This window comes from Pleurodeles waltl, chromosome 3_1, assembly GCF_031143425.1.
Source record: "Pleurodeles waltl isolate 20211129_DDA chromosome 3_1, aPleWal1.hap1.20221129, whole genome shotgun sequence".
Lineage (NCBI taxonomy): Eukaryota > Metazoa > Chordata > Amphibia > Caudata > Salamandridae > Pleurodeles > Pleurodeles waltl.
In genome coordinates this window covers 234,473,516-234,545,604 of record NC_090440.1, presented here as the reverse complement: position 1 = coordinate 234,545,604, position 72,089 = coordinate 234,473,516, and the positions used below count along the sequence as shown (strand labels likewise).

Genomic DNA, 72,089 nt, shown 5'->3' with positions numbered 1-72,089 from the left:
ACAAAACCAAATGAGGACAGGTACTCTACCACAAATGTAGGTGACTCGGGTAACATGTTATTCCATCCCCACTATCGTCAGTATTCTATACTTTGTAAAATACCCCTCACTCACCAACCTTGTTGGTGACATGATTCATTGTGGTGGTCTCACCCCTGATGCCTAGTGCCTCAGGGGTGTGCTATGACGCCTGATTACAGCGGGTATTACTTTGTGAAAGATCAAGAGGTGAAATAAAATTGCCTAGGGGATTTCCACCCAAATGATGTACTTTAATATTGACACCCTTTTGGCAAGATTAAAAACAGTGGTGGATGTGGTATAAGGATCAGTGTTCTTTCACATCCTCAGTGTTCAATGGTTGACATGTTTCAGCCAAATCCCTCAAGCTGTCCAGATGGGCCACTACGGCTTTCTTCAGGACCTTGATCACACATGCACTCTAAGGCATGTGGAAACATTCTCAATCTGTCACCTACTAGTTTGATGGTGCCCACACTCCATTTGAGTGCATCTGTGGGGAAAGAAAGAAATGCATAGAAAACTCAGGTGTTGATTTACTTGCATGGTATAAATAAATCACCACCACCACGTGTCCACAAATTGCTCAGCTGGACGCTGTGTATTATCAGCATAAAATGGTGCCCCACCATGGTGTATTTGTACCTCCAAAACACCGAATTGTGTGATTCTTGATCATAAATAGTGGTTTGTCTCCTAAGACTAACCACCATCGACCCCAATGTGGCTCAGAACAAATGCATGCATCTCAAGTCTAAGTGTCATCAGTATCATGGCCCTGAGTCGCCCAGTGGTCAGGTTTTTAAGGTCACAAACATAGCACCTGTGAAACACCGGTGTGAAAGCTCATACTTTACGTGGGAAGACCAAAATATATATTTTTTATACGGTCGATCCACGCCTCATGGGGAGTGGCCCTGTAGTCACACACTATCGTGAAATAATACAAAGAAGTAACACCATCGGAAAAATGATGCCTACCGCATACCTCATATCTCACACAAGCATAACCCCTGTTCCTCTTACTTTGTAAAGGGAAGACGCCCGCTGGTATACCTGTTCACATCCCAGGAGCTCCATATGTGTTCAAATCGGGATGCCATGTTGAATTAAATAGCTACCTGCGCTTGCTGGATCTGCGTCACAGCGGATGATGTCATTCACTGCTATGTTGCCGCCTGACAATGGCCCTTTCACTTCTTTCCATTGCCTGGCCAATGCTGACATGAGCTATATCTGCCCATCGTAGTCAAGGAAACGGGGGAGCGTCACGTCGGCACCATTTCCGTATATCAAAAGCAGATGGGGGCTAACTGTTCTCTGTGCCCTAATGACAGTAATTCTGGATACTTGTTCTGTGTATTACCCTCAATGAACAAGAAACATTGACAGTGCTACTATACAGCCCACTGGATATTCAGTGAGGCATAGTGCGTACCCCCTCCAAAAATGTCAATAATTGTGCACAATTGTTCTCTGTATTGCTCACATTAAGCCGAAAGCTTTGACAATACTAATGTACACCCCGCTGTATACTAAGTGAGGCATAGTATTCCCTACTCAGTGGTGAAAGAGCACAACCCCTGTGTCTACCTGGAAATTCAATTTGCTTTACTTAGAATTGGGGACCCAAATCCCTAATGTATTATCTGATAGGAACCCCTAGGAGAGAAGGGACCCTGGGCCATATGTGTTGCTCGATGTAGAGGCCTGAAATATCCAGTTTCTATGTGTGGGAATAGAAATAATCCACTCAAGTCCCCCTTTTTTCAAAGAAGAAACTACTGTATGCTTTTTAACTGTGCCATAAGAGGGAGTCAGTCATACCTGCCACAGAATCCTAACTGCTAGCACATGTTACATCCATCTCTGGTACTCCCACCACATAGTTACAATTGTATACTATGCCAAGGGATTATCTAATTGAGGCTTGTTTTGTGTGTGGTGAGGTGGTATATCCAGCGGTGTTCTTTCTCAAATAACCATCTCTCCTTTATGCTATTTCTGCCATTTAAATGTTCTATAATCACACATTGCAAATCATTTGTGGTGTGTCTTTCTTTCACAAAATGGTCCATTAGTTTAGTTGTATTTCTCCTGCACGTAACATTTCGTGCGATTCAAAGATATGTGTCCTGATCTTACTGGTGGTCATGCCAACATAACGAAAATTGCATGGGCAAGTGATCAGGTACACTACGTTGGCAGGGTTACAGTTAGTATGTCTCCTCAATGTCCAAACTCTTCCTGTCTCTAAGTCAAGGGTTTTGGTACTATATGTCAAGTGGTAAACACTACAGTTCCCACATGCATAATGATGTGTCACATTGGGTAGCCCCCAGTTACCCCTTATGGTGGTTTTTATATCTTTCTGTTTCCTCTGTCTGGTGGATTCCAGGCTATCCCTCAGGCTTAATGAAAAAAGAGTTTTTTCACAATTTAATTTACCTGTTTTCAAAATGCCCCAGTGTTTATTGATGACCTTCTTTACTTGGCTTGAGATGACATTATAGCTAGTAATACACATAAGCGGAATTGAGGAATGGTCCAGTCTGTTTTGTTCTAGTAGTGACTCCATGTTTTGGTCCCTAGCGTGTTTCTGTGCTATTATTATGACCCGTACCGGGTACTGACGCCCTGGAAGTCTTTTTGTAAGGACTTTAGCTTGGAATTTGAAATCAAATACTTCACTACAATTCCTCCGCAATCCAAGACATTATTCATAGGGCACGTTCTCCCAGAACTGACAGGGATGAAAACTATCAAACCTCAATAAGGTGTTTTTATCTGTTGTTTGTTTTCTGAACAGATTTTATTGGATTTATTACTCATAAGTGACCTAAAAGGCAAAGACAAATATGTAGCAGGAGGAATACATAACACAAAGATAAGACAAATGAGCAATGAAGAAAGTGGTGCCAACATCTTACACAGACCCACCCCCCCCATCTACCCCACCAATCGTCCGTACATCAGCCAGTGACTAGAATATGTAGTTGGGCAACCATACCCATTATATGGTCTGTGGCCTTGAATATCTTCATTAGCCCCTGCATCATCAGGGTGCATTGGTTCCAACATAATACCTGGGTAGTCCACCTATCTTTGCCTTATTTCATAATGTTTCTGAAGACAACCATTAGATTGATAAACAGGCACCTCTCGCCCCATAAAGTGATGCCCCTTTTCCAAACGGTGAGTGAGGATGGGGCCTCGGCCTTCCAATGTTTAGTGATATCGCATGTGAGGCCTAGGAATAGGAGAGAAAGCTTATACCTATTTCCCCCAATGCCCTTGGTGATATGTAGAAGGACCACCTTAGAATCTCTTGGTAAGTCTCATGAGAGGACCGCACCCAAACAGGAGAGTGTCCCCTGCCAGATCACATCTAGTGCTGTACAGGTCCATATTGAATGTAAGAAAATACCCTCCATCACACCACAGCAGAGACATCTGGGTGAAGTCACCAGAACCATGTGCCATAGGCTGCAATGTATATATGTAGGCCCTGTGTAAATATTTAAGTTGGATGAGGTGGAGGCGAGTCGATACTGCAGCCTCTCTAGGTGCCCCCAGAGCCTCCGTCCAGTCATCATTGTCTAATGCTTCAAGATCCTGTTCCCAGGCTGCCTGAAGGGCGGGCAGTGTATTAGTGCTGTTAGTGACTAAGGTTTGGTAAATTTTAGTGATTTTATGTGACTCAAGGTCTCCCAGGAGCAGCTTGATCTCAAGGAGGTTGAATTCAGGGAGGTGTGTGATGTGTCATACATAGAGGGTGAGGGCATGACGAAGTTGAAGGTAGCGGAGGAATCAACTCAGATGGAGTTGATGTTCCAGCTGCAGGCCTTGATATGAGTTCAACACAGTTCCCTGTATAATGTTACCCAATGTAGAGATTCCAATGAAGTCCCAGGGTCAAAAAACGTCCACCTGGGACAACTGGAATAACAGGTGTCTGTTCTGTCAGTCAGCCCCATCATCCCATGCCCTGCAGAGCACTACCCAGACTTCTAGGGCCACCCGAGCGGCCAGTAGCAGGAAGCTCATGCCTCCTATGCCATAGAGGTAGCATGGGATGGGTGTGTCGTTCATAGCCAGGCCCGGGGAATAGGGTACCAGTGGTTCTGTAATTAGTATAGTAGACGTGGGAGGGACACCGTTTTAAAGATTGATGACTTGCCCATCATCAACAGGGCAAGGCAAGACCAGGTCCCAAACTTATCCCTCACTCCTCGAGCCAAGGTAGAGGACAAATGCCGATCCCATACCAAAGTCTGATCCAGTACACAAATACAGTGCCAGGCCCAGGGCTCACTCAGTGAGTCCACAATAGCCATTAACTGGAAAAACTTTGTATTTAGCGGGGTTCATATAGAGGCCTGAGGTCTACCCAAACACCTATATGATTGGGACATGGCAGGACCTTGTGAGCTCTGGCCCAGTAAGAAAAAAGAGGATGTCATTGGCATAAAGAGTGATCCTATTGGATAGCCCTGGTCCCCATTCAAAGTCACGCAGCTGTGCATCCAGCCTGACCCATACAGCAAGGGGCTCCACTACCACCGCGAACAGGAGCAGGGAGAGGGGGCACCCCTGCCTAATCCCCCTACCATCGAGTACAGCTTTGACACTGCACCCGACACTCTGACCGCCACGGACAGGTCAGTATAAAGGAGCCATATATACAAGAGAAACTTGGGGCCAAAGTTTAGTCTCTGCAGAAGGGCAAAGAGATAGATCCATTGGACAGAGTCAAACACATTGTCCATATCTACTAACAGTAGGGCTGCTGGCCTCTCGAGGTGACCAACCATTGCAAGCGCATTGTGAACCCAATGGATATTATGTTGTATGGCTCGGTGGGGCATAAAGCTGGACTGGTCTGGATGGACTAGGTCCTTTATGTGCTTCACAAGTCGATGTGCTAACAGTTTAGCGAGGAGCTTCACCTCTGTGTTAAAGAGGGAAATCAGAATGTAGGATGCCCTGTCTTCAGGGGCATACCTGGTTTCAAAACGACCACTATCTCGGCCTGGCACCAGTTCAATGGGACGGACTCCCCACAGAGTGCTGCCTGAAGGAGGCCCAAAAGGTGAGCACCCATCTCTGACATGGAGGTTTTGAAAAATTTGCAAGGGAGACCAATTTGTCCTGGGGTCCTCCCTGCTTGCACCCCGAAAGGGCTGAGGCTATCTCCTCTACTGTGATATCCTCCTCCAAGAAGCACCTGGCTGTGTCAGAAAGTGTCCAGAGAGGAAGGTCCTCAACAATCTGTTGGTTTCTGAAAGGCCTTAATATGCAGTCCACCCTCTTCTGCAAATATTGTTACATTTAAGAATGTATTAGACTCCTTGCTTAGTGTATGGATAAACCTGAGGATGTGATCTAAAGTGTTGAATTATGCCAGAAAGGGGTTAACTGATTAATCATCTCCTTTCCAGATGATAAGAATATCATCTATGTAGCATTTCAACAAGATGGTGTTCTGTTTGAAAGAGTTGTTGTCATCTAGGATATGCTTGACTTCAAAATTGTACACATAGAGACCAGCCAGACTAGGGGTGAAAGTACTCCCCATGAAAGTCCCAAAAACTTGAAAATACAGCATCCTGCATACTAAAAATAGTTTCTCTTGAGTTCCAAATTGGTGCACTCAAGAATGAAAGTCTACAGAGTTTGATAGTTAGAGTCCAGATAGACCAGTGATTCTGATCCAACGCCTCTTGGATGATGTGGAGAGTGCCATCCTGGTGGAGACTAGTATAGAGGGTCTCTACGTCGAGACTTACAAGAGTATGTCTTTCTGGGTCATGTGTAATGTCATTTAGCAAGAAAAACAAGTCCTTGGTGTCTATTTCCTTGGTATGTATTTTGGTCTTGCCGAGTGAAATATGAGATTTGACACTGGTGTTTCACAGGTGTTATGTTTGTGACCATAAAAACCCGACCCCAGTGTGACATGGGCCATTATAATGATGACACTGAGACTTGAGATGCATGAGCCACAATGGGGTCGATGGTGGTTAGTCTCAGGAGACAAACCACTATATGTGACCCAGAAGCACACAATTAGGTGTTTTGGAGGTACAAATACACCACAGTCTACAAATACACCACAGTGGGGCACAGTTTTATGGTGATAATACACAGCATCTAGATGAGCAGTTTGTGGACAAGTGGTGATGGTGCTTTATTTCTACCTCGCAAGTAAATTATTGCCTTAGTTTTCTATGTATTTGTTTCTTTACCCACAGATACACTCGAATGGATTGAGGACGAAATCCAACCCGTAAGTGATGGATTGTGAATTTTTCCACATGCCTTAGAGTGCATGTGTGATCAAGGTCCTGAAGAAAGCCATACTGACCCGCCTGGGCAGATTAAGGGATTTGGCTGAAACATGCTGACCATTGAACACTGAGGATGTGAAAGGACATTGATCCTTATAGCACATACACCACTGCTTTTATTTTTGCCAAAAGGTGTCAATATTAAAATACATCATTTGAGTGGACACTCCTTACGCAATTTTAATTCACCTGTATTAAACTCATCCACCAACCTGGTTGGTGGCATGCTTTATCATGGTGGTCCCACCCTTGATCCCTAGTGCCTCACGGGTGTGCTATGACGCTGTAATCTAATGAGGCATCATTGCACACCCCAGAGAAACCAGGCATCAGGGATGGGACCCCCATGATGAAGCATGCCACCAACCAGGTTGGTGGCTGAGGGCTCTTTTTCAACGTGTAGAATACTGATGATAGTGGGGATGGAATAAGGTGTTAACCGAGTCACCTATATTTGTGATAGAGTACTAGCTCTCATTTGGCTTGGGTGATACATTGTCAGGGGAAGAGAAGCAGTCTCCCTCTCTTTTTGCATTTTGACATTTAAAAAACAAACTACAAAAGGAGGAATATGTTATTGACAAAAAGGAAATGTTTCTGACAGGCTGATAGTTTTTTCCTATTGTGAGGGTATCATTTCTTTGGTTTCCTGTTTTGGACTTCGAGGCTTTCCCTGGTGGTCCTGAACAGGAATAATGTATGATGGAATGACTGCCCCAATAGGGTGGACATTCTGTTGTACATTCACCAAAGGTCCAGTGGTGAATGGGCTGTCAGTCAAAGGTTTTTTCCAGCTGAGCCAGAGAGGCTCCGCTATTGAAAACATGTTACTCAACCAACTCTAAATAGAGCAGGGTAACTGCAAGTTTGGAAGATAGAACTTCAGCAGCATTTTAGTGGATTTGAAACATGCATCAAACTCTAAATATGACACTTTCCCTGCAGGCAGGAGAACTAGGGGATCTCATGCTCTTGAGCTCTAAGTTGTCATCGTTTTTTCAGCTTCTTTTCACAGGTCATTCAGTGCTCACATTTCTTTTTGCCTGGATGTCTGTCTGTGCCTGTTCCTCACTGGCCAAACTCCTCTTTTTTATCAGAGATTCCTCCAACACCATCATCTTAGGGTCATATTTTTAGAAAATGCCATAAGTTGGCTGTTGAATGTGCATAAAACAGAGGGAGTCTCTTTACGCCTGTCTGGGTGTCTCAGGGTTTCATTTGTGCTTAGACCTTCCTTTACACATTTGCAAGTGTTTGGCACTTCAGGTCAGAAGTAATGGCAATTATATTTTGTTCTATAGAAGGAAATGTGAAATATTTGTTTCCTCACAAGGCTTGTACAAGGTAAATGAGTAGAGCAAGGCATTACAAGGAGTAAACTCTGATTATGGGGGGAAGGGTCCCCTAAATGAGCCCGTTTCTCTGCCTCTAATTCATCAGATCCACAACACATTCAGTATAATGTGGCCACCTTAAATCTACGGAAGTTCTCTTTAGGTCAGGAAACTCTCACTGACTGCTTTTTCCCTCATCTGCTATGGCAGAGGTCTCTCAGGGAGAAGAAACTACCTCATCGTCAGTTTGGCCTCCCTCGGGTACATCAAAGTCCTTCCCTACAAACGAGGATAGCAACCGAGAGAAACAGTCCACAGGGTGTCGTGCCTGTGACTCCAACAAGGCACCTAAAACACAAAGGGAAGTGCTACTAGAGGACTTGTTTCTTCCTTCCCATACATGCTCAACTAGCTGGACATGGCCTCTCTGCCCACTATACCTCGAAATTGTGGCAGTGCGACGACTGGTGCCTTCACAGGAGTGCATCTGAATTGTAATATTAAGTTTTTTCTCCAGACACTGGAATGGTATTTTGTATATTCTGAGTGACTGAATAGGACACAAACATATTAGGCTCTTAAAACTATACTTACATTTGGGATATTTAAAATTTGATTTTTTGTTTGTCACCTCTTACTCCACAATCCATAATGCTTCCAAAATAAAGCTTATAGCTGCCACCTTTCAATTCTTAGTAATAAATGACAGCGCACGGTGTTGTCCTATTACCATGCAATAGGGGCTGTCCTGGAGTGAAAGGAGAGACATTTTAAAATTGCCGGGCAGTCTCTCTAGCATGATCAGTAGAGCACAGGCGCTAGGAGGGGCCACATGCAACTGGATTGAGAAGCAAAAAATAAACTTTGAGAGCATGCCATGGCCAGATAGGATTTTTATGTATTTTCTCATAGTTTCATGTAATCGCCGTTTAGCAGCGCTGCGCCTTCTGTAAGAGGTAGACCGAGCCAGGGAGCTACACTAACCAGTCCACTAACCAGTCCAGCCAAAGGGTAAAATGGTAGGTTTCAAATCTCTCTCTGAAGGGATTCTAGGGGGCTTGGAGGGGGCTATCTATCAGTTCCTCTCAGTTCTCCAGAGGTGCAGTAGATGGATCACTCGACCTCATTCTGGAAACATAGCATTGCTGTTTGCTTGCGAGTTGAGGTGCAGGCATCTATACAACCCCACACGGCAGAAGGGCACTGGCCTGGCACCACAGTGAACAAACAAACATGAAATCAAACTGGCACTGTCTGCCCCAAATGCCACAGATGCGGAAGGTTAACTTCACTTCCTCGTTATTGTTCTAGCAGGGCTTTCAAAAACACTGCATAACTTGCAGTAAAACACAGTGTACCTGCCAAATGAAGGTGCCAAATGTCAAAAGAGTCTTGAGTTTCACTAATTCCTTTTCAAGTAAACTACACCCAAAAGGGAAACTCACATGGTCCCCGGTTACCACTGAAAGGATACCTGGAGTATGTCCCTGTATTTTTAAATCAGCATACCTTTTTCGGTTGAAGCCTACCAGACAGCACAGTTGTCTTGTTTGCTGAAGACGTCTTTGGGACATTCAGACACTCCAGATACTCCATGACACTCCACTTCACTCTACTCCACGCCACTCAACTCTACACCACTCTACCCAGACCACTGTACCCCACTCCACAACACTCTACTCTACTCCACATTATGACACTCCACTCCACGCCTCTCTCCTTTAGCCCATTAACGTTTAGCCATGTTCAACAGCAGCTACTCTATTGGGTGACATGGATAAAACATATTGACAAAGCCAATAGCTCTTGTCTAAGTGAGATCTATTGGCTTTGCCAATGCTTGTTACTATTATAAGTATTTCATGCTAAAGGTATCCTAGTTTCGTAACATACACACCAGTTACAGACTGGAAGAGTAGCATGACAATGTGATCAGAAACAGTGCCCCGAATTCCCTGAGAGTTTATTTGAGAGTGATGTATCGACTGCAGCACTTAGTGCCACATTCCCCTTCTAAGCGCTAATCACACATTGACTCATTTCATATAGTTTAAATTTTAGCAGTTTACCTGTTAGTTGGTTTCAGTTATTTCCAAGCCTTAGTCAATTATGCAGCATTGAAATGTAAATTATGCTGCATTCAGCAGCACAGTCTGTGTCAGTATTCTCTCACTATCTTGACATTTTAACGCAGATTTTAAAAAAGAGGGATACCAAAGCTATGAAAATACAGATGTTCTTTATTTAATAAGACTATGCTCATTCAGCATATGCTATATAAAATGTTATTCATCAGGAAATAAAATGATCATTTTGTCTGGTACCGAAGAGCCGGAACAACACTGTATTAATACTGATCATTCTAACTCCCAGGGTAAACCAGTCTGTTTAAAACATAGATATTGCACACAGCATAAAACAAGCCTGCATGCAAAAAAAGTGTGTCATTTTATTTTGTGCATCTCAAGCATGTTTTCCTCTTTTCCTTTCCCTTCTGGATTTCAGGTCAGGGCTTGCCTTGTGGTGTTTGATGCAGGCTTGCAGAGGGTGTGACCTATCCAGCCCTAGCGTCCATCCAGGATGTCTTCTTGATCTGGAAGTTGGAAAGTCTGCTCCCATAGTCGTTGTTGCTGATGGTGTTTGGCCAGTGGATTTGGAGGATTTTCCTCTGACATGTGTTTGTTGAAGCTCTGGACTTTGTTATTGGTGGTCACTGTGGTCCTCCAAGTTTCTGCTCCATACAGAAGGACTGATTTTACATTGGTGATAAAAAAAAACCTAATCTTGGTTTGTAGCTTTTGGTTCTTGGAGTTTCAGATCTTCTTTAGCTGAATTAAGGCAGCTCTTGCTTCGCCGATTCTTGTCTTGACATCATCATCTCTACCACTATACTTGTCTGTGACACTGCCTAGATAGGTGAAGGCCTCAACCTCTTACAGTGCATCGCCTGCAAGAGTGACTGCCGTTGTGCTGGCCATGTTAACCATCAGAATCTTTTTTATTCCCAGTGGATAATGAGGCCAAGTTGTGCTGATGTGGCTGCCACATTGGTGGTCTTCTCTTGAATCTGGAGATGGGTATGGGAGAGTAGGGCCAGGTCGTCTGCAAAGTCCAGGTCGTTGAGTTGCGTCCAAGGTGTCCATTTGATTCAATTTTTTGTCCTTGCTTTGGATATCTTCATGATCCAGTCTACGCCCAATAGGAAGAGAAAAGGCAGGAGAAAACAACCCTGCCAGACTCCGGTTCCCACTTGGAAGACTTCTGTGAGTTATCCTCCATGGACTACCTTGCAAGTCATCATCGTTAAGTTTTAGCTTACTTCTAGACATCCATGCCGCCACAGCTTGGAGGCAGGGGACAAGTGATGTGCCTTTAATACAGGAGTCATTAGATAGAGATACAACTAGCTGTGTGTCGTCTGCATACGACACCAATGCTAGTCCAAAGGGCTCGACTATTTCTGCCAGAGGTCGCATGTAAATATTAAAGAGAATGGGGCTAAGGGAGGACCCCTGTGGGACTTCATAGCTATTATTAATACACCCTGAAAAATAAGATCTATCTAGAGCTTGAAATGTTCCATTTTTGATAAAAGAGATGATCCTATCTAAGGCCAGCCCAGATATTCCAGTCTTTTGTAGCCTATCAATGAGAATGTCAAGATCCACTGTATCAAAAGCGGCACTCAGATCCAGGAGGATAATACCTGTCTCCAAGCTATGGTCTAGGCGCCTTCTGGCTTCTTCCCTAACCACAATCAGTGCAGTCTCAGTACCATGTGATGGTCTAAATCCCATTTGAGAGGTGTGTAGAATATTGTTGTCCTCTGTGAAACTGGACAGGTGGATATTGACGTGTTTGTCAACTATCTTAGACAAAACAGGCAACAGTGAGATGGGCCTATAGTTGCTAAGCAGTACCGGATCAAAATTAGGTTTCTTTAAGATTGGCTTAACAATAGCATGTTTCCACTGTTCTGGCACTACGCCAGAGGACAGTGAAAGGTTAGTAAGATCTGTAGTAATGGGAACCGTCATTGGCGCACCCAATGTCAGTACTTGAGGAGGGGCTGGATCCAGAGGAGATCCTGATTTAAGGGTTGAAAGATATCTTCTGACATCTTCTTCCAATATCAGCGGGACGTCTGATAAGATTGCGGGGCCCATGGACTTCGGTTCTAGTACCTCCTGAGTTTGGTCAATAGTAGAACGGAAAGTCGTTAGATGTCTAGTACTTTTTGTTGGAAATATAATGCAAGCTTATTAACATGTTCCTGCGATGCATCCAATGTAGCTAGTATATACTGCATTAGTAAATATTTACTTGGTCACTTCATTGAATTGTGTCAGGGCATCTGCTAAAATGTAATCTTGAATTTATCACTGGAGGTATGAGCCCAAAGGCAGTCCTTTCTACAAAGTTTAAGAATAAAGGGGGTTATTACAACTTTGGAGGAGGTGTTATTCCGTCCCAAAAGTGACGGTAAAGTGACAGATATACCACCAGCCGTATTACGAGTTCCATAGGATGTAATGGACTCGTAATACGGCTGGTGGTATATCTGTCACTTTACTGTCACTTTTGGGGCGGATTAACACCTCCTCCAAAGTTGTAATAACCCCCAAAGTGACTTAAAGGAAGGTCATGCTTGGCCATGAGGAGAGATTTCAGGGAAGATAAAACACTAGTTTGTATTTGCATTGGGCCTGTTTGGTGTGTTTGTGAATGGATAAATAAACATGTTGGGCTGTCCTCTTCCAGTACCTTCATTAACTTGTTTTAGATTTTCGAAGGATTGCTACAGAATCACATTGTGGGAGTGCACACCTGAGAGTACTCACTAAAGCCTGTTTAACATGTTATCACATGGATGAAAAGAACCTCATTCATCCTAGGGCCTTATAGGTCTGTGGAGTTTGGAGGTAATAAACACAACTATAAGAATATCTTTCCAGTCTCTCAGCAGACACAATGACAGCTGCTCTGAATAGAGTCTACGTTTTTATTTAAGTGTGCTCCCTCATAGTGCAGGATACCTGTGTGACTAATACCTTTGCGAATGAGATACCTCAACCTGCTGCAGTCATTCTGTCACTTCAGGCACTCTGCCTTTCATCAGCCTTACCTCCTGCCAGTTTTCCATCAGAGCGAGGACACTAGTTTGATAGTTTAACTAAAGTGGATCTTGGTAACTGATCCATAACCCTTTATTATGGAGTTTACTTTAATGCAGGTGGTCCCCTGGTCTTACATGCCAACATTTAAGATCAAGAAGAGAAAAATGGTATCCTAAAGTGCACGGAGAAAAAATAAAGCTATTTTTATTAGAGATTTGTAGCTTTGCACCTAAATTAGAAGTACTGGCATATATGCTTTGACAGTGTGAGACTCAACCAGCACGAGCCATAAGCCCATGAGCCAGGGAGCGTTCCGAGGCCAAGCATGAGAAGGGCCCTGAGTGGTGTTAAGTGTTACCGAAGCTCTATCCTGGTATCCACATCATCCTAACAGGGCAGCCAATCATGAACAATCTGATGGGGCAAGAAGTCAGGAGCAACCTGACAGGACAACCAGACACGTGTGAACAACTTGACAAGACAACCAATCACGAGCAACCTGACAGGACAACCAGTCATGAGCAGCCTGACAGGGCAGGTACTCATGAGCAACCTGACAGGACAACCAGTCATGAGCAACCTGACAAGACAACCAATCATGAGCAACCTGACAGGACAACCAGTCATGAGAAACCTGCCTGAGCAGCCAGTCCTGACTGACCTGTTGCTTTCCCTGCAAATCTCATCCTCAGTCTGCCACACATGCTGTCACAACTGGCACAGCAGTCTATTATGACATCACAGGCACTGGCCTGCATAGCCTTGGTCACATGCAGCTACACCACTGTTACTCTAGTAAGCAAATGGCCTATTTAACTTCACATAGAAAACAAACTCTTCAAATGAAATGTAGCCCCTAGTTGTTAAATCAAAACAATGAGACTGACACAAAGGCAAGTATAGGTAATGCACACAGTTAGGTGCCACCACTGATACATCAAAATCCCTGGACTGCTCTAAAGTGATGAATGACCGAATGAACAAATTTGTAAAGGCTACAGTGATCTCGAGGCAGACAGGATGTGTGATGTGGGTATTCATGCAACATCCAACCAACTCAAGAGGGACCTACATCTTGGTCTCGTGTAAGCCGGTTGTTTCTGCCTCATAGCGCATATTTCATATTCTGAGCCTTCATCTTGTACCATCATATTCAAGTGCATATTAAATAAAATGTATTGCCACCCACATTGATAGTGGGGTACCAAAGGACTTTTCCCGCGTAAAGATTACGCTCATGGAGCCCGACCTATACCTTCCTTGAAAATCACCCACGATAAGACCAGTAGCCTGGTCTTCTATGTGGTATTTACTAGGCAGTGCTGGCTTTTTAATCTCCTGAGAGATAGTAAAATTGGAAATTCTTAGTGGCATTATTTTATGGGACATTGTCGGTGTGATTCAACAGTTGAATGATCCGACTGTCAATGCACAGGGACCCCCTCCCCCTCCACTTATCCATGTATGATGGGCCTTCATTTTTAAAATCACAAAAATATTCTATTTTCACCAGGGGTAAGCTAATGCTTGCTAAGCTGTCTCTCCCTCAAAGTCTAACCCAGGTGCCATATATTCATATGTTTATGAAAGATCATTCAAAAGTATGTAGCGAGTATTCATGGCAACACCAATGGCACGTTTATGTGTCATTGTAATTCTATATTCACGACCCCCTTTTTACAACATCTTTTCTTGCATAAACATTAATACAGTACCACATCCATCTACTGGAGCGTAGGACACAGGTGTCTAGGTGAGGTGGTCATGTAGACCTAGGGTTGGTAATAGGGCCAGGAAGTTTTAATTCAAAAATTCCAGGAGTCAGACTTATTAAAGTATTTTGTTTTTTGTAAAGTCAGCACGGGTAACATGCTGATGCAAAGTACGACTTTGCAATGCAGAGATCTGCACTGTAATTTGCAACTGCCATTGCATAGCACAATGGCTGCATGACAACCCCTTGTGAGACCGAGGAGAAAGCGGGTGGCAATGGGGGCATACCCCTTCTTGTGAGTAACAATAAACTGTGTCAATGCTTTGAGAGGTTCCTGTGGTCACAAAGCATTGATTGGTTGCAAACGGGAAGGTGACCATTTTGACAGCTTCCTGTGGACTGTTCTATTCTTCCTCCCGTGCTGATTTGACACTGTTCCACCTTCTGTCTTTGCATCATTGTGACTCTTGTCCCTTATGTGCACACGAACAGCAGGGGCAGCACACTATGAAAACAAAGACTGAGACAGAGGTGTGATGTCCCGTGCAGGCTTCCGTTTGCTTCTTTGTGATTTAAAGTGCATGGCCAATTCTTGTTTTATTAATAGCCATAAGGAGCAGTGAGCACCTCCCTGGACACAGCCCCTTTGCTCAGTGAAGGATTAGTGAAGCACTGAGTTGAGAGCAGCCTTTGAGTGAGCGCGACTGAGGCAACCTTTCCTAACACGACATGCCTTGGCATTGCCCTCACATTATAATTGGCTACATTCAGATATTAGTATCTAACCCAGAATGCTGTGTATGGCACAGTCAAACATACATGCCACGCATATTAACGTCAGATTGCGCACGATACAAGTGTGGTTTAAGAATGATAACATATATAAAACAGCGTTTGCCAGAAGGATTACTCTGTGTTCCCCCTGGAGCCGAAGAGACTAGATACAGGAGCAAACAGACCCTCCCCCTTGCACACGGGACCGGTGTGCAGCCCCGGACATAGGGCCAGATGTAGCAAAGGGTTTTACCCATTTTGTGTCTATGGGAAAATGTGTTTGTACATATGGCCCATAGTCCCTGAATGCAGTTGTTCATATTCAAAGACACCACGCATACTGATCATACTCATGTAGGAACCATGGGCAGAGTGTTTCTTTTGATTTGTATTGCTTCTGTTATTTTGTTGCCTTGATTATCCCCACTGGAAGCGCAATGCCAGACATGAACAGGTAGGGAAATCCTTGGAGTACAGAAGGGCACACTAAGGTAGACATCAGCTAAGGGATTGCAAGAACTCGATCGTTCCCTCCCACTGTCCCACACTACCTAAGAAAGCCCCTGAAAACCACAGAGCATTTTCATACAATAGTTACGCATATAAAGGGGTGATAATTTCAGCGATTCAAAATATTAGCATACTACGCTATACCTACGCTTGACTTATGTAACATGTATGCACCGTGTACACGTATACTATGTAGTGCGATGCACAGAATATCAAGTGATTGATGTACATGACTGAAATTTAACTGAAAAGCCAGTAAAATAAAAGTTGTACAAAAATAAATAAAACAGCGTTCACCAGAAGCAGGTCTTGGGACACACCTCACCTCATAGCATCCTAAGTAAACCACTTTTCATATGCAGCAGCATCTTGATACCTGTGTAGGATGAAACGCCTGTCATTCGAGGCTACAACTCGAACGCAAACATTCATTTGCACCAACAGAATAAAGGGAAGAATGTTCGCTGTGTGAACTTTTACACTCAACTTTCTTCTGCGCGTGACATGGAATGAATCTGAAGAAGCAAAGGGCACGTGGTACAGACAGCACTGTGGCGCAGGCCCGGAACATGCTGTGTTTCCTGCCCGAAACTAAGTAAGATCGGTACACAAGCTAGATAGCAGTATTTTCCCTTCTTAGACAGTGTTTGTTATAACAAACGGAGCCTGTCAATCATTTTTTCCTCATCAATGTCAAGCTCTGGTGGGTGTGCACTTCAGAGTGTATCCAATGTATCTCTGTGTCTTTATCAAACGTTGCTACATCTGCTCGATCCATCTAGGAGATTGCTTGTTTTATTATCTGGACAATCTAGTAATTAATTTGCAAGGATATTGCCACTCCCAGTAAAACAAAGTTAAATGGAAACTCCTAAATGTCAACAGTGTGGACACGTTTCTGCTTTCTAAATTAACTATCCGCATTCCTCGGGTCTAATGTCTTATGTTGTGTATTCCCATGGTTTATTTCAGGGCTATGTAAAGAAAATTCACAGTCATTACATACTTTCCACGCAGTGAAGTTTGATGCAGACCATACCACTGTAGCATCACTGTTCTCACAATTTTAGTATGATGAAATGATGTGACTAAATATACCAATTTTAGTTCATATCACCTTTTATAGGATTCTATGTTGTCACCCTATTTCGATTGCTTGAGTATGGCGACCAGAAGTTTATTTTCTTCTTTCAGTGAACAACCTTCCCTCTTAAACGTTTGCAGATGAGGAGATAAGGTGTAGCACTCATGTCTACTCAGTGCTTAATTTGTGCTTATTGTTTCCGGTGCTGAGCACCGGCACTTATTTTTGAGGGTAGGGGCATATTCTTCTGCCTCAAGCAGTTGCTGCGAGCAAAAGACACACATGGGAAAGACTGAGGAAGAGAAAAACAAAAAAGCGTCACAAAGGTAGAAAGCATAAAGCTGCCAGAGTGAGCTGGAGGGGAGGGAGTGGCTTTAAATGGATTGAAGAGGCCGGTGATGGCCTCAGGATTGCGCTGCCTCAGTATTTCGCGCTCGCACATTTAAATGCAGCAGCCGGGTATTTAAGAGGAGGTATTGATTTACAAATTAAGCAGTGTGTCTACTGTTTATTTAGCATAGTGATTTTATGATGAGGACTGTGTTTTTAATTCTGCTGTCTCGTGTTGTGTCCAGTTATCTTTTGAAACTTTTATGTACTATTCCGAGTTGTCTTACAACCTGTTTACTGTTCGAACCTACTAACAAAACAGTCCCACAGCAGCAGAGGCTACACTGAAAACAAAGGGCACGCCTTTTTCAAGGGGAGCCTGATGAGCAAGGTTTAGTCTCCTGAAGAAATCCATAATAACCAAGCATTGCCAAAGCCTATAGGTCTGGTGATGGCTGCAAACTACTGCCTTTGTCAATGCATGTTTCTTTTGGTATACTTTATCATTCTAAGATGGAAGCCCACGTGTGCACGTAGTACAGACGTACACCATATGTGGCCATATTAGATTTTCTTTTGTTATATTCTGTACAAAAACATGTCCATCCATGCATGCACATGCATGTCCACACACATGTGGCCATATTGAAATGGTTTTTATACCAGTTTTTCAAACAATTTCAAAATGTGGCCATCTGTGCATGTGGACCAAAGGGTCTCATCACTGCAAACCAAGCTTGTCTATGGATTACAGTTTCAGGCTGAGCATCTCATGGATCCAAGGAACTGGGCTCTCAGGCCACAGGTATGGGATGTACTCTGTTGAGCGAAATATCTGTGCGTGGTGTCCACCCCACCCTCTCAAGCTGGCCATTTACTCCCATATCTGCCAACACTTCAGTTGTATTTGGGAGACTCACACAATGTTTAAACCAAAAATTGCACTATTTTACTTTGTTCTTGCTTAAAACTATCTTCCCATCAGTGAAAATTAATGGAAAAATTAAATTCCCTCAGGCACACAAAAGGTGATGGGAGGAATGCTTGCAATAAGTTTAACCACTGGCAATCGCTCGGGCTTGCATTCCAACCCATCGTTCTTTTTCCCACCACGCCTCCTCACTTTGGACCCACAGCTCACTGTGCTACTGGAACCAAGCTACACCAAAGTGATGAGTCCCAATCTGGATGATACTGGTCTTGGGTTGTTCCGGTGCCGGTTCAGAGAAGACTTGGCTTGGTAGTTTGGGATGGATTGTTTCTATTGGAGCAGGGTGGTCAAGACTGATTTGCCTATGGCTGGGTCTAATATCAGGTGGCGTCATGGGTAAAAGAAAACTCAGGTGGCATTGTGGGCGAAAGAACGCATGTGAATGCTACCTCGGGCAATTGCCAGTAGTTAGACAAATCACAGGCATTCCTTCCATCACCTTTTGTGAGTTTGAAAATGAAATTCCCTTCATTTTTCTAAATCTCCTTCTTTTCCATTCCCAAATATTTGCTTATATGCACTACTCAATAAACATCTCTCAACAACATGTAATCCTATTAATACACTGTATTTAGCAGAGAAATTGGTCATACTCGTCACCCAGTATGATCCTCTGACCATGCCATCTTGATAACTCTGGTCACTATCCGTCGTGCCCACGCATTTGCTGCCTTATGCCCCATCACCAATGGATACATTCTCTAAACACATTTCTAGCACTCTTCCAATAAATATACAATAATCTCTTAACTCTCCTACACTGGACATCATTCTACCCATTAAACGATGCCCTGAAACAAGCCTTTGAACCACACTGTCGCCTATGCACAATTTCGTTGTAAGCATCTCGCCCACAGCATGATAATACCAAACCTCTGCTCCATGAAAATCAAATTATAAAATTATTTTGCAAATGGCGCACAAATAAGTCCACTCAGAATTTTTGATCTACAAAATTCTAATTTAGGTTACTTTCAGAGGCATAACAACTCACTTGAACTCTATCCTCAGCAACTCACACCAAGGACACATTTCTCAATCATTACTCTCAGTGAAATTCTTGGCAAAATCCTCGTTTAAGATCACTGTGATTTGAAAAACTCTAGCTACATTTCTCGCATCACAGTCCCCCTACCCTAACACAACTCCTCAATATCATTTTGCGTTGCACTTAGACTTAAACACCACTTCACCTGCATAATACCACAAGGCCAAATCGCTCCAATCCTGAAGGAGCTTGACTGGTTTCCTTGCCACCTCACACCATCTTCAAAATCAACTGTCCCATCGCTAAAATCATCATGATTAGTGTGCCACCTACCTGGCTCACAAACTTACCACACCTAGTTGCTGTCATCACACCCACATGCAAGACGCCATAATAATGGAGATGAAGAAGTAAAAAAACGCAAGCAACAGAAGATGCTCATCCATGCTCCCAGGATCTAGAATGACATACCTGAATCCATCAGGACTGCCCTAACCCTGCTTTAATTTAGGAAAGAGTTGAAGACACACTTCTCCACAGAATACTATTCCATAATGATGTAACAGTCCACATTGACTATCAGAACCCAGCTTCCCAGTCCAATCACTCACTAACTGTATGTTTGTGTTTTACCCGTCAGCGCCCTGCTACGTTTTAGGTAGGTTTGCGCTATACAAATGCCACATGCATTCATACCTGTGCAGCTCATCCATGCAAGTCACCATCGCTCAAACCATAATGCTCCTTGCTGTCTCCTGTAAAGCTCTCCCCTGCCTTACTTCTCTCTTCCGAAGTTTCCACACTCCCTTTTTTTAATCTAATCGAGTGCCTCCTTGAACAACCTGTTCAATGGCTTTCAGTCTGGCTTCTGTGCATGCTACTGATATACCTTTCCTACACGTTCCAGCTTCATCGTGGTGGCCCTTCACAATGATCTATATTTAATTCTCATTGTCATTGCTCTTTCCGCTGCATTTGACATGGCTGAGCACTCTCCCCACCCACCCTCTTCAAACCCAAGGCATCACTGGCTCTCCCATCAATTGGTTTTCCTCCTGCCTCTTGATCAGTCCTTCTCAGACACCTTAAATAGGCAGGAAATCCGCACCCAGTGCTGTACCAGTTGGCATCCCTCAGGTTCAGTCCCCAGTCCACTCTCATTTTCTCTTTAAGGCCTCCCTTTTTGTGCCATCATCTTCTCATTTAGTTTCTCAAAACATCTATTCATTCATAACACCCAAATATTTTTCTCCATCGAAAACCTCTGACCCTCCTCCAATCATGCAGGAAGAATTGTCTCACTTTGATCTGACACTTGTTTGCACTACGATCGCTCAAACTAAATTCACCTATGACAGAGATATTGGGGGTCATTCCGACCCTGGCGGTCATAGACCGCCAGGGTTGGGGACCGCGGATGCACCGCCAACAGGCTGGCGGTGCATCCAGGCCAATTCTGACCGCGGCGGTAAAGCCGCGGTCAGAAAAGGGAAACCGGCGGTTTCCCGCCGGTTTTCCCCTGGCCTGAAGAATCCTCCATGGCGGCGCTGCAGGCAGCGCCGCCATGGGGATTCCGACCCCCTTCCCGCCAGCCTGGTTCTGGCGGTTTTGACCGCCAGAACCTGGCTGGCGGGAACGGGTGTCGTGGGGCCCCTGGGAGCCCCTGCAGTGCCCATGCCAATGGCATGGGCACTGCAGGGGCTCCCTAACAGGGCCCCACAAAGATTTTCAGTGTCTGCATAGCAGACACTGAAAATCGCAACGGGTGCAACTGCACCCGTCGCACCCTTTCCACTCCGCCGGCTCCATTCGGAGCCGGCATCCTCGTGGAAGGGGGTTTCCCAATGGGCGGGCGGGCGGCCTTCTGGCGGTCGCCCGCCAGCCCAGCGGGAAACTCAGAATGACCGCCGCGGTCTTTTGACCGCAGTACGGTCTTCTGGCGGTTCCCGCTTGGCGGGCGGCGGTTATCTTTTCTTTCTCTGTTACACCCGTTTTAATTACTTTCCATCACTTCTCACCCGACATCCTGGCATTCGCCTTCTCCACTGGAAATCTCAGTGTTCCCTTCAGTCCAACAAATATAGTGGAATCCCTCGTCACTACCATTGCTACCATCCTCAGTACAAGGTATCAAATAAATGTAAAATGTGTGTAAAACCATCCCTTTACTCTGTTCCGCAGAGTCACAGAATCACTTAACTATCTTGTCCTTGCTTCTTTGCCATTTTGACCCAAGTTCTAAAGATTAACATATAGACAATCTAGTCTTGCCAGATACACTCCACCATTTTCTGTTGCTTCCAGTTGGGCTGGCAATCTGTAATAACTCGGGGCCATATGTACAAACACATTTTCCCATTGACACAGAATGGGAAAAACCCTTTGGTACATCTGGCCCTCAGTCCTTTCCACGTTACTAAGGCTCATCTTTAAAGTTTATTATGGGTTATTCCCTGGCTACCTTTCACTCAAGGGTACTTGCTTTAACCCTACTCGTAACCTCTGAACTGCAGCCAGGATCCTCAAACACCGCCCTGCGTCGTGATTCTGGTCCTTCTAATTGCTGAGTCCATTTCACTGAACCTCTCTTCTTCCTGCTGATAAACAGAGGACCCCAAGTCTGCCCTAAAGAATCATCTCCTGGTGCAGGAAGGCAACGACTGATATTGGTCTCATCTTTTGCAACCCGAACACTCTGTATTTATGTATTTTTAATTAATTTGCATTGATGTCCCTACCTGTAATGTTTGCATAATACATGTATGAAGATGTCCGTCATTTTCTGTTCTTGTAGCTATCTCAAGGCTGCTTATACTCATAATCAAAATGTACAACTCCAATCACATGCACTAACTCCGGGTTTCTGTAAACCACGCCCACTGAAGATGCCGGGTACCACTACTCTGTTTGAAATGTGATGCTGTCAACTAAATAAATGAACAAACACGCCATGACAGAATCCCAACTTTACTGCCTTGCAATCAGCGGTAAAGGACGCCCTCTCAGTACATGGCACCCCCAGACCAGGTCGATCTGGTCTGGTTAATCCTGTAGGTATGATACTTTTGTGTACATTTGAGTACTTTGCGGTCACTGACTTTTCTACTAGTTCTTCCTTATCCTTTCTCCATTTTGTGCCCCGGCCGCAGCGTCTAGCCCCTCCTCAAGCCCTCGGGGCGGCTCTCCATCATTCGCTCTTTCTCCCTGTTGTCAGGTCTTTCTAGCCTCACTGTTCCTAGCCTCGCCCTCTACTTGGCCTTCATGAACTATTCGTTTTTACTGCCGGGAAAACCCTTTTAATGCAACTCATTCCTTCTAGTTCCTCGTTTCTGTCAAGGGACGGCTATTAAAATCCCCTCTTCAATCACACTTTCTCAAGTAGGTACCCAGCCTCTTGACAAAGCTTTGAATGATTTCCTGGTCAGCCTGCTATAAAAAGGAGTTGTCCAGGGAGAAGGCAGCATCTCTTCCCCAGAAGGCTGACAAGGACCGAGTCCTTCAAACAAGGGAAGAGGCCACCAGGATGGAGACAGGCAGCAAGATCGACTTGGTGGAGTCCCCTCCAGTAAGTTCTTTTCTTCTGTTTTTTAATTTGGGGCACTTTATTTCATAATTTAAAATACAGATTTCCTATATGCGTTTGCGCTTTGAGGGTGAACGCTCCCGCCTGGGTCAAATCTACAGCCCGGGGTCACAGGGGCAGGTGGCATGAGAGCTGCCTCCCTTTGCCTGGTTGCCAACCACAAGCTGTCGACTGCATCGTCGGCACATCTACATTACGTCACAAGCTGTGCATCACTGTACTGCTTGACTCATCTTTTCCAGTCAGCGCATGCGCGGAGTCTTTAATATACACACAAAATGTACCATTTTGCATAGGGCGTTCATGCAGGATGGAAGCAGGCCCAGGACGTGCAAGTTCCCTCGACCCAACACAAGTTTCCCTTCACTTCGCGCCAGAGAGATCTCCCTCACAACCAGAATGAAGAGGCCTCCAAAGAAGCGCAGGCCCCTACAGCTCATGTGGGCCTCAACCCTTCAGAGGGCCCCATTTATTCCAAGGCCAATGAATATCTGCGAGATATACGAAACTCCGAGCCCCCTGATCTGCGGAGGATTATTTTTTTGCAGGGTACGGTGGGGTCATTCTCCCTTATGCCACTGCACTCAGGTGCTAAATCAAGCCCACTTTCTCTAATGTGCCTTTTGCTATTTGGATGTATCTGGAAAAATAGCAAGAGACAGGTGCGCCTTGAGAAGGGCTTTTCCTAAATTATGAGGAGCCCATTCTCTCTCCTCCAAGAGAGGCCGTTACTCCTCTACAGTTCGCCATATTATCCTTTAAATACCAAGGGGCATATTTATACTCCGTTTGCGCCGAATTAGCGTCGTTTTTTTCGACGCAAATTCGGCGCAAAACTAACGCCATATTTATACTTTGGCGTTAGACGCGTCTAGCGCCAAAGTATGAGTAAAGAGCGTCATTTTTTTGCGTGAACGCCTTCCTTGCGTTAATGAGATGCAAGGAAGGCGTTCCCATCTAAAAAAATGACGGCGACGCAAATGCGTCGTATTTATACTCCCGGGCAAAAATCACGCCCGGGAGGTGGCGGGTCAAAAAACCCCGCATTTGCGCCACTATTTAACGCCTGGGTCAGGGTAGGCGTTAAGGGGCCTGTGGGCTCAAAATGAGCCCACAGGTGCCCTCCCCTGCCCCCAGGGACCCCCCCTGCCACCCCTGCCCACCCCAGGAGGACACCCAAGGATGGAGGGACCCACCCCAGGGACATTCAGATAAGTTCAGGTAAGTATAATTTTTTATATTTTTTAATTTTTTTTGTGTGGCATAGGGGGGCCTTATTTGTGCCCCCCTACATGCCACTATGCCCAATGACCATGCCCAGGGGACATAAGTCCCCTGGGCATGGCCATTGGGCAAGGGGGCATGACTCCTGTCTTTACTAAGACAGGAGTCATTTAAATGGCGTCTGGGCGTCGAAAATAATGGCGCAAATCGGGTTGAGGCGATTTTTTTTGCCTCAACCTGACTTGCCCCATTTTAAGACGCCCTAACGCCATTTTCCCCCTACGCCGGCGCTGCCTGGTCTACGTGTTTTTTTTCCACGCACACCAGGCAGCGCCGGTCTGCTTGCGCCGGCTAACGCCATTCCATAAATACGGCGCCCGCATGGCGCTTCAGAATGGCGTTAGACGGCGCTAAATTTTTTGACGCTAAACTGCGTTAGCGCAGTTTAGCGTCAAAAAGTATAAATATGGGCCCTAATTCCTTCATATGAACTGAGGCAATCCGAAATAACGTTTTTATTAACCTGTTTGTCTTGGCTTTCGTCAGTGGATGGTTAAGGAAGAGGAACTTGAAAAGCTGCCTCAGAATTCCGAACCCCGGGCCATATTCACAAAAGTGCCAGTTGGACACTTGCCAGTCTAACCTTGCAGGCTTAGGATCCGAGCAACTCACGGACTTTCTAGGGGTTCATGAAGACTTCTGGGAGAGTTTATGGGAAGCCGTGGTTGGCGCAGATATACAGGAGGACCCACATCCGCAAATGTTAATGCATAAAGAAATGTGACAAGTCTCTATTTCTGCTTTTGGAAATGAAACGCAACCCCCCATTTGCTCTTTTGAACTCATAGTTTTTTGATCAGTAAGGAGAAAATATTTTCTCTTCTGGAAAAGCTTTTCCTCTAAACACCCACCATTCTTTGGGGACTTCTTCTCATCTTTTACCTTTAATAGATTTATATCTTCGACCAGATCCCCGCTGGCAAACATGTGTGAACACTCACAAACTTGCAAGTTTGAAGGTGCCTAACCCCTTTGGCAAGTAAACCCGGCCTGAAAACCCACAACATTCACAGGTGAGGAGATTCACTCACATGGAGAAATCTGCCAGATTGGCCGAATTTTAAGTGTGGCTATAGTCCATTCATGGGTGCAGATTCATGTTTTGTGAGCCACTGACATCAATATGATGGCATTTCATCACGTATTTCTATACATCCTTCTAATGCAAAGATCTTTTATTCAAATTATATTCAGGAAGAGGGTCTCTCCCCTGTGGGACTAAGCGGGCAAAAAGAGAGCAAAAGAAAACTTTTCACTATTTTTCTGCTGCGTTCGCTCGTTCGCTTATTTCTATGTGTCACGTCACAATGATGGTGCTTTGGTTGATGCCAATATTGTCGACCATATGCTCCATGGACTTGAATGGCAAAAGAGCTGCAAAACTGTTGGCCATAATTAGTGTGTCCATAAGTGGAAAGTAAGGCAGCCTTAGGGCACCACCTAATGGTGTCAATAAAGGACTGCAAAAGGCCAGAAATCTGTCTTTTCAGTGAAGGCTGAGTAGTCAACGGAATAACCTTCTTTGCTGCTTGGCGTACTGAAAATCCTTGCATCGTACCCGAAAATGGTCCCATCCTCTCACCTTTTAAAAATCCCATGTCCCAAAAGTCTTGCACATGAGCATTTTCAAAAACATTGTGGATCCACTAAACATTCTATCACTAATAGCTTAACATTTGGGCAGCCTTTAAAGTGCTGTGGATGGATGAGTGAGGTGCTCTAATAATGAACTGCCCTTCAAATCTCAGCTCTACCACTTCACAATAGTCCTCAAACCACTGTGCCTCTTGCATCTGATTTACTTCGGTTGAAATGAGAAAATAAGTTGCTGGTTGCATACATTTAGTAAAATGCAATAAAATAAGTATCTGAACTAATCCAAATCTGCCATAAAGCAATTTGAACCCATTTCCTGTGTACGAGCATCTTAGGGGCTTCAATATCGAGAGCCGTGCTCCAACCCATTCAGGTCTCCGAGGTGAACCTCTGCATTTCAAGAATTAGCAACCATAACCTTCACGCTATGCTACGTGATCAGGTATTACCCAAACCGTCGATCCCACTTCCTGGGCTCTTTTAGGCTGTATTAGAGAAAAAAGAGAAACGTAAGAGAGCAATATTAAAGTGTAGTAGAGAAAAAGGGAAACGTAAGAGAGCAATATTAAAGTGTAGTAGAGAAAAAGGGAAACGTAAGAGAGCAATTTTTATTAGGAACAGGCACTAGGAATTCTCCAATCACTATTGTTAACATGGGAATTGGAGAATAAGCACTCTTCAGTCTGCACTGAGCATTGCTAAATACCTGCTTTCAATTTTGAAAGCAAGACTACTTGTTACATTTCCTTGTGCAAATGCTTTGTAAATTAATATGTAATAAACCACTCACCAGATTAGAAAGGTGATGCGCTTTGTTAAATTTGAAAAAGTTGAAAAATGTATTGTCCTCATTCTTGATCATATTCAAATGGCACAGTCTGACTCAACATTGTTTAAAGACATCAAACATTTACTCTTGGCTGAAGCATTATTTGGTTCTGTTTCTAACACTCTCCCCATGTCTCTTCCCCAGGTTTATTCCATCTCTCCCAAAGGTTGGACACCTGAAAAGAAGAAGAAGTTTCTGATTATCTCTGTGGTAGTCGTTGTTCTCTCTCTGATTCTGGTAGCGGCAATCCTTATTGGAGTCAAAATGACTCAGGACCACACTGAGAAGGTGAGTACTCCAGTTAATCTCCAGTTAGACTTTAAGACCCTCAGAAATAAATTGATATCAGCTTAGTCAGGCTTCCAAGGCAGAAATGCCAAATGCCACCGAAGTCTTCATTGAGAGTGTGGCAGCTATGCATAAAACTCTAGATTTGGCAGGTCCTTGGAGGGTATGCCTCTAGCTTCCCAGCCACTTTGCAGCCTGCCAAAATTAGGGTGGGCTTTCCAGTGCCATGTGCATCAGTTTTATTGTCTGATTCGGCCATGTACACCATGGTTGTTTCAAGGAGAAAAAAATGCAAACAGTTTTCACCCCAATAAAACTCTCAGCACTACTGGCATATCAGTTGTTATTTTACAAAGAAAAAACATAACCATCGAGGTTCGTCTTCAGTAAATACAAAAAGAAATGGCTGATAGGTCCCACATGCCACATGTTTTGCATGCATGCGGTTGACTGTGGTTTTCAGTGAAATTGTTACCGCCGTGGAGGCTGGAGCTGCTTTGACCAAAAAACATAATTTATTGATCAAGCGTAAACCTCTAGATTTGCCATGCTGACCATGGATGAGCCAGCAGTTTGTGCTTCTCTCCCCAAGCTGTTTAGCGGGATAATCCTCAAACTTTGAAACATTATGAGACTAATTTAGAGGTGGACAGAAGTGGGACTTCCACCACCCAGCGATCAGTGGATGTCCTGTGTATCTCAAGAAGCTGCTTCATTTCCAACATTGTAGTCTTTGCTGTCTCTGCCATAAGAAACCATTCCTCCCATCTGTGCTGGTGCCAGGGAAAAACCAACAAATTATCCAGTTATCTAAGACAGTTCAAATAGCACACAGTGTCGTTTGTGTGTGACCCGGAAAGTTCAAGCTTAGGCAGATGGGTAAATGAACAAAATGACCACAATTGTGTGGGAGGACAGCACTTTTTTTGGTGGAAGCACACAACTTCTGCACAATCAAAATATGCACTTCTGGCTCCCAACATGTGAGTGGAGCCAAAGCTCTTCTCTAATAATCCTCACATAACTGTCTAGCGATAGCTGTGTTGGCAAGCCAGATCATGAAAAGTAACAATCACTCACGCAGGGCGAGAACCCATGGCTCATCAGAGACATCGCTCTTTTGCTCTGCTGAAACAAACAAACACATAAAGATCCAGACTCTGCCAATAGCACATCAGCAGATCATCACAGAGAATGCTCAATCGTGTCAGTGAAACAACCATCTGTGACAGTGTCTAGATTTGGCAGCCAGAGTCTGATCCCAGTGCCTTGATATCCCAGTGGTTTGGTGCCCCACCAACACCCTAGTTTTTCATAATAATTCCGATTACCAGAGCTTCAGACCGCAGTCACAGTAATGCCACCCACTTGGCAGTAATTACAACTGTGACAAAGTCGGTTTGCCAATAATATTTTTCTATAGGCTTAGATATATGTCAGTTCCCTTAACATAACTTAAGGTATTGTTTCTTCAAAGATAGACACATAAGCATCCCCCTGAGCAAAGCTTTAGTTCAGCTGATGTCAATAATAAATACATAGAGGGTTTAAATGAAAAGAAAACAATAGTACCAGAAAAAGCGAGCAGTGGAGGAGCAGTCATTCGAAAATTCTCCAGAGAAGGAACAAACACAAGATGAGGAAGGAAAGCCCAGACAGGATAACGAATAAGAAGCAAGCAAATCGGAGTGACAAGGCAATCAGTGGTAAGGAGTGCATGTCCCGTAAACCCACTGTAAACTAACAATATGCCTTACAACAGAGAGCGCATGCACTATCTTAAGCAAGACCTAAAAATATGACTTTTTCCATTTTATGTCCTCATGTTGCTGGCTCCATCTTTTTCCCTGTCCCTCAGCATACTACCTAAACCTCTTTTGCTCTGAATCCTAGTTTCAACCAGAAAGGATGAATTGCTGCCTGCTTCTCTGCTAATTTGTCCAACTAATTTTGCCTCTGCCTTCTGAATTGTTCCACCATTTTCACATGTCCATCTCCTTATGTTTGCCGCCAAGGAAACTCAATCATATAACACAGAAAAGAACAATGCCTAATTTTTGCCCTCCGCTGCTCACTGCGGGTGTACATAGCTCCTAACTTTCTCTGATCCTCACTTTGCTGTACTTTTAACTTTCTCTGACCCAAACCCTAGCCTCTCTACCTCTGTTGCTGCCCCTATCCTTGATGAATAAGTGCCAAATTCTTGTGCATTTAAGTTCAACCGACTGATACTTTTCAGGCAGTGCTGCCTGTGATTGTCATGCCAAGAAAGGCCTACTATCCCAATTGTAAAAAAACACCCTTGCCTTCCCTCGGCAATTACGTTCATTCCCAGGACACCCCTAACAGACAAATTACTCTCCCTTCTGACTCCCCAAGTGGACCAACCTCTCCAAACCTTCTGGTCTACCATTAACCTCAACAGACTGTGCACTGATAACTCCTGCTTCTGCAAACGTCCTGACTCCTTCCCCTACTCAAGAGCTATAAATCCCTAAATGCCCACAAAAGTATTCATGTAAAGGATTCCTTTACATTGGGGACAAATATAGTTTCTTAATTATTTCTTGCACTTAACCATTCATAACAGGCCCATGCACTGTTAGCTTCTGCCTTGTTCCTTTATGCATCCCTGGTCAAATTGTCTTGCCTAAATTTCCGGCTGTCAGCTCACATCCTCTTACTGGCCAACTCACTGTCTTATAAAGAGAAAAAACACTGTAGGGTATCCAGATGAAAAAAACTCCAGAAATGTAATACAATGTTGCTTTTCCTTAAAAGACCTTGGCCAATCCTACCTGCACCACCTGCTTTATACAGTATGAAAAAATCACATAGAATACAGGTGTATCATAAATCAGAGATAGACCAGTACTGAAATAGATATTCATTGGACCAGCAACACGCCTACAAAGTAGTATGCATTATGTACATTGTAAAAACATTCCTCCCCACCCATAAACCACAACTTGTCACCTAGTAGGGCATAGTGTAGAGGCCAAGGAGATCGTAACTGTGTTACTTCCAAAGCTGCTGTGTAATTTAGGAATGAGAGACTGGGCATAGTTGGTAAAAAGGCACTGAGAGGGCTGCTGCATAGATGGAGCAGTTGGGGGGATGTCCCACCGGGCCATGAAGCAGCACAATGGACCATCTGGGTAGTTTCGGTCGTCTCCCACCTCAAAGGTCTTCATCCTGTGCCATGAACCCCTCCAATAGCATGTCCCATTCCATTGATATGGGTTTCTTACGTAGGCTTTTACAGACCTGCCAACTTCACCAAAAATGTCAATGAGAGGAGGGGGCGGAGCATTAGAGGAGGCATAGCTTCGTGCGGAGAAGCACCCAAGAGGCACTTTTGCCCTCACCCTAGCACCAAACCCCCTCCTCAAAAAAACAAGTTTGCTGCGTCTGCTGCCATTGCCCTGGGGTTTTTTCACACTCATTAATGGACATCAGCAGTTAAAAGCCTCAGAAAACGAGCTGACAACCACGGTTTACAATGGTTTTCAGCTTGTTTTCCCTGCTACCTTGTAATATTGACTCATCACTGGTAAACCCTGTGAGGGCAGCCAATATTGTGTGTTGGCAGGTCTGCTCTTTATTCTTCCTGCCTTAAAGCCCCACTTTCCACCTATCCCCAGTGCAGCACGTCCTCTTGCCATTTATCGACCTTTGGGGCTAATGGGGCTTTCCAGCGCCATGTTATTAGTCTTTTTGCTGACAATAGTACTAATCCAGTGGAACACGCCAGCACCTTGGAACATTTGGGCCACGGATACAGTCCCATTATACGCCGGTCCGGTGTATTCCAGTTATTTAGGCCAGTCACTTCCGTTTAACAATGATAGTGGCCTGAACAAGAATAATTCCGATGGTAATTTGCCAGGTTTTAGCAGGGAGGTGACCAGTGCCTTTCTGGTAGTAGGGGGCAGTGAACCCACTTACAGGGAAATCTTATAGAGTTTCTCTGGATGTGGAACTTGACGTGTAGCATAGTTGGAGTAGAATTCCAGTGGCAGTCCATTGCACCACTGTATTTTGTTGTGAGTGAGCTCCTTGAGGGCACCTCATATTTCCCTCGCCACAATGGAAACACCTAGTGCTTCCCTGTCAGTCAGTGGCACACGGGATAGCTTCAGTTAGTTTAAAAATTGTGCTATTTTTATAGGGTTGGGAGGTGGCAGGACTGTGTATAATGCAGTGTAAAAGTCATGGAATGCTGAATTGATCCCAAGTTATATCACTACTGGTACCTGAAGAGGCATGTTTAGCGGTAAGATAGGAGTGGGGGATGAATCTGCTTGGATTAATCGTTAATGGGGTGCCGGACTTATCCACTTCAGTGTGCATTTTATGTGTGTAGGCCCTATAGTCTATTACTCGGAGGCGTTCTAGGAGTTCCGCATATGTTACCCTGGCTTCTTGTGGTGCAGTGACTGCATCAACATTCTCAGCTGCTACTTTCTCAAGGGGGCCCAGTCCATTCTTCTGCTGTGTCAGTGCATGTTGGGTCTCGATCCTAGCTCTCACCACTGTATTAATTGACGTGCCTCGCATTACAACCTTAAATGCCTCCCACCCCATCAACGGGGAAGAGTCCGTACTAGCGTTATCAGAAAGCACATCACCATGGCTGTAACCAGGGTCTCTCTCAACACTGTGCCGGTCATTATGACCCTGGCGGTCTTCAGATTTTTCGGCTGCCTGGCACTACTGGTGGTCCTGATCCGCCAGGGCAGCGCTGCAAGCAGCTCTGCTCTGGGGATTACAAGTCCCCTCTCTGCCAGTTTTTACATGGTGGTAGCACCGCCATGTAAAGGCTGGCGGAGACGAGATGCACTTGACATGGGCAGTGCAGGGGCTCCTATGGCAAGCCCTATTGCACTTTTCACTGTCTGCTTTGCAGACAGTGAAAAGCGTGCCAGGTGCTGGTGCACCCTATGCACCATAACATTGCCGCTGGCTCAATTATGAGCAGGCGTCAATGTTGTAGGCCAGTGGTTCTCAACCTGTGGTCCGGGGCTTGGGGGTCCGCGAAGCCTCCTCAGGGGGTCCGCGACTGCTTGGAAAATAAAATAATATTAACACATTAGGTCCCTAGCTTTCAATAATGACTCAGTGGGGGGGGGAGTCCCCGGAATCCAATACAAATTCACTGGGGGTCCCTGGGCTCAGGTAATGATAAAGTGGGGGTCCACAGAAGTCAAAAGGTTGGGAACCACTGTTGTAGGCTGTGTCCCACTGGGCCAGCAGACAGAAACTCTGTTTCCGCCCTCTGATGCAGCAGGAAACTCTTACTAGAGGCAGCAGGAAGGGGACCGCACTGGCGGTAACCCGACCATGGGAGTTTGGCGGGCAGCTTTTCCACCCGCCAAACTCCTAATGAGGGGCTGTGTCTTCTAATATTCGTGGTTGCAGGCGCCAGGTCAGGAACGGGGCCGGCACTGGGCCCCAAGCTAGTGTTATTTTAGTGATTTATGATCAGATATTGTCTTCTCTAAATATCTGGCATTAGTAATGCTAGCCTGGAGGTATGGGGGTCAAAGAATCTGTCAAGATGGGAATGAAGGTCACGTGGACAGGAGGAAAAAGAGTATTCTCTCATATTCTTGTTACAACTATGCCAGATATCCAAAATACCCCATCCATCAATCCATTACCTCAGCATTCTAGCCTGCTGCTCAGCAGTTGTACTGGGCAGGGGTGGGTGCGAGTGATCCAAGGTCGTGTCCAGCACTGCATTGAAATCCCCCCAGTACCCAAGCATATGTAACCCATTTCATCAGCACAGTTGACAGATGAGCTAAGAAGGTGTCTTGTTTGGTACTGGGTGCGTATATACAGCCAAACACTTTCGGCTCCCCGTCCAGAGTGACTTGAAGTAATGCATAGCGGTCCTATGTGTCAATCTTTGAGACAAGGACTGTGAATGGGGCCCCATCGCTATATAAATATATCTCGAGAAAGCAGAGTAGAATGTGTGGAAAAGCTGACCTCTCCATATTTTTTGTAGATTCTGGGCTGCCACAAGGTTTGTTTCCTGTAAGAATGTAATCTGAGCCTGGCGTCAATGCAATTGCACCAGTTTTCTATGTCTCTTGTGCATTAACCCCAAGCCCCTCACATTCCAAGTGACAATATTATAATTTCTCAATACAGATGACATTGTTGGCGTAGTAAGACAGTGGTAACAAACCCCACCCCGCACATTGCCATTTACTCCTGCCAATACATCAGGTGACTTTTTGAAACCATAAAAAAAAAAACATATCCCTGATACTCAGTCCAGCAAAGCTTAGTCGTTCAACCAAACCTAAAAACAACCATAAACAGATTGAACATAGTAAACCATTTGCCTTCGCTAATAGGGCATGCAGTATCAGCCCCAGAAAGGGGACTGCCTCTAAGCAGTGCGTCCATGTCACCAACTATGGGCCATCCAGACTCGGGACCTCAAGAATAGCATTTATAGATGGTCAGGCTATATCAACAGAAAGGAGCGAGATACAACATGGATCAAATTATTGCTAGGAACAAGCATTGTTACCATGCCAGAGAATTTTACATTTTTGTTGTTCTTTTGTTTATTACATTTTTCTTTCTTTTAGCAAACTATAGGGCATATTTACGAGCCCCTTGCGCCGCCATTGCGTCACTTTTTGAACCTTGAAATCATTTCTGTGAGGTCATGCAAAGCCACTTTGCGTGGCTTTGAATGGCCTCATAGCTATGGAATAAGGCAAGGCAGTGCAAATCACTGCGTTACCATATTCTGCGCTAGGCGTTCCATGTGCATTGCGGTAGATGTTCCCATGCAACACCCATGAATTTTGACGCATATCCAGATTTACAAGATCTTGCAAACCTGGGGACACGGCAAAACATTACGCATCCGCAGGGGAGGCGTAACAAGGACAAATATCTTTATTTCTCCTCATTTTTTCCTCTTTTTTGTGTGCTTCATTCTGCAGCACACATAGAAACAGGAAACAGCCTCCCAGGATTGTTTTTGTGCAGGAAGGTGCACCTTCCTGCACAAAAACAATCCTGCTTACAACGCAGACACCCTTGCACTATGGTGTAAGAGTGCCTGCGTTATCACTAGGCGGCCAAAACAGCACCTTCCTGGCGGCCAAGACCTGGAACTCCCTCCCCACCAGCCTCAGGACCACCCAGGACCACTCCGCTTTCCGGAGACTCCTAAAGACTTGGCTGTTCGACCAGCGATAACCCCCCCTTTCCCCCCTAGCGCCTTGAGACCCGCACGGGTGAGTAGCGCGCTTTATAAATGTTAATGATTTGATTTTGATTTAGAAAAGAACAGGAATGCGTATTATGCCATAGGTACAGCACATTCCTGCCCTTTCCTTTTGACACAGGGGAGCGCAACAAGGTGACTTGCGCCAAAAACCCATAAATATGGACCTAAATTTGAGAGTGTTACTGTTTCTTGACTTTAATGCTGTTTGGTCCTGCAGTGAAACTTAACATACACTTTTCCATGAAAAAGAGCTATCGCTTGGTGCACGTTCATATCCTGCTTTCCCTCCTGTAATAATTCAAGATCTCACATTGTTGTTCATTGGTTGGACACAAAGACTTGTACGTCTAGCAGTTACCTTTTTAGCATTAAGGAAGTCATTTCTTTATCATATTTGATGCAGAAATTGTTTTCTTACTTTTAAAAAGCATTTTTAAAATATTTGCTCGGATCATCACTGAGTTTTGTCCGTAATTCACGTTTTTTTTTTATTGTGGAGTTTGATCTAGGTACCCTAGCCAACGGGGCTGCAACAGCACTTAAGGCACTCTGTAAAGAAAGAGGGATTCCCTTGAGCATAGATGGAACCAGAGCTACTTATGGCTCTGAAAGCCTAGGAAAAGCTGGCACAGCCCAGAACACATCCATGGAGGAGAATCAGGAATAAGAGAGGTGAAAGATTCCCTACATCCTTTACATCATCTCCAGGTTTACTCACTGTGTCAGCTCACAGATTGTTACTCTCTGAGCAGGAAGTCTGTGCATGGAGGATAAGGACAGGAAATCAGAGTGAAAGAGAGAATCTGCAGTTGGCTTCTATGACTCTGTAGGAGAAGAAAGTAAATGTTTGCCAAGGACTGTAGTTAAGGAGGCCTCATGGAAGATTTCAACTAATTTAGCGAATTAATATTGATACTATGTTGTTCCTTGGCACCTTTTTACATTTTAACTTCAAAAATTCATTACACTTGACAGCCGTATCAAAATTTTACAATTTTAGAGTTGTTTCACTTGGTAAAATCTCCCTCGGTTTGGGTAATTTATTGTTTGATCAGCTGACTTTAACAATGCATTTTCTTAGCGTCCTACAACTTTAGTTTAGTCGTTCAATCTACACCCATCTATCTAAAGAAGACAGTTGACCAATTTAAGAAACTAAGACTGTTTACCCTGGTTTTGGGGAAGCTTGGTCTAGTGCATTCACAGATTATTTGTGGTGGTGAGTGGGTGGGAAGCACCCAAAGTGAAATGGATTTTCAAATATTGAATGGTTACTCAGAGCAAAATCGTCTGACCAGTTTCATCCCAAATCATCATGAAGTCAGATTACTCCAAATCTCAAAGCTTTTTTGGCAAACTATTAAATCTTTAGAGCAGCAAAAATTAATTATGTATATATTGTCCTTTTATCTTCACCCCATCCAATGGCTTGCCATTTTTCGGGAAGAAAAGCGTGAGGTATTTGTTGCAAGATTCATTGATCCCAGTTGGAGGCACTTTGAGATTCTCAACAACCTGAGACATTTGCAGCAGCACCAAATGCTTTGCTGGCTGTGCATACATCTCGTCCATGTGTTTCATGAGCGATAATGTTGACCAGAGATGGGAACATGGTGATGTATTATCTCCCCTATTGTTACTTTGTATTTAAGATTGTAGCAGGCCCTCAGTGTTGCTACATTGCACATGTGGCATTTTGTACTACTTATGATATGGTCAACTGACACCAAAAGTTGACAGTTTCAACTGACACTGAAGGTCACTTTATGCCCAGTGTCTACTGCCTGTTTTAATGTGATTGAGGCTGCATTCAATACCCTTTTCTGTTCTCAATCAGCTTTAGGGCAATGTGGCTGTAATCAGAAAACTGTGAAACCCTAGGAATGTGGAAACGTTCAGTAAGAGATTTGTCATGAATGAAATACAAGGTCCGGGTGTGTGGCGCTGCTGTAGTAGGTATAACACACCTAAACTAGGTGACCAGAGGCAACTAAAGTGTCTAAAAAAACAACCAATTCGTCCACTCGTGCATCCAGGAAAGAAGAAAAAGCAGCAAGAAATAGTCTACCCAAGTGGATACATTTCCAGTTTGCATGCAAAAGACTCATCTTTATTACCGTGTCCTTTATGATGTTGAAAAGTTGTAATTGCTTGTGAAAAAGTTCTAAACTCATTTGGTGAAAGTTCCACAGTTTCTACGTTTTCAAAAGTCATAGCTAAATTTTGAAACAAATTTGTGCATTTTTGTAAAATATTTCACGGTACCGCTTGCAGTCCTGGCTATACAACTTTATTCATACATTAATTCACTAAGCTTACGACTTATCATAATTATCATAGTAATTTCACAAAGAGAAATATTTGCTTAACTTAAACATTTACCTTAAATAGGTACTTTATAATTTCAGATTTTTCAGATGACTGTTAAAAACCCAGATGGCAGCGAGTCCCAACAGATGGCCACAGTCAACAAGCAGGAAAACGTGGTGACATTTTACGTAACTGGGAAAAACTCCTCGTCAACCATTCTTTACGACTACTCCAACGTAAGTCCAGGGGCCGGGTGGTGGTTAGTGTAAGAAGGGAGAAGGATGAACACAGTCGCGGCTCGCGGCTTGCAGAAGGGGAGGGTGGCGCAGGGGGGCAAGGAATAAAAATTAAATGAATAAAAACAAAAATAAACACTTAAAATTTTAACTAAACAATATCAAGAAGTCCAATTCTTAAATATAAGTCTATTTATATCTTCTGTTTATTCTTCTTTTCTTTAAAAATAGGACACATTCATAGTGGAAACAACCAATGCGTTTCGTCCTTAAGACAGGACTTCTTCAGGGCTATTAGTTCAAATCAATTTCAATCCGCCATATTGAGGGAGATTATCACATTGTGGACGAAGTGTTAATTACATTCAATATCAGCACCTCTGATGCAGATTCGCCTCGTTACCAGTTGGCTACTAGGCAGACTGGGAGCCTGTACATGCACTCTCTAGCCCGGCAACTGTGTTACTGGGCTGTAGAAAGCCTACTGCGCATGTGTCTTTGGCCGGCCCGAGGCGGCTGGCCAAACATACATGCGCACTAGGGGGGAGTGCTGTGCACTTCCCCACACTGCTAGTCACCCCCGTGGCCACCCCTTTACAAGAAAACGACAATAAACACGGTTTATTATTGTTTTCTTGTAAATGTTTTACATCTGACGCTATCCAGGAGTGGCTCTGCCCTAATGGAGGAGCCGCTCCTGAATAAACAACAAAAGCCTATAGCTTTCCCTCAAGTATGGAGATGTTTATGGCGGTGAGGGTCTAAAAAACACACAACTACTTTGTAACAGGTAGATTGTTTCTTTAATTCAGGCCTCAAATGATTACAGCAGCTCTGTAAACAGAATCTCTTCTGTTGACTTAATGGGAAACATCACTTACAAAGCAGCAAATACAATACGATGCATTTGCCACAATGCCTTTACCATGTATGGTTTTACCATTAATATACCTTTACCATGCATGGCTTTACAAATAATTTCATTGTAAACGCATGAATGGTAAAGGTATATGAGTGGTAAAGGTTTTAAAGGTAAGTATTAAGTGGTTTGAACTTATACATAGGTGTATATATATGGTTTTGAGGGTGTTTTGGGGGTGGTGAGGGCATTTTTAGGTTTTAGGGTGATATGGGTTTTAGGTTGGTAAGGGTTTTTTTAGGTGTTAGGGTGGGTATGGACTTTGGGGTGGTAAGGGCATTTTTAGGTTGTAGGGTGGTATGGCTTTTGGGGTCGTAAGGGCATTTTTAGGTTTTAGGCTGGGTATGGGTTTTGGGGTGGCAAGGAAATTTTTAGATTTTAGGGTGGGTAAGGGTTTTGGGGTGGTAAGGGCTTTGTTAGGTTTTAGGGTGAATATGGGTTTTTGTTTGGTAAGTGGTGTTTATGATGGGTATGGGACTTTGGGTGGTAAGGGCATGTTTAGGGTAAGTATGGGTTTTAGGGTGGTAAGGGCATTTTTAGGTTTTAGGGTAGGTATGGGTTTGGCATGGTAAGGGCATTTTTAGGTTTTAGGGTGGGGATGGGTTTTGGGGTGGTAAGGGAATTTTTAAGTTTTAGGGTGGGGATGGGTTTTGGAGTGGTAAGGACATTTTTAGGTTTTAGGGTAGGCAAGGGGTGTTTAGGGTGGGGATGGGATTTTGGGTGGTACGGGCATTTTTAGGGTGGGATTTTGGTGGGTATGTTTTTTTGGGTGGTTAAGGGCATTTTTAGGATGGGTAGGTTTTTGGGTGAAAAGTTGTGTGTTTGTGTGTATATATATATATATACATATATATATATATATTATACTTACACATTTTTGTGGTAAAGGCAAGGCATATGTGTGATAAAAAATGTTGTTGTAAGTGCATGCATGGTAATGACGCATGTGTTGTACTTACTGCTTTGTAAAGGCATGCATGGTAAGTAGATGCGTTGTTCCATCATACAACTGACTAAATTGTTGCATTCTGGCTATTTGCTGTCATACCATGCACAGTGGTATTGGGATTTAGTGGGTGTTCACTAGCACATTAGTTGGAATGAGAGCCAACATAGTCATGATGAATCCTCAGCTCCCAGCTCTAAATTGCCCACAAATAGCCAGGCAGATTGAGGCAGTGTTCCCCAAATTCAAAACCAAAATAAAATATTGGGCAATGTACACTAGAAAATGATTGCCCTTAACGTCCTTAGTCATCGGGGGGCATCACTATCACTGACCATTTTTCAGTCACCTTGGCAGAGGATGACACTGCTCTCTGACTCACTCTTCAAGCTCTAGGTCGAGGCCACTGTACCTCTCACACTCATAAATTAACTACGCTGGTGGCATGAAGTTATGAAGTTATGAAGTTATAGATTGGTATGGCTAGTCTTAGTTTCCATGATTTCATAGAGAAGGCATTTCTTGTTTTCTTTACAACTTTTTAGCTTTGGGTCATTTGACAAATCTGCACAAAACTTTCCAGAAAAAGTTCATCCAGTTTGGGTCTCTGATACAGAAAAATCGGCTGAATAGAATTACAGAGAGCTTGAAACAAAGTTAGGACTTTACTCAAGGAGTGTTCTTTTCTTGTTTTTGGTGTAAACGTTAAAAAATAAAAGCCCTCATTAGAAAAGGAAGCCTCAGGCTCATGTTGTCCATTTTCAGTCCACATTACCAAATTTTGATCGGGGAAGTAGTTATTACAGAGTCCAGAATAAAATATATAGCTGGGCTACCGGCCAAGACCTGCGGCGAACCCATGCTATTCATGTTTTAAGGCTGTGTGCAGTGGGGGTTGACAGTCACCACTTTATTATTTTAAAACTTTGCTAACGTTCGTAGAATAATGTGAACAGCAGTATCATGGGTGATTCCATCAGTGATGTCATCAATGATGTCATTTGAACTGCTATCAGTGATGTCATAAATGATGTCATTTAACAAGTCGAGTGATGTAATATGTAAGCCCGTAAGCAGTGCATGAAGGGTATGAAAGTTATGGTTAATGTGTGGAAAAATAAGAGGCATATTTGAGTGTTTTTTGGCTTTGCTTTCTAACCATAACTGCACATTGACAGTGTTTTTTCAGTGTATATGTATATATCTATATTTATCGAGCTATATATATATATATATATATATATATACATATATAGAGAGAGAGATAGATATTTAAAATGCGATCGGCTCTAGGTCTCAGATCATTCTCCTGATTCATCACTTTGGAGGTTACAGTCCAGCTTCCTTAGTGGGTACCAAACCAGCCTGATTAGCGGGTGGCAGGCTGGGCATTTAGCAGCGCCTCTGAGATGGAGTCTAGGACAAAAAGTCAGTTGTGATATGTTGGCTGTCCGATCACAAGTGAGGGTAGGGAGTGTGATAAGGCAGTAATTGATTTTACATGTCTCTTTCCTCTCCCTTTTGATATGCAACAGAATTAGTGGTCACATTGTCTGTCTGGGCGGCAGGAATGGCGCTCAGCAGTTAAATGAAGTTCAGATTCAATAAGGGCATGGTGGCTGTCTGTGATAGCCAAAGACCTCTCAACATAGTTGGTGTGGTGGAGCCACCTATTCTGGCTGCACAGTCAGACATTTTCCTCACATTCATCTTTCTACCTATTGTTTTTCAAATATGGTGCCTAAAATATCTAATCTATATATGTAAATCTGACTGTACTGATTACAATTGTAAGGCACATGACAACTACATTTAATTTGAAGGTATTGAATCACCATACAACTACTTTGCAATGAGTGATTTTTAGATTGTGGAATATATTTTCCCTAAAACAAACCCACAACCCAGATCCAATTTCCTAGGTGTTTTGAATTACCTCTTTAAAAAGTTTTGAAACCTGGCTGATCAGTTTAATGTTGACAACAAATGTAAAGCAATGGAGTCATAGAAGAAGATGATGAAGTACAATTATGCTTCTTCTGGTTAAAAACCACTACACAAGACAACAGTTGAGTTTTTCATCTTAACTAACTGAACTTCAAACTGTGATATTCAGAGGATAATTTACCAAAAACACAAGGGGGCAGATTTACTAAGGTCTTGCATTGCCCTTGTGTCAGGCAAGGTGATGCAAGGCAATGGCAACCCATAAGTGGGATTTACTAAGCTGCACAAAGCCACCTTGAGTGTTTCTGCGTAGCTTAGTAAAGCGAGGCAGTGCATTTCACTGACTTGCAGCAGGGAGGCACTTCATGGGTGGTGTGGGGGAGTTCACAATCCCAGATTTACAAAGGTCAACAAACCTGGAATTGCACCAAAAAGTGTCCCTTCCTGCATGAAACAATCCTGCTTGTAAGCATGGATGTCATTTAGGGGTCCCCACGGGTTGCAACTGCAACCCCCGGCTTGACCTTTGCCACCCCTAACACTGCCTTTACGACCCCTGGCCTCAGAGGTGGCAAATTCAGCACCAGGAACACAGAGGAGGCTCCTCCTAACCGACGTCCATTAGGACTCCACTCTCTTTATTTTCTGTATTTTGTTTTCTTAAGTACACTAATAGTGAATATATATATATTATTCACTATTAGTGTAATAAAAATCGAATACAGTTAGCTGGAATATGCCCTTCCACTGCAGCTGAGGTAAGTAAAAATGCTTTTAAATGTATGCTGTGTGCGTGCTTGCAGGTGAGAGTCTGTTTATGTGAGAGAGACTATGTAAGTGTGAATTTGTGTGTATGTGTAAGTTTGCGTGTGTGAGTGGAGGTGAAAGGGTGTATGATGTCACTTCTGGTGCCCCTGGCATTTCAGCAAATTGATGCTCATGCTTGTAAGGCAGGCACTGTTGCACCATGGTGCAAAGGAGGAGAGAGAAACAATATGCAGTATCTTAGTAGTTATGGTGCATTTCTGCTCTCTCCCTTTCACACAATGCAGCACAACAAGTTGTCTTGATGTTGCGTGAAATATTGGTAAATCTGCCCCAAAGTTTAGAAACATTCTACTGTTGCAGATCTTTCCATAACACCTAAATGTGACATATATGGCCATTATTTCTCAAAAACTTCCATGATAGTGGGACAGTTATTTCTCAATCTATTGCACACAAAAATGCACTGTTTTGTGGTTCCACAAGATTGTATTTTAAAGCTGGACAGTACTATCACTAAACTGGTTGGTGAGAATACCTTTTCAAAAATATCCCATTAACCCGTCCTCTCCTTTCGTGTATCATAAGTGAAATGGGGAATTTATGATCCTGACGTATGTGAATTAATTATATGAAACCTCACAATTTATGGACTAATAAGTAAGAACCCCTATAACACTACTCAATTGGCTTTACTTACTGAAACCATTAAAAATAATACTACATTCATAGTTGTCTCTTTCAATATTAGGGGTACTGTGATATTTAATCTCACCTCTAAGTTTATTAAAGCATTTGCAATTGCATCTGCACATCAATAGTAGGTCAGAGGCATTGAATTTAGTGTATATGTTATGGATTGCAGACATAACCATAGGTTGTTAATTGTAGTGGTTGTTTTTGTTTTAATTTGGAAAGTGACTCCACTTTAATTGCGCTTTGTGTAAGTGGACATCTGAGGTGTTTTTATACTACATTTAGGGTTTTCAGTGAAAAAATGATATACATGTATATTTATTTATATAGGTGTTTCACTAATGACCGAGCTGACAAAAATCTCTGGAATGCACCTCTCAGTTCAAGAAGACATTTATTATTATTTCACCACAAGGTTACAAAAAAGGAGGTTAGCATGTTTTAAGCACACGTTTAAAAATAGTTGCAGTAATGAAAGGAAAACATACCAAAATGATTCTCAACTGCAATGCACACAGCAAATATATGTAGTTATATTATATGATAATTGCAAAGCAAATAATGAAGTAAAATTTCATCACCGTAGGGCCATCCAAGTTCTTCATTTTTCTCATGCCAGCAAGATGATGACCCCATTTGACTGCTAGAAAGAGATTACCACTCTCACAGGACAAATATCAGGCATCCGATGTCAAGAATCCTGATTGAGGTCACTCTCCCTCTCGCTGTTGCACTGGGTCTTTTATATCTGTTAAAGAACCAAAAGGAGCTTTCTGGAAAAAAAACCTCATTTAGCAATTCAAAACATGCTGGCTAGTTTACGTCTGCTTTGAAAATAACACGTTGGGATTTGGCCACAATCCCAAGATGCTAAATCAAAACAAGGCCGTTCCCTGCCGTCTGAGTACATCCTTATCAACCAAAGCCCTTGGTGAGAAAAAGCACGAAAACCAGCACAGTTTACAATGTGGAAAAATACAAACACATTCAACATGGCAGTGTCTTATGCTATGATAAAGTTAATAGGCAGCTAAACGGAATACAAAATGTAGTCTGCAACTGGTGAACACTGGACAGCTAAATCGGGTGCAAAGTGGTGCAACACAAAGTCAGTGGTCAAAAATACATATTTCACTACAATAGGGAAAGAGAGATACATATGCTTATATATCTATGTGTAATATATTTACATATTGATAGTGCTATATATTAATATAGCTATAAAGGATGGGTAGGTGTAGAGGATACATAGGATATACAAACATATCCACAGGTGATGTACGGATGAAGGATTTTTGTATACCTTGCCAGAAAACCAACAGTAAATTGAAAAGCTTTTCTAGATTAAACAATAAGTTACACAAGGCTATTTAGAAACAAAAGGCCTTCTATGAATAGGTTTTATGAAAAAGCAAACACTGGTCATCTTTGAAATGTAAAATTTACAATTTTGGTGAAATTGTTTCTCTGTGTATATAAATGTATTCTATAAAAATATTCTCTAAGAAATCACATAAAATCGAATTATCAGTGCCCTGTAATGAGAAAGACCCACACTTAATTACTGTCATGGACATCAATAACAAAAACAATAGATATACCTACTCTTCCTCAGTTGAGTACCTACCTGTGTGAACTAATCCTAACTTGTAGTTTATGTATTGTAGAGGTATCAGAAGTATAAAAACCGCCCTAAGAAGTCATCATGTCTTATCACAATGTTCCCTTTACTTCTTACAGAGCCTGATCTGTGTCCGCATGAACTCTGAGGTCTGCTACCTCACCAAAATGAGCAAGAGCAACATCCCCAGCCTAGATTCTATTAGCAAGAGCTTTCAAGACCTGCAGGTGAGTACTGTAGCTTAAATACCTACACATGGATGATGCATCTCTCAAGGAGCTAGTAATGTACCTTTTAGGTGCTGTAAAAGCTTTGGAATCTGAGCCTGTATTTCAGCTGCACACTGTGAATGATCTACCTATTTTAAATTGCTAAAACTAAGGGCCTTATTGATAATGTTACATTTTGTATAGAAGTAGCAGGTGCCAGATGAAAAATTGTAATAACTGAACACAAGATGTGTGCTTCCTTCCAAATACATAGTATAGCAGAGCATCAACGATTAATCTAGGGTAGAATGCCCAAATACGAGGAAAAAAGGGTGTCATGACTACCCTGTTTTTAATTCTGTGCCTTTACTGATCTATCATCTGAACATGCAGAACATCTGTTCTTAGGGCTGATATCTCAAGTAAGGTAAAGCAATGAGGTCTAACTCAGTACAGGCACGTCAAAGATTATGCACTTAGCCACAAGTACATTGTGGGAGATTGCAGATGGAAAATGTTTTTTTAAAGGTAACCAAATAGCATGGATGTCAAGTTGTAGCACCCATGGAGGCTCCTTTGCTACCTCTGTCAAACCACTTGCTACCTAAGGCTTCGGGGCTCAGGAAGACTGCAGCAGGAACAGAAAGTAAATGGGCTCTGTGAACACTGTGAAAATAGGAGGCTGTTCAGGGTCTGAGGGTGAGACAAAGTGTTAAGCCTGTGGTACGAGCAGGGGTGGTCAAAGGATGAACGGTCACTTCCACTATCCCTAGTATTTTGATGAATTAATGCCCATGCCATACAGGAGAGTTGGGTAGTGGGGTAGTAGGTATCAGTCAAATCTGATGATCATAGAATGACTAAACAGTCTAAGAAGGTCATGGGAAGAACAAAGGGAATGGTATAGTGCTAATGAGAAACCTGGTGTTAAAGGAGAAAACGGTATTTTATAATACCATTGTAAACATCACTAAAAAGACCAGATGTGAATCAGTGGCATAGCAAAGGTGCCTTGAGTCCTAATGCAAGCAAAGAAATGGAACAATCTTCTCCTAGTTGGGGAGTAGAAGAAATCCATAATTAGGATGGCTTTCCAGCTTACAATATGCCCTTGCAGCTTACAGTTTGTTAGGTGACAGCATCAAAAGGACATCTCCCTTGTCCTACCAAATGTAAGTGAAATCATCTGCACCGAGTCATTGTTTTGATAGAGACATTCTAAAGGGGACTTCATCTCGTACCCAAAGTGGAAACTGAACCGGAGTTATAGCTTCCACCTTATGAATGTGTGCATTTGGGGTCTTGGAAGCAGGCAGAGGTACAAAGACCATTGCAGGCATTACACAAATGCTATTTTTTTGTTTTGTGAACAGCTCAGTGTCCCATCAAGAGATAGGCACTGTTTCTTTTTAGTGTCAGCATTCAGTGAATGTGAACGCAGGGATGGGTATCTTCTGCTCCTCACAAGGAGAAATTAACATAGAGTAAACAGCAGGTGTATGGAAACAAAAGCTGCCTCTGAGTGAGCGGTTTACGTGTCTAAACTGATAGGATGCTGGATGATGATAGCAGTAACCAAGCAGAGAGAGGAAGAGCTGAAAGGGAGACTTCTGATTGTGTAGTTAAGGGCAAACTACTGTTGGATAGGCTAGCAACTAGTTGTGAAGTAATAAGCAGGTACTGAACATCAATAGCCCCTCCACACAGAGAAGAGGTAAACAATGATCAAACAACTTGAGGCAGGAATCCCCTCTACAGTTGTTAATATTTGTCCCAACCTAAATGACCACCTTGAAGATGGACTATTATTGAACGTAATGTCTTATTGGCTGAATCACTCAATTCCAAAACTAGACATCTGCTGCTTAAATAACATCCATGAAACACAGAGAGGATCTGAATGGGCAACACAAGAAAGGATCAAGAGGGAGACCGAAGTAGTATGCTTTAGAAGTAGAGGGTGGCAGAGTACCCTATCCCTAAAAGTCCCTTACATACTGGCAAGAATTATATTTCCTTTGTACATTGAATTACAAAATGGTATAACAGTTATGGCCAATCCAAAAGCAGTAGTAATAAAATGACTTTAAAAGAGGGGGTACGCCTAACTTATCAATTCCTGATGACAAGCAAACCCCATCAGAGTGAAGTCGCAGGAGTCCGTAACCATCAGAGTCTTTAAAAATACTTCAACTGACATATGGAAAGAAGTTATTGGGGTATGTTTAATACCTAGAAATGAGGTCAATTCAGGAAAAGAACTGAGAATGGAAGAACTGGTGGATGAATGATAGCAACACAAGGTGGAAGGGCTTAATCCAGGGGGTTGTGCAAACGGCGTGCTCCATTGTGTTTCCATTTTCTGCTGTAGATACTTCAGGGGATGATAACGTGACATACAAAGGTACCGTAGACCAAGCCAGGAGCGTGCTTTGTTTAGATTGTTGGGCTTCTACTGGGGATTAGGCCATGATCTGACTGAGTGCAGCATAACTGAGACTTCCTTCTCAAAGGAAAGACCATCATGAAACCTTTACCATTTCTACTATCACCAAAAATTAGACAAGGCCAAGTTTACACATTGAGATGCATTGAAAGTAGCGCTGGAGAACATGCTGTTGTGATCTCCTTCTGTAATAGATGCTTGTTTTGTGGAGTGAGTGATTTGGTGGTTTTGTTTTATTGTTGTTGTCTACCTCAAATTCCACAACCACAAAAAGAAGAAAAGGAGACGTAATTGCTAGGAAATGATAAAGTACGTTGGAATGATAATAATGTTATGCGGTTTTTTAAAACTTAATATGTCCTACATGCCCTTTTCCATTTCCCCGCTTCCCTCCAACACTCTGCCTTCATCGGTGCAACCAGTCCACATCTGCTGGGAGCGCAGGCTCGGAGGCAGCCACCCTCTCCTACACCGTGCAGAAAGAGCCGGTGGCAGACCGCTCAGTTTTGGGGACCAGCATCAATGTGCTCTGCAGCAAAGTGCCCATCCAGTGGGCACTGGAAAGCACAGGTAACGGTGATCTTTTTTCATTGCAGCTTGTGCTCTGTTGTGTTACTTGGTGTTAGTATGTTATGTTATGTTAATTATTTTTAGTGTAGCTTATCACCTGGTTGTGTATGAATTGGACTGAGGGTGTTGAGAGTCAGCCCAGGAGCATCAGTTGAAGAGCCAGGGCTTTATCTTGTTGAGGAGTTCAATGAGGAGTAGGCCCTGAAGTGTAGAGGGAGGTCATTCCAGGTCTTGGGTGTGATGTAGGAGAGTGAAGGCGATTGTTAACGTATGTGGGTCCAAGGTTGTGCAGTGCCTTGTGTTTGATATGAGGAGTTTGAATTATCAGCATTTATAACTGGGGAGCCAGTGATGTTCTCTAAAACATGGTGGGTTCATCATGGGGGGTCGAGGATGAGACCTCCTGTGGCATTCTTAGTGGTCTGGAGTTGGTGGAGGATATGGTTGGGAATTCTGGTGTACAGTGTGTTGCTGTGAGTCTAATCTGTTTGTGGCGAGGGCTTGAATGACAGTGTGTCTGGTGTTCTGGGGTAGCCAAGAAACAATATTTACCATTTGATACTCTGGACCACCACCTTTCAGCATGTGTTAGCTATATGTAGGCATTGAATGTGAGAACCAGTGCATACAATGGCAACAAGAAAAATAATGATGTTTTTTCAGTATGTTGTGGAATATATTTGAATTAAGATGTGCAAACTATAAAAAGATCTGGTACTGCAATTACACTGGTAGGGTTTACGTATCATGGCTTATAATGTCAGTACTGGATGGTGTGTTTTTGGGGGGGTGCACCTTGGCATTTGTAGGTGGACATCATATTAATGTTCAGGTACAAATGCTAGGACAACAAATAGCCAAGATTTTACAACTCCATTTTGCAAACTTCACAACTATTTGTATCTCCAAACACTGTCAGGTGTGTTTGCAGATATGCATATTGTTTGGTTGCTTGAGACCATGCACGATCTCCATATTATGCTCGATGAACTTACTTATGCTACGTTTCGAGCTATGCTGAGAGCAAAATTCCCTGTGGAAGTTTAAATCAAAAGGAGCACTTTTGAGATTCCCTCACTTACACCTTCGCCACATCACCAATTGTCACCACCTTTGACAGGTTTTTAGTTGTTAAAGCATTTTTTTAAAGTTTCATGCAACTCTTTTAAGGGGGCAAAGGTGTAAGTTGCCCAAATATTGTTTCATTCTTACTAAGCTTTAAAAAAAAGTTAACCGCTTGTTGTGGACTTCTGTTGTTAACTGGAGGTAACATGGTTGAGCTTCAGTTGGGCCAACTCATACGAGATTGAAAAATACTCTACAATGAAATTGGGCCATAACAATACCAGCTAAGTTGTCAGCATGCATGATTGATACATATACCCTATAGATCCCGCATAGCTAGAAACAGTAAAATTGCTAGTTGGCCCACACATTTGTGCCACAGTTTGTCTCAATGTGCCACTAATTCATGGCACTTATGTTTATTGTGGGGCTGCCTCCAAATAGGGCTGCAATTCAGAACACTAGCGCTTTATATTAAAGAGAAGCCCTTTGATGTTACACTAAATGGACCACTTAACTCAAATTTTAATTCAGTGCAAATCTCCTAAGTACAAAGTTGAGTGTGCACAAGGGACATACACAATGACCAGTTCACAGCAACCTCTACTCATGGTCAATGGTATAGCACACTATACAAGTGTCTTAAATGTCAAATAAACCACTGTACATCTATTTGTGCCAATTATTTGAAAGACGTATATGTGATGCAATATGGAAACCATTATTACTTATTGGTTTATGAGTATTTCATGTCTTTGCAGGTTCTCAGTCACGAGCATTCTGCTTTCATGTGTACATCTGCTACAAAACTTGGCGTGGTCGTCTCTGCGGATATTACTACAGATGCAGATAAAGCGTATCAGATTTGCTCCTTCTTTACTGTCAATTTGTTTGGTGAGCAGCTTATAGTGATCTACCAATTAATCCAATTGAAAAAATCTTGGGAAAAAGACACGTCTTGAGACGTAAGCACTTTTTGCATGAGGCAATATTGCTAGAAGGTTGTGGAAGGACGTTTGACTATGGAAAGATCATCAGTCCAAGACATCTAAGTTTTCAAGATTGAATCAGACCAACCTTTCTTCAGTGACCTGTATCCGCATGGTAGCTGGCCTCTTTTGTACACAGCCTCCAACCTATATTAAGAAACTGGAAAATATAAATCCTTCCTGGACATGTCTACATTATATATCTAGAGGAATTTAATATTAATATCTGTACATTTCGTCTTCCACCTCCACTTTGGAAAACCGTGTATTTCTCAACAAAGAGAGAAGTAGTAAAGCTATTCTTTGATGGTGATGGGGCACGTCATTCCTGTCGTGAAACACGTACAAAATGGGTCCCCCTAATAGTAGATAGGTCCCAAGAGAACACAAGAAAAAGCATAAAAGAATAAAATCCCAGAAAAGCTATCCTGCAAACCAAATGAAGCTAGAGAGCAAAGCATCATCTAAAGATAGGCGCCTAGTGTCAATGAAGAATGCATCATTGATCACGCTGTACTTTTCCTAGTCATTCCCATGACCCCCTTAAATGTCTCTGACTGAACTTCTTGAGCCTTGGTTTCACAACTCATAAATGCCAAAACCTAAATACTCAGGAATATGTAGTTTTAGTTTTTCAGCAGAACACACTTATGGCTGCAGACCTTCCTAATGTTCTTCAAGCCTCACACGCTGAGATCTGAACCTATAAATGGTTTCATGTCAGTAGGCATAAATCTTACACTTTACGATTTTGGGGATAAAAGCTTCAAGATCAGGATAGGCCCTGAGCACCCTTCCTGCTCTTTTAAAGTCTCACCCTGGTACACCCTGTAATTTGGAGCACTGGAGTTGTTCTGATAAGTAATGAATTCCATGTAATAGAACAGACCTAAGGACTGAGTGTGGCTGCATATGTAAAGGCTTGTGTTACTGCAGTTCTTATTGATTCCTTGCTTCTCTGTAATGATAATTTTATCAAGATGGTTGCGAGATTTGTGAACTGGATGCTTCATCACCGTATACTACTGTCTTTAATTATAGATTTGAGTGATTTCACCACAGTCATCTTAGATTCATGTTTTCTTCGATCATAATTGTTAAATAAAGAAACACTTTTTGGTGATCATTTTTGAGTATATTGATACATACCTAGATGTATTATATGATGTAAACTGTGATTTGCTTCATAATATTTGAGAAGTTGTATGGTGCGGATGAAGAATCTACACAATATGACTGATCTTCTGGACATAGTCAGAATAACCCTGTTGGTTGCTCAGCTAAAGCAGGTTATATGGTTTTAGCCGAGTCATATAACGTACACCTGTCAGTCACCAGGATAGTTGTTGGGTGACAGAAAAGGCAAAGGGTGATTGGTCAGAACCATATGGAATTGTCTGACAGGAAAATAATGTAAACTACATTAACTGCCTGATTAGAGGCAGCCTCACAAAATGTATGATTTCAAGATAGTGTGCAAATAATTTCTGATTCAGAAAGTTAGGGTCATCATTTAACTACATGAGAAAAGGTTTATCATATCCCCAGAAGAAATAAAACTAGTTCATAAATGATTTAGAAACTAATATAGCCTTAGAACCCGCCGTAGCGGGCTCTACCGGCTATTAAAGGCCCGCTCCCTGCGTTAAATGCCCGAGCCGAAGGCGAGGGCATTTAACAAGGGAGAGGGACTTTAATAGCCGGTAGAGCCCGCTACGGCGGGTTCTAAGGCTATTAGAACATTCTGCCACACAGGGCAGAATGTTCTATTAAAAAAAAAATGTTCACAGAGCCCGAGGGGATTTAAATCCCCTCGGGCTCCGTGAGGCTTTGTTCACAGCTGTTGCTGTGAACAAAGCGAACATTGGAATGTTGGCGCTGCGGGCTTTTACCGGCCTGTAAAAGCCCGCAGCAGTCCATTGTCTTCAATGGACATGCCAACATTCCAATGTTCTAATTGTCATTAATTTGGTGCATTATAGTTTTATAAGCATGCCTGAACTATCTACAGAGTTGTAAGGTCAAATGTTACGCTGAACAATATGTCCGCCATCACTTTACCAGATGTCTTCTGTAGTTATGATTACTGGAGAATCTGAATATAGAGATTGTGAGAAAAGAGTATCACCAAGTCTGATGTCAAATCAAAATGCTACAATCTTGAACTAATGTACAACTAGAAACTGTAACATGTCTCACTATGGACAGCCTCCTCCCATATTGTTTGGCAAGTGGCAATGTCAGATATCAGTTTCATGCATTTATTAAAAGTTTAGATTATTACCTATACAATGTAAAAAATTCCATTGGAAATAGACATATGGTACCTGAACACTTGCGGACTTCAGAATGGTGGCTTGAAGCATCTAGAAGAAATCACAATGTTCAGAAGAAAGTCTTGTGGAATTTACAAGATAAATTCATGCAAGGATTTCCAAAAAACCTGAAGGTAGATCTTTATTAGAAGAAAAGAAGATCCTGTTCACTTGACAATGGTTCTTCCCAGCAACTGATGATATTCAGAACATAACATTCTACATTCCTGTTGATTACATGTACAGTGTTCTACATCTTGCTCTCAGAATCTAACAAGTGTAAGATTCTATAGTTGCTGAGCCAGATACCACAAGTCTTATAGCTTTCTGTTGCACTGGAAGATGTACTGCAGGGAGAAAGGCTTCTGGGAAGAGTTACAAGACAAAGATATATCATGTAGCTTTGTAAGAGGTAGCGCATTCATGACAATTTATGGCAACTGAAAGGAAATGTCTTTCCTGAGAGTGATACCATCACACTGTAGCCTCAGCCAAACATGCAAAAAAAGGCTCATGAGGCCTTTAAGAAATTAGAATACACCTTCTGAAACTATCTTCAGAACCCATGGAACAATTTTGTGATGTTTGTTCCTAGAGGTGTGGAAGACATTAGATGGACATATTGTAACATTTCAGATGGGTTACTGCATCTGACATTAGAGAGGGTTGTTTATTGTAAGAAACTAAAAATCACCATGAAAGAAAAATACATCAAATAAAAAATGTAAAACAATGTTCACTCTCCTCTCTGTTGGTGAACATGTAGATTAATGTAATTGTTAGCAGGCTGTCTACAACATGAATCCTCCTCAATCTCTCTGCCTCCCCGGTACAATCAAATACTGCACTTCCATGAGGCACAGTGCACATTAAGTTCAAATGTAGCAATACTCAAAGAACAGACACACAAACCAAATAATTTCAAACAATATATAGATTCATTTAAATTACTTCATAAACCATAAAATAAGAACTTCTATAACTAGCACAAGCCTTCTGCTTCAAGCTCCGGATCCTTGAGATCATGCTAACTCCTAACACATCTACCTGCAGCCCTCAAGCTACTTTATCTTAAAGTACTCTCAGTTACTAACAATTAGCTCCTGAAATTCTAACTGTATACAATTCCGTCATCTATGTCAAAGGTCTACCTACAGTTTAGTCAAATTATTTTTACAAACGATGACAGGTTGCAAACTCATCTCATGGACTAGCTGAACTCAATGCATCTTAAAGGATTCTTTCCTCTCCTCTGTTACACTGACAAATTCCAGGGTTCATCTTTCAAAGACCATGTCAACAAAAAAGTAGAAACTGCCTGGTAACAAATCAGCCTCTTGCACAAGATAAAACCAGTTCTCTCAGCTACCACATTCCGCACTTCAGGCAAACCATAGTGGACCACATTGGCTGATGTCATGAGCTATGCCTCAGCCGTCCCAGGACCACACTCTTCCCACCCAATGCCACTTTCCAGGCAGCCACTCGCTCAATTACCAGGGAAGAGAAACAGGATCATATCACTCCTGGACTTAGGCATTTACACAGGCTCCTACTCCATGTTCACATCAAATTCTACCTTGGTATGATCTCAAACCACACCAATGCAAAGCTACCAAACAAGCTTGCTGCCTCCATTAAACCACTCCTGATGCGAGTCAGCAGCTCCTTTCCACCCAGCAGTACCTGGTCGTTTAACCTCCAAGTGAAGGATCAACAGATCCTGTTTGTTTGCCTGATCGGCATGCAGCTTTTTGAGGATGGCCCCTAGCTGTGGGCATCGCATTCCTTGCAGTCCAACCAATTTATGTCTGGTTGGCGTGGGTGTTCGCCTTCGTTGCCATGCCTTGTCTTCACTAGGTCTGAATTCCGTGGATGAAAGTGTGTCTGACTACCCATACTTTCTTGCGCTCAGTACCTGGCTGGTCCCAACCTTTTTCAGTACCTCCTTGAAATGTGCTCAGGCATTCCCCATTTCTGTGTTTGAACAAAGCTTTTTCTCTCATGGGCCTAAGAGCCCAGTACCTCCTGAGACAGCACACTGGGCATAAGATATGGTTGGAGAGGCACAATAGTCGAACCTTGACCCCCTTCACCAGCTTGTCTATTTTGGACCTCCTCAGCAGCACTTCCCCTTACTGTGCACTTAATCGTATGTCCTGACTCTGCAGGCAAGCCTCACCCTCTTCTTGTTTTGATGGGGCCACTAGTTCACTCACCCTAAAAGCACCAAAGAATGCCAAGGTGAAAGCTGCTTTGAACAATCTTGCCCCAAACTTATCTATACATGCCACATCCAATAAACCCCACCAGCTGTGCCAGTGTGTGGAATTCAAGCGGGAGCCTTGCATCCTGTGCTGTCCCCTCGAGCCAATGCCACTGTTTCATGGCGCCCTTAAGTAGTGTTGGCTGGTGGCGTCCTTTCAGGTTGCGAGTTTGGTGCAGCAACGTGATGTCTGGCCATCCTGATGGATGTATGGGGTTCTGGCCAAGGCAGCTTCATTTAAACCCTAAAGACCCTCCTTGGGTGTTCTTTTAAAAAATTACTTTGGCTTCTTATTGGCTGGTTGGTGTTTTCACCTTTTCTCTCATTTGGTGCCTTTTCCACCCTCCCACTTCTCCCCCTCACCTGGGGAGGGAGTGCAAAATCCTGTCTCCTTTCTTTCGTGCCCTTCAAGGTATGCAATCATGTGTACAGGCCTTGGTGGGGTTTCTGGCCAAGCCCCTCTATGCCCCCTGCGGATGCAGGCCTTTGCCCCTTGCCCTAAGCACGAAAATGTACGACCAAAACATGCAGCCATCAGACCAGTTTGAAAAAACAGCAACTCTGAGATCCTGTCAAATTACAGATTCATCTTCAACTTTTCAAGTAATGCAGATTCTATGGAATAGTAGTAACTGAGCAGGTATCCACTCATTCTTAAGACCAGTGCTCTGCTATGTTATACTTTATTCAGGGACTGACCCGCGTGCTGGGGTAAAAAGACACTGCTGTACATCAGGGATGGGCTACTCACAATCATACACCTTGATACTACTGCACCTCTTGACAGCATTTGATCCCATCAACCACAAAACGTTGCTTGATCATATGGCAACCTACCTATGCTGGGGTAAGTTGTACTAGCATCACCTGGTTCACATCCTTCCTGGCCAGTTAGGCCATCAAGCAAAGCTTAGTTCTCTTCTATCGCCAATTACTATCATCATTTGTAGGATCCTTCAAGGATATGCCATCTGGCCCGGTCTCTCCAATGACTATATGGTCCCCCTGGCTCACATACTGGATATTCGTAACATCACAATGTTGATAGTACCAAGATGCATATGACACATAAATCTTCCTTAAACAGAGGGCCTGTTATAGAGAGTATCACCAGGTGGTCAACACTCTAAAGCAGATCTAGGGTTCTGTAGGGATTTCTGCCCTGTTGTTGTGTTTGTTGCATTGAAGTGAATGAAAACCAGATCTCATGTTATGATGCATGTCGTAGAGCTTAGCATTTTTTAATTTTATCAGGGGTGCCACAGGCAGTGTTCAAGGACTAGGCCTGGCAAAGTGGCAGCACACATATGGCTGTGCCTGTGAGAACTGCTGAATATTTCTGACATTCACTTTGAAGTAACCCGGAAAGAACAAACTTTAGGTGCTGGACTTTGGCTCAGCTATCTGCAGGAGGCACGGAGAAGATGCCACATGGTAGGACCAGCAGGAGGGTCCCTGCCTAGAAATGGACATTGCAGGATTGGTGCAATATACAGAGCTCACAGGGAGAGAAGAACTGGACAGGTGAGCACTAGGTTTGTCATGAGCTACTGTCTGGCAAATTCACTAGAGCCACGCTGGCTCAATGCTATCTCTTGTAATACAGGTTGACATTGCATATAAGCTAGAGGTGCTTGGGAATCGTGAACCAGGTATGGGGTGAGCACTGCTCTGACCTCATCACACGGCATCGTGGGTGTGTCAGACAATCAAACTCAGAGAGTTTCGACTTACCTTCTCATTTGTGTTACGAGCAAGACACATAGGAGAGCATTGTCTACACATCACCTCAAACAAACCCAATGATTCACTGTCCTCATAACTAGGGGGTGGTGATAGAGGCCCCTACATAAGGCAGCTTGGGCAGGGAAGGTAGTCCTAGACCAAGGTAAGTTTCAGGGAACATCATGTTTATGTAGTTCGTCAGTGCTGTGAGGGTCTGTTAGAGCTATGTGCAGGTGGAAAAGTGAATGATATTCCTGGAGTGGAAGAGCCATTTAGGTGTTATGTGACTGTCCAGATGGAAGTGGCTAAGTAATGCTCATTTGCAGTTACCTGCACATTACCAAACAGACAACAGGATGCTTTATGCAAGAACCCTCTTTATCAGGGAGATTTTATTTATTGTAAATAGAGCATTGGGCAGCACACGTAGCAACTCAAGTGTGAGCCTTTATTCTCGAAACCCAAGAGGGAGGTACATTGGATGGGACATTTAGCCACGTATGGAGCGGCTGATGGGATATAAATCCTTCCTTAAAACACTCACGTCCTCTTCTGTACAGATTAGTGCTAACTCTCACACGTTTAGGTATCTTTAGATGCCCTAGTGGGCAATATTAGGGGTGATATTGTGATTAAGCAGGTACCTTGGACACAGCAGAATTGAATTTGTTTAAACATCCATATTGGAAATGGCCCTTTCTGCAGGGTTATCCCCAAACGTTTTTCCTTTCTCCTCCTATTTTTCTGACCCTCATTTTGTTAGCTTTAGGACTCTGGGCACTTTACCACTGCCAATCAGGGTAAAATGCATGTGCTCTCTCCCCTGAAACTTTGTATAGTTGGATTACACCTATTTGGCTTATTTAATTTACCTGCAAGTCCCTTGTAAAGTGGTATACCATATATCCAGGGCCTGTAAATTAAATGCTACTATTGGGCCTGCAACGCCGATTGCGCCACCCACAGAAGTACCCTTCCAAACTTGTCTCAGGCCTGCCACTCCACAGCCTGCCACACTGACTTGGCAAGTCAAACTACTTGCCAAGGCCTAAACTCTCTTTTTGCTACACCCAAGTCACCCTTAAGGTAGGCTCTAGATTGCTCTATGGGCAGGGTGCTGTGTATATAAAAGCTAGGGCATATATCTGTAAGTGTTATATGTCCTAATAGTGATAAACACCCTATTTCATTTATCACTGCTGTGAGTGCTGCTCCCCAAATAGGTTTGCATTGGGAATTCCCTTATATATGTCTAAGTCGTAATTTCTGATCGGTGAGGAGTAGCATGGGCATGTTAGGTATGTTTGCAATTGTAGTGAGAAATCCTACTACTGGCATAGGTGGAGTTTACATTATTATTTTAGAAATGCCACTTTTAGAAAGTAAACATTTCTCTGTGCTTATAACTCTGGTGCTTTGTCTCCAGTCCAGGTCTAGGTCAGAGTGACTCCAATCCATGGATCCGGCAGAGTGACAGCTCCACTTTGTGCATACTCTCCAGATGTAGTGAATCCTAGTCTGTTTTAATGGGATAACAGGAGTTAGCTTAGCCTTTGACTTGCATACTTGTGCTCCTGTCACCTAGTGACTTTTAACCTACTTAGCTTGCTCTGTCTTAGCCCATTTAATTATTTAATTCTTCTAAGATGGCAGCCTTGTTTATAGTTAGGCCACTTGTTATGATTTGCATTATCAGTGCCACTGCGTTAAGGCGTCAAGATCAAGTGACAAAGGCAAACAAACAGTAGGTGTTCACACTTAGGGACTTTCCCTCTCCATGCTTTCGAGGGAATTGTTTATATTAATTGCCGCCCCAAGCATGCCTGTTATCTGTTGTTTGGGAACACACCTACGTCAGGGGTCCAAGTTGATCTGTATAAATACATCACACTTTAGACAGATAATCAGAGGAATTCTGACCAGAGGGCATTGCCACCATCGCTGATATCGATGCTACACGTCGTCTTGACGCTGACCCAGTCTTCGTATCCTTGCGGAGTCTGAGATAGAGACCTCATTCCAAGGTAACGAGGGTTGGTGGCTCCTCTCATGGACATGGCATTGGCAGATTAGGTTTAACATACCCAGCTCTCCTTTAGGTAGGAGGTTAGGCATATCATGATAGGGTATTAGGACATATTACACACCTTATGTCTTTACATGTTATTGCAAGATGGTGGGGGTCTTTGTAATAATGACTCTTATCTTTACAATTCTGTTTCTTGCACTGTTCATTATACTAATCATTGCAGCCCATGCAACTTATCGCAGATTGCAGTTGTGTTAAATAAAAACTATTGGAACTTTACTGCATTTTCGTTATTGCCTGTGTTTGGTTGAGACATGATGTATCTGTGAGAAAGGGGTAATCTCTGTTTAACCACAACACTCCCTGAGATGTCATACTCTTGAGTCCATGTGTAAAGGCTGCCACAAATCACCTTTTACTATTTGGGTTTTTGGTGAGGTGCTGCTAATGAGCCAGAAGGGTTGGGACGACAGCTGTGACTTGTTGTAGGATAGGCATAGTCGCCTACAAACATAAGTACTGTCATCCTTAAACCAGCAGTCTTGCCCAGTGCAAGAGTCCAAACTACGACTCAGACAGCCATCAATCAGGGAGGGTTAGGTGTGACAAGGTGACATTTGCACACATCTACATACTGATGGTCTTCCTGGGCTGTGAGAGAGGGAGGGTCTTTCACTTTACACTAGAATAGGCTATGCTCTGCCCTCACACAAAGGGCACATTTACCCCCGATGTCTGGACCCAGAATAGGGGAGAAGGGAAATTCTTGGAACTGGTCAGATCTCGCTGGAACCTTCTCCCACCTTCTAGAAGCTGGGCACTTGGAGTATAAGTTCAGGGGCTCTCATCCCATGATTTTTAGAGGGCTTCACGAACGGGGACTGAACCTCTGCCAGAAGGACTGCTGGACTGCATAAAGGACTCCCTGGATTGCTTTTTTGCTACTTGTCCTGCTGCCAGCTGCTCCCTGACCCTGTTCTGTGGTTCCACCCCAGAAGGCACTAGGGTACAACCAGGAAGAATTGTCATTGAAACTGCATGCTTTACTGTGTGGGCCTGCTGATTGCTGAAGTACAGGAGGAACTGCCACTCTGCATCTCCCCATATGTGCTGGCCTGCTGACTGGTTACATGATCCTTGTGCTCTCCCGTGCTCTCCAGGGGCTTGCTTGCTGCCCCCTCCCTGGTTGTTTACAATACCATGGCCATCAAAGTTTGCACCTGCACAGCACTGCTGGTGGGACTCTAGCTGCCTGTGAACTTGACAGCAGTGGAGACTAAGGTAGGAGCTATGCTTGAGTGCTCCTTTCTTGTCTCCTCGTTGTTTTCTCCAGCACATGCGGAGCAATGGATGCCAAGGAGGAGGCGTGAGTGGAACTCTCCGTAACTTTCACGCGAGATCAGCGTGAATTAGGAGACCGACATTCCTTGTCTTAGGTTGACCTGAGCGCCATGCCTACCACTTCTACAGCAAAGTTGCACTTCTTTTTCTTTTTCCTTGTGCTTAGCATACTGTCCGGGCCACAGAGGCCAGTGAGCTTCACCTCACCGAGAGAACCGCTGTAGGGCCCCTCAGCGCGGCTCTCCGACTACATGTCGCCCGGTAACCACGTGTGGGCCATGAAAGAGAGGCTCATCAGCCCAGCCTGCCGCAGGAACAGCACCATGGAGAATACCTGAAGGAACTCTGGAACTTGATGCAACAGACCCTGGTTCCAAGGTCCCCCAGCCCTCCTGCAGCTGTCCTCCTCTCAGTGCCACTGCAGGGGTTTTTCAGGCACCTGCAGAGTCCTTAAAGTCAGGGGCACTTTTACAGGAGGTGCCGTGGGTGAGTGGGGCTTGTGAAGCATTGTCTATGAATTAACATCAATCAATCAGTAATTTGTTAAGCGCGCTACTCACCCGGCAGGGTCTCAAGGCGCTGGGGGGGGGTGCTACTGCTTGAAGAGCCAGGTCTTGAGGTGCATCCTAAAGGTCAGGAGGTCCTGAGTCAGAAATAGGTTGACGGGGAGGGAGTTCCAGGTTTTGGCGGCAAGGTGGGAGAAGGATCTGCCGCCGGTTGTGGTCCAGTAGACGCGGGGGACGGTGGCGAGGGCGAGGTTGGTGGAGCAGAGATGGCGCGTGTGGGATGTGTAAGTTGAGACGCTCGTTGAGGTAGGCCAGTCCAGTATGAAGCCAAGGTTGCGTGCGTGGGTGATGGGTGTTGGGGCAGCTCCCAGAGCGGCAGGCCACCAGGAGTCGCCCCATGCTGCTTTGTTGGAGACGAAGATGATGATCTCGGTCTTCTCTGAGTTCAGTTTGAGGTGGCTTGTCTCCATTCAGTTGGCAATGGCGTGAAGTCTGGTGTGGAGGTTGGTCTTAGCGGTTGTGGGGTCCTTCGTGAGAGAGAGGATCAGGGAGCTTTCTTGCTGGTGTGGGTGTTGGTGGTTTTCCTAAGTGGAGCGAGGGTGTTGGTGCAGTCGTCGAGTAATCTTTATTAAAGGCATGCGGCGCCCTCTGCTGCCTACACATTAGCGCCAACCCTATCCTTGCAAACAAGCCATTTGAATAACCTTAACCCAAAATAGAAGAGCAGGGGTTCGTAGGACCAAATTCCTTTCCAGTTACCCTTGTGTTCATGATGATCTGCGAGGATTCACATATACTGCCTCCACCCTAATGAGTGCATTTCCTGTTCTGGGGCACTAATGGACGTGTCACTGCTCTATGTCAGTACTGGTATAAGGGATAATGTCTATGTTCTATGTCGTTTTGAACCTGCAGTTATAGGATAACGAGTACTCCCATGATGACTGCATAGGAGACCCATTATATGTGGTACATGGTGATTCATGCGCACTCTGTTATGACCCACCTGCCGGGCCTCATGCCCTGATGATCTTATACATGACATCCCTTAGCTTTGCCTAACCTAGGTAACGAGTGCTAAGCCAGGTTTTACCAAGTTCGCATAATGCTTATAGATATTGTCATGCTGGTATGTTATATACAATATAGATGTATTTTTTTAGAATCCTTGTGTGAAGTCTCTTTTTGTGGTGTATTTATTGGGTCTGTGGTGTGAGTGACTTGCACAAGCGCTTTACACATGGCCTCTGAAGATAAGCCTGACTGCTCTGTGCTAAGCAACAGGGGTGAGCCCAAGTTATCTTTGGTGTGTAACTTTTTGGCCCTGACTGGAATGGCGGTTTCTGCCTGGTTGAGGTGCATACCCTAGCCAACCAGAAACACCATTTCTAAAAATCCAAAAGATGGAGATCCTGCTTGTGGGTCCAGTGAATCCTTTACACCTGTCTTTTGCCTGTAGAATCCATGGTCCCATCTCTAATGGCAGTTCATAAGATACATAAGTGTAATTTCTTAACTGACAATGTATCCGTCAGTCCTCACATGGAAAAGCATAATCCACCATGTTCTTACACTGGTGTCATCTTGACTGGGCTATAGCAAACAAATGAGTCTGGAGATTGAAATTAGAGGGAATTGCTGGAAATGGACTTATAGCAACACCATATCAATGGGTAGAGAAGTCAAAGTGAGGGGGACTGATCAGCAGCTCCATTATTTTATACACTTTATTTTTTATGATATTAAAGTACACTCATTCTGATGTTACACCTCTGCATTATCTTATCAGAAGTGAATCGTTTTCCGTGTACCCTTTTTAGCGGAAACACATCAAGACTGTATCCTGTTTTGATCGCCAATCTTTTCCATCTCACCTCCTTCTGTAGCACACTCCCACCCCACTGATCACACTTTCATAACTTTTCTGTTATATTTTGACCCCTGCACAGGATTCCCCATGAAAATATTTGCCAGGATGCAAAGATTCCATAACGGCTTAAAAAGCAACAGCCATATTAACCAAACACTCAGGGCTTTCCCAGCTCACATGGGTCAAAAAGAGATTACAAATCAAGACTTTTTCGATAGTATGTAGGTCTCTCTTCAGTATGTCCAATTGAAATATTCTAGCCCTACCACCAAGCTGGGATTTGGAATCCATCTCATCTCCCCACCCACCTAAGCTCAAACGATCTGGTGGTAGAATGCCAAAAAAATATCCACCCACCTTATTGGACATTTTTTTGCTTCCTAAAGCCTATTATGGTCTAAAATGTGCCTCTTCTCCTCAGCAGAGGGACTGGACACTTTAGTTGAGGCACAGAAGACCTAAATCTGGAACACATCCACCAACATCCCTCAACTTCCAACTGGTCAAGTGCTCATAACTTCAAAATTAAATACTTTTTTTCATCAAATTTAAAACACCAAAGGATTCCAAAGTCACATGCTGACTGACTGTGGCATGGCTGCCTCTGGCTTGTGTGAGCCACCCTGACTCCTTCCTTGTACTGTTTTCCCACAAGCATTCATTGGCAGCCGTAATGTGACATACTGCATTGGTTAAAACCCTTACATAAGTAAATCAATGAAAAGCAGTTCCGTATGTGCCACATCTCTCCCAATATTCAGCTGTTTGATATATTTTTCCCCTAACCGCACCCTTTAGTTGACCTAAAATGTACTTTTTTTGCTCAAAATCATTGCTAGTACTCACTGTAATTGTAGTGGTCTAAGAAAAATGGTCTATTAACAACTCCCTCATCTATACCATCTTCTGAGCTGGTGAAGAGCCAACAATGTGTTTATCAAATATACCATCAATTTTCTGGAGTACCACAAGAAAAGTCGACTGGTGAGAAAATGCACTTCTCCTCTGAACACTGGAAGAATTCCATTTGTGTAGAAAGGAAGATACCTCAAAATAACCAGCAGAATGGAGATAGACCACAAAACGACCTGATAAAGACCCCTCCAGCAAGGTATGTATTCTCAGGTTTATTTCTGGCTTTTGGTTGTCTCCACTTAAAATCATTTGTAATATTTATATGTTGTACATTGTTTGATGCTTTAGCTGTGAATTTATTCTTAATTTCACTTTTCAATAATATGTCTGCAATACCCTTAGTAGTCTCAAAAAGCCATTATTTTTGCTCAACACAGATGGTTGCTCTCGGTTATTTTCCTTCCTGCCCTCTGTCTGAGGGAATTTGGAAACATAGCATGGCCTCTGGTGTGCCTGGTTATGATGTCCGTAACAAGGGTTATAAGCTTCTCCATCCTTAATTTAAAAAAACACTATAATCTGCCTCCGTAAACACAGGGGCCTCTGCGATCTTTTGAGTAGTAGGAGTAAGCCTGAAGGAGGGATTTGAAAAGATGTGGTTAGTTGTTCTTCTTTGTCTGAAGGTTACAGGTTTGACTTTGTTGTGGGTTCGCTCCCTACTTCAGGTCCTTGGGACGGAATGCATCTGCATCTTTTGAAGTTGCCACCTGGATAAAGCTTGTTATGAGGGCACTGCCTACACAGGGCTGTAGGACTGTAAGTAGCTGTTGAAGGGATGATGTATCTACTAACATGAGTACCTATGATCCCTTGAAGTGGAAGTGTCCCCCTCCTTTTCAAAACAAAGACACTTACATCTCAAAATATCTCAGTTCATATCAGTGGTTTCCCATATTCACATTTTGCGCACTGTCTGAGTGAGGCGCTAGGTTGAAAGTAAATACTGTGCATTTAACCATTAGTACCAGATTTTGGCCCATATTTATACTTTTTGACGCAAAACTGCGCTAACGCAGTTCTGCGTCAAAAAAATTAGCGCCGGCTAACGCCATTCTGAAGCGCCATGCGGGTGCCGTATTTATTGAATGACGTTAGCCGGCATTAGCCGCCGGCGCCGTCTGGTGTGCGTTAAAAAAAACGACGTACACCAGGCAGCGCCGGCGTAGGGGGAAAATGGAGTATGGGCGTCCAAAAATGGTGCAAGTCAGGCTGAGGCAAAAAAATCGCCTCAACTCGATTTGCGCCATTTATTTTTCACTCCCAACCCCCATTGAAATGACTCCTGTCTTAGCAAAGACAGGAGTCATGCCCCCTTGCCCAATGGTCATGCCCAGGGGACTTATGTCCCCTGGGCATGGTCATTGGGCATAGTGGCATGTAGGGGGGCACAAATCAGGCCCCCCTATGCCACAAAAAAAAAAAAAAAAATACTTACCACAACTTACCTTTTCTTCCCTGGGATGGGTCCCTCCATCCTTGGGTGTCCTCCTGGGGTGGGCAAGGGTGGCAGGGGGTGTCCCTGGGGGCAGGGGAGGGAACCTCTGGGCTCATTCTGAGCCCACAGGTCCCTTAACGCCTGCCCTGACCCAGGCGTTAAAAAGAGGCGCAAATGCGGGGTTTTTTGCCCCGCCCACTCCCGGGCATCATTTTTGCCCGGGAGTATAAATCCGACGCATATGCATCGGAGTCATTTTTTTAGACGGGAACGCCTACCTTGCATCTCATTAACGCAAGGAAGGTGTTCACGCCAAAAAATGACGCTAACTCCATGAACTATGGCGCTAGACGCGTCTAACGCCAAAGTATAAATATGGAGTTAGTTTTGCGTCGAATTTGCGTCGAAAAAAACAACGCAAATTCGGCACAAACTGAGTATAAATATGCCCCTTTATGTTTTCATTAGTTTCTTTGGATACAGTGTTATTGGGCTGTAATTTAACCCCTGCTCCCCTGTAAACCAGATTACTTAGAGGTCCATGTGGGGCGGAGGGAGATAAAGAGGTACTTCTGAGACTGATCAGAGTGTGAGGAAGATCTTTAAATAATGTGTCTACGCTCCAATTCTGGGCCCATATTTATGGACTTTGGGGCTGTAGAGGAGAGCAGCAAGTCATCTTGCTCTGCTGCCTTCGTCACAGGGTAAGGGCAGGAATGCGATGTATTCATCCAATACTGCACATTCCTGTCCTTTCCCCCTGCACAGATGCCTTTTTGGCTGCAAAGCGCAAGTGCAGACACCCTTGCACCATAGTGCAAGGGTGCCTGCAGTGCATGCAGGATTGTTTTTATGCAGCATGGGGCACCTTCCTGCACGAAAACAATCGTAAGAGGCTTTTTCCTCTTTCTATGTAAACCTCTCCTGGGAAGGTGTATCTTGTTGCCACATTCCCAAGTTTACAACTTCTTGTCAACCTGGGAAGTCGTCAAAATCCATAGTGTTGTATGGGAACACCCACACAACACCCATGAAAACGCCTCCCTGGCACAGAGTTATGTAATGCAGCCTTTTTGCATAGTGTCCATATTCCTGGGGCATATTTATGAGCCCCTTATGCTGCCGGAGTGTCACTTTTTGTTACTTTTTGGTGGTGTAGACTACAAAATCATATCTATGAGGCCATGCAAAACCACTCTGTGACTTTGAATGACCTCATAGACATGGAGTAAGGCAAGGCAGCTCAAATCGCTGCGTTACCTTACTCTGCGATCGGGAGGCATTCAGTGGGTGTTGCGTGGGTGTTCCCACACAACACCCATAGCTTCCTAGTATTTACAAAACCACGTAAACCTGGGGATGCTCCAAAACCTTATACCTCCCAAGGTAAGGCGTAACGAGGATAAATATGTTCATATCACCTCGCTTTTTTCCTCTGTCCATGTGTGCTGCATTCTGCAAAGAGGAAAACGCCTCTCTGGATATTTTGTGTGCAGAGAGGCCCCCCCTGCAGAAAAACCATCCTGCCGACAACACAGGCATGGTGCAAGGGTGCTTGCATTGGGAGTAGGCCACCGTAACGGGACCAGCACAGGGGAAAGGACAAGAATGCACTGTATTGCATAAATATGGAGCATTCCTGCCCTTTCACTTTGGCATAGGGCAGCACAGCAAGGTGACTTGCTGCACCTCCCTACGCCAAATCCCCATGAATTAGGTCTCCTTTCTCCTGTCCAGTCAGTATGGACGCTATTGACTCTGTTTCATACGCCAAAACATGGACCAAAAGACCAGGACAAATGAAAACCTGAGATGATTTAATGGTCAAAGCTTAGGATCTGGAAACAAGAACCATGATTTTTAGCCACCGGTCTTGCTGTTGGCAAATCCCTATACCTTCTGTATTCTTTTACCCATGCAAGAAATATCGGATCTCAGGATTTCAAAGATTGGTTTGCTAACTGACCAGTATTTCTTATGCCAAGACAAGTAAAACAGTTTGGAAAATCATTAGATTCCCCCATCCCCCTCCATTTAAACATAAAGTTAATGCAATACATGATGGAAACAAGTGAAAAGGTTGTGAATGTTCTGTAAGCTGTTCATAAATTATTTTCAAAACAAATAGGGGCAAAATGTCTTTGTTAAAAAGGAATACAGAGAATTTTACGGAGACTCTTACTCGAGTACCTGCCCTGAGTCCTTCCAGAACCGCAAAATACACACAGATGGCCGGTATTTTTTTCTGAGAAAGATGGCAAGCCCAATAAATAATGTCATCAGCTGTTATTAGTTTACATTGTTTGGCCTATAAAATGTCTGTAATTATGATGTAAAACAATAGAAATATGAAAAAAGCCAGATAAATGCATTGGTACTATCAGCTACCAGAAACATGTGAATATGGAGGTGGCAATCCTACTTAGTAGTTATTGCTAAGATGGGGGTGGGGAGGTATTCCCCACTCTGCATTGTAACCACAGGCATTACGTAAGTCAGGCTCCATACTAAAGTCTAGACTTTGTAGTGCTGTTTTATAAGCACTCACAAATCATTGCTAATTAATTGGTTACAGGTTGTGGGGCTGTGTGATGCATATTGCCAGCTGATGAACCATGTGTATTGAGAGCCATTTAGATCACAGATTTAATTTCTAACTTGCAGAAGGCAATCAGAGCTATAAAAACATACTCTTGAGTTCAGATTATTACATGCATTTATTACAAAAGGTGTGTTGTATTTTTCAGCTGTAATCAGTAACCACAGATAGTGCACTGAATAGAAAGTGTCACAAGGCATACCAGATGTCATAGTAAAACTAGAGAAATGTAATGCTTTTAGCCAACTACAAAAATATGTGTTTCTTGTAGTAAATATCAACTTCGCTGCAGTGCAGGTTAAGTCTGGCAGTAAGAACAGGTGAGGTGTCTTGGTTTCCCTTTCTCTCTTCCCCCATTCTCCTTTTCCGCTATCTACTACAGACAGGCACAGATATCTTTTGCGTGGTCATCAGTGTGGATGGTAGCATTTCCATCTGGATTGCCAGGTTAGTGCAACCGTGACACCCGTCTGCTCCTGGCTGGGACCTGATCCCAGCCAGCTCTTCAGCCTTTTTCTCATCAGAATTGCATCCTATTCAATTATTAAGAGCAGAACTTTTATTGCTAAGCAAAAAACGATCCAACCCACATGTGGATTACATCCCCATTCCACTGCAATATGCCAGACCTAATTAATTGCCCCATGAGACCCTGCATTTTCTCCTCTACATTAAAGAACTTAGACTACCTTTCTGACAGCTCTCTCACTTTCCAGGGCACCTTGCTTACCAGGAGATCTCTACCCAAATACTCCACAGAGCTACATAACCTAACCAATGATTTAATATTAGATTTACTTTCCTTATGGAAGCTGGGATTTGGGAGACTTCACATCTTGATATTGCATTGGCAGTTGTTAAAAATTATAAAATTTTAGTAGTCAACCGAGAAAATTAAATTGGGTAGGGATGTAGCAGTCATTAATCGACAGCAGCTTAAAGTCGCCCGCAGGACTAATAATAATAATAGTATTCTACATGCTGAGCACCTTTCTCACTTTTTCCTATAATTTTACACTCACCTATGTGCATATTTACCCCCACCCTGGTTCCATTACTAGGTTAATAATAATTGACTCGGTGGAATTCGATTCTCCAATAGCATTATCAGCCTTCAAATTACTTGTCGCAGGAGACTGATGAAATTCTAACATTTTATGACTCTTTAGCAATTCTGCGTCACTATCAAGCAGAAAATTGGAAATTCAGTCACGAACCATAATTCTGGAGTTTCAGAGAAAATTCTCAAAAGTTAACCTGAGACTCTGAGACTCCCACTTAATTCCAATACACCCAGACTAAGCTCCTAACCACCAACTGCCACAGTAGAAGCCCATCATTAGATTACTACAGAATTAGATTTATGAGTTCCAAAAAGAAGTGCAAATACAAAGCTACTTCCATCCAGTCCAACCGCTCCACGGAGCAGAGAGGAACTATGAAACTATAGTGTAAATATAGTATAAAAAAATTGAAAGGAACTGGTACAAAGACTATTCCTTGGAGTCAACAGCAAAATACACTCTTACAGGCCTCAAAAAATCCGAAAAATGTTTCTGGGTATGGTGACTTGAGTAATCTACTCAACCTAACTGTAATGTGCTTGACCCATAAACTCTTCTCAAACTATGTGATCCTAGCCAAATAATGTATTTCACATTCACCTTTGTTTCATTATAACATACAAGAGCACCTTTAAGTATGAGAGTTCAGCATGTCTGCTGTACAAAAAACGTTTTTTTCTGATTTACTTTAAACATTTGCTCCATGAATATTAAAAATCTTACAAGTCAACAAGAAGGCGGGGACGTAGAGCCAAAATAAAGGTCCAGTACCTGGGCGTGGAAAAGTACTATAACATAAAGGAATGTACTGTTCCTATAGAAGAAAAGACAGCAGATGGGACGGAACGCAAAAACTCAAAAGGGAACCCTATAGGTTATTTGGTGGTGCCCTCACACACCACATGGGGATGTCATGCTTCATGATAGTGCATGCTCCTCATAGGGCCAGCGCTGCAATGTCCTGTGGGCCTCAAAGGGTCGCTTTGGCAGAGATCTTTTAGTTGATGCCATATAATGAAAGTGGTCGGTGTGAGGGTGTCCAAACAGGGCGGGGCTAAATCAGTGAATCTATGTGAACAAGAACAAAAAAGTTTAGTTAAAACCGTCTTAGAGGAACTCCCTATATCCTTTAATATTGTGGCTCTCTTGACAAGGTTAAAAAAACATATAAGGTATTTGGGGCTGCTATAGGGATGCAATGTGCCCTAGTACCCTAAATAAAATTATGAATAGTGTTAGGTAAACATGTTTTGCTCCTATTTGCCCAAAGGAAAGGATCTCCAGCACCTCTTCAGGACCAGGAATATATATGTATGGGTGTCTCCGCACCTAAAAACTCTGGTGTAGTCAACGTATTTCCCTAAAAGGGATACCTGTTGTCCCATAAAATGATGACATATATTAATGTCCAACCTGCAAAAGAAAATGGAAGAAGAAAAAGACAAATCAAAATGGTTGCAGTAAATGCTATGTTATTGTTCCCATGCATCATCTTGATTGCATAGCCAACAATTGCTGCCAAGATAAAGACCATGCCCATGCTGCAAAAAAAGGTGCTAAATTAGTCACCATGTGTCAAGGTCTGATGACCACGTGAAAATACCCACACCAAACATGCAACAAAATGACCATGCGCAAACTTAAACACACAGTGGCACATAAATATGCAGGTGTCACACTGTGGGGCATTGTTGCCTACAGCAATTTTTAGGTGAGTTCTTAATCAGTATTTTAAAAAGGAATGCTCCATAGGTTGAGGCTAGTGCACTGCTGCTAGCTGGAGAAAGAAGTAGAATCACACATGTAAGCAAGATATCAAGCGGCAAGCGACAAGATCAGGAGTTGATGCAGTCGTAATTATGGGTCTGTGGCGTGAAGAGCATGGTCGACGTACCCTCCTCTGCTCACCTGAAAGGAGACTGAGCATGGCGGGAAGTCTGTTTTTAAAGTTTGGCTCTTGTGGTAATGCCTGTCAGGTGTGTCAAAAAAACTTCATCAAGATCCCATTGTAAACACTGACGAGGGGCTTGTGTCAGAGGCTTGTATAAAATAGTGGCAGCCATCTTTGAGTGGTGAGGATGTAATGGAGAAAACCCCCACAGCTGGAAGTCAGACGGTTGATACTGCCAAGATTGTCAGGTCAAAAAAAAAAAACTAGTGGATGGTACTCAAGGGACGCTCACCCCTATAAACAAATGTTCTAAGAGTGAGGCTAATGTGGTCAGCCCGGGCACTTCTCCACTGACGACAGCCATCTCAAGAAGGTATGAATCAATGTAAGTCCCAATGATGGAGGCAAAACTATCTTGTGTAGGCTGCCGAGAATCAAAGTTGGTGGCCACCTTAAAGAGGTGTACATCTTTGTATGATAGAAGTGGATATGTCAATGATCTAGTAGGGTCTAATATACATACAGCGAGTAACAAAGAAGTCTGCAGGTGCTTAGTGGTAAAATCAGCCATGTTGTCACCAACTCTTGCCTTAAAGAAGTGGACTCCACATGGACAGATGCTGAGGTTCATGATTGCAATCTCAGATAGGGAGGAAGGGATAATTAGAAGGGATGAAGAGTGTTTATATTAATTCTTGCAAAGAACAGCAGTTTCTTCGCAAACTGAGAAATTGTCCATAGGGTAAGTTCTCTTGTAGAGCCCTCAGGTGGTGGCTGTCAAATAACAGCAAGCTGTTACAATCAGTGGTCTTCTTGTATGTTTTTGTGTTGATATGTCCATCCTCAATCCTGATTAACAGGTCCAGAAAGGGTATCTCCTTATCAGAGGCAGATAAAGTGAATCTCAAATAAGGGTCCAGGGATTTAATCCACCAGTTGGATTCCTGGCAAGTAATGTAATTTCCTCTCCAGAAGACCAGGATATCTTCAATGTATCTTTACTATGTCACAATATTATCTCTGTAGGAATTGACATCAGAAAATACAAATCTGTCCTCAAAATGGGTTATGTAAAGGCAAGCCAGGCTTCGAGCAAACGTACTGCCCATCGATGTTCCATGTACTTGATGGTATAGCTGGCTTTTGTAGTTGAAAAAGATGTTCTTAAGAGCCAGATTTGCATATTCCATGATGAAGTCAACTGGTGTGGCAGAAGTCAAAGTCTCAGTTCTTAGCAAGGCCTCTATAACTTCCAGGGTAGCATCTTGAGGAATGTTAGTGTATAGCGCCTCCACATCCAAGATGACCAGGAGATTGATCTCCTGTTGATTAGTAGAGTTGGTAATCAAATTCAAGACATCCCTTGTGTCTTTCAAAAAGGAGGGCTTCAGTTGAACCAGTGGTTGGAGGGAATGGTCACAGAATTTGCTCAATGGTTCCAGAAGACACCCAATACCTGAGACTATGGGCCGCCCGGGTGGAGGGTTGAACCCTTTATGTATGTTGGGTAAAATGTAAAAGTGAGAGATCCTAGGAGATGTGTATACTAGGAATTCATCTTCATTGCTGGAGATCCGTCCTTGTGTTTTGGCTTCCGTCACCATGGATTGGATCTTTTTTGACAAAGTTTCTGTTGGATCATTGCTGAGGGTACAATAGTACCTCTTATCAGATAGTTGGCGTAGGCAATCTGTGTCATAGTCTGTAGAATTCATCACCATGAGAGCTCCGCCTTTATCTGCTGTTTTGATGATAATCGATGTATCATCAGTCAGGGCGGTGATGGCTTCATGTAGTTTAAAAGACTGATTATTGTAAAGTTTAGGTCTTCTCAAACATGTGGTCTCCTTCAGTATGGCTTTCCCACAAGTCACAATTTCGCTATGTGAAATGGCAGCATTGGGGGTAAACCTTGATGGAGGTCTCAAGCCAGAGTCTTCTGAAGCAGGGATGGTGTTGTCCTGGAAAAATGCCGTACAATTTTCCGGAAGAGCTGGTGGAACTCACTAGTGAGTCAAAAAAGGTCTTCGCAGGGTGTGGGTACAAACGCCAGACCCTTCCATAAGATCATGGTTTCAGCTTCACTCAAAATGTTGTTTCATAAGTTGACCACTATTTTCTGTTGGTCATCTGGCTCCTGGTTTGCACATGAGTTTCCTGCTGTTGCCAATGTACCTGTTTGTTCCTGTAGGAGGCTGGCCCTCTATGTAGTGTGCAAAGCTAGGCACACTGGGCAGGGGGTCCAGGCAACCACACGTTGGATTACAGAGGTAAAAACTAGACCACCTAATGCTCTACTTTTTGTGGTAGCTTGGTTGAGCAGTTAGGCTAAACTGGGACTAGTGCAAAGCATTTGTAGTACCCACAGTATCAATAAATCGAGGCACACAAAAGAATAACTCACGACCAATTTACAAACATACTTTAGATTTTTATGGAATTTTTAAGGCCAAGATCTTCAAAATTGGGTAAGTACTTTTTAAGTTATGGATTTTTAAAGTTTTAATAGAGTTAGTCTTTCTGTGCGCAATTACGCACCATAGGAATCAATGGAAGAATAGTTTCAAAATTCACAGTAAATCAGGCAATGCGTTTACTAATGTCTCCTTTTGCAGGTAGGTTGAGGACATCGTTGGGTACCCTGGGCCAGCCGAAGAAGTTCAGTTCTGTGGCTCCTTGGGGTTGCAGAGTGATGCCTTCACTCTGGAGGGAGATCTAAGGAATTTTTCAAAGAGTGGAGGTCCCCTGGGGATTTGTAGAGTCTGTCTGACATCCAAGCAAGCCCTCAGAGGCGATTGTCGAGTCCTAGTTGCAGCAGGCAGGGTTTGGTGCCTTTTCTTGATTAAGCAGGACTTCGGTTCCCGAGCCTTGGGTCTTCTTTGTTGCTGGTCTTCTTTTGTCCATGGAATCTGATTTAGTGGTCTAGGGATGCCCACTTAATACTATATTTAGTGGGCGTTTTAGGGAGGTACCTAGTAGTGACCAATGGGTCATCTACCCTAGGGTGGCTACACCCACTATTTGACCACTTCCTGTGGCAGAGGTCACTTCCCTACACCTGATTGGCTATTTTCCTTCCATGCAAGATGGAGGAAAATTAAATGGAGGGGTCACCTTGCATGCAACACCTTGGGGTGGTGCAAACCAGGACTGACCACTCTTCCTGTCCTTTGTATGGTTTTCCGTCATTGCTCCCGCCAAAGTGGGGGTTTGCACAGGGGCAGGCATCTGCTGCCAGCAGCAAGCCTGGGGGTCAATTTCAAGGGTGGTAAACTCTTTGAAGCTCGCTAGCAGGGCAGTGCACATCCCTGAGGGAGGGGGTGTTAGCACCTCCACCCAGGAAGGGCTTTATTTTGA

At 43.5% G+C, this 72,089-nt stretch overlaps 1 protein-coding gene across 1 annotated transcript; it reads left to right on the top strand.

Moving 5' to 3' along the window:
* Positions 1-22,607: 22,607 nt before the first annotated feature.
* On the top strand, positions 22,608-49,902 carry SFTPC (surfactant protein C). The gene is made up of 6 exons (XM_069222295.1): positions 22,608-22,778; positions 26,650-26,793; positions 36,466-36,603; positions 43,617-43,724; positions 46,575-46,722; positions 48,549-49,902. The coding sequence occupies exons 1-6, from the start codon at positions 22,623-22,625 to the stop codon at positions 48,638-48,640; spliced, it is 786 nt and encodes a 261-aa protein (XP_069078396.1). The 5' UTR covers positions 22,608-22,622; the 3' UTR covers positions 48,641-49,902.
* The last annotated feature ends 22,187 nt before the right edge of the window (positions 49,903-72,089 follow it).

Coding starts and splice junctions, on each gene's coding strand:
- SFTPC (XM_069222295.1), top strand. CDS start 22,623: ATGATTTCCTGGTCAGCCTGCTATAAAAAGGAGTTGTCCAGGGAGAAG. Junction 22,779..26,649: donor ACTTGGTGGAGTCCCCTCCA/GTAAGTTCTTTT, acceptor TCTCTTCCCCAG/GTTTATTCCATCTCTCCCAA. Junction 26,794..36,465: donor CTCAGGACCACACTGAGAAG/GTGAGTACTCCA, acceptor TTATAATTTCAG/ATTTTTCAGATGACTGTTAA.